At 40.8% G+C, this 72,089-nt stretch overlaps 3 protein-coding genes across 3 annotated transcripts in view; 2 read left to right on the top strand and 1 right to left on the bottom strand.

Moving 5' to 3' along the window:
• Nucleotides 1-28,441: 28,441 nt before the first annotated feature.
• tspearb (thrombospondin-type laminin G domain and EAR repeats b) lies at nt 28,442-51,647 on the top strand. The gene is made up of 12 exons (XM_053490564.1): nt 28,442-28,461; nt 34,197-34,417; nt 35,647-35,873; nt 35,967-36,057; nt 36,190-36,346; nt 36,537-36,668; nt 36,767-36,999; nt 38,303-38,492; nt 38,821-39,053; nt 50,324-50,502; nt 50,578-50,679; nt 51,390-51,647. Exons 2-12 carry the CDS (start codon nt 34,265-34,267, stop codon nt 51,550-51,552), a joined length of 1,860 nt encoding a protein of 619 aa, XP_053346539.1. The 5' UTR covers nt 28,442-28,461; nt 34,197-34,264; the 3' UTR covers nt 51,553-51,647.
• Nucleotides 51,648-56,213: 4,566 nt separating this feature from the next.
• Nucleotides 56,214-63,593, top strand: tra2b (transformer 2 beta homolog). The gene is made up of 9 exons (XM_053490563.1): nt 56,214-56,331; nt 57,711-57,983; nt 61,142-61,272; nt 62,172-62,325; nt 62,432-62,620; nt 62,715-62,830; nt 62,915-62,998; nt 63,078-63,151; nt 63,429-63,593. The coding sequence occupies exons 2-9, from the start codon at nt 57,978-57,980 to the stop codon at nt 63,437-63,439; spliced, it is 765 nt and encodes a 254-aa protein (XP_053346538.1). The 5' UTR covers nt 56,214-56,331; nt 57,711-57,977; the 3' UTR covers nt 63,440-63,593.
• Nucleotides 63,594-70,849: 7,256 nt separating this feature from the next.
• Nucleotides 70,850-72,089, bottom strand: part of LOC128516590 (transmembrane protein 41A-A-like) — a 14,170-nt gene continuing 12,930 nt past the window's right edge. The window contains exons 4-5 of the mRNA XM_053490571.1: nt 71,386-71,524; nt 70,850-71,094 (exon numbers count right to left, since the gene is read on the bottom strand). Of these exons, the coding sequence (XP_053346546.1) occupies nt 70,889-71,094; nt 71,386-71,524 (345 nt within the window). The 3' untranslated portion in view covers nt 70,850-70,888. The remainder of the gene's footprint in view (nt 71,095-71,385; nt 71,525-72,089) is intronic.

The following is a 72,089-nucleotide window of genomic DNA, read 5'->3' as shown; positions in this document are numbered from 1 at the left end:
CTTATGTAATGTACAGTACATGTGATTTCTCAGTTGTTGTTTTTTTTATTAAATTTGCAAAAATTGAGAAAAATGTGACTTGTTTAATTACATCAATAAGCAATAATATCTATATGTCTTTTCAAAAGTAAAACAAATAAATGTAAACAAAAAGTAAACAAATTTTTTTAAAAAATCAACGAAGAGATATTTGGCGTTCCCAAGAGGTGTACCTCAAGCAGGTATCGACGTAAATTATTTTGGTACTAGTTTGGGGGTCACAGCGTCACATGACAAGCTATTAAAGAAATAGTGATTAAATGTGTATATTTAGAAATAAATTATAATAAATGGGGTACATGGGCAGGTAAATAACAAGGATCACTTTTTATCCGTACAGAATTTTATCGACGGTCCCTAAAACACTGCCTCTAAATGTCTGTGTAATGTCCGAATAACAAACTAATTTTACCGCGGTGTGCAGTTGAAGTTGGGGATTATTTTATTGAATTTGTTGAGTTCAGTGTAAATGTGGTGATATTCTGGACATGAGGAAGTGCAGCTCTGTCTCCATGTTATTGAGCGGCATCACTGGCACAGTCTCAGGTCTGACTCTGTCTGTGTCCCCCGTCTCTACGGCCAGATGCAGCTCGCTGAGTCTGTACTCCGTTAGCATGTTACTTAGCTTTGGGTCAGTCACCGTGCTCAGATAGTCTGTAGTGTCTGTAGTGTATGTGTGTTTAGGGCCAGATAACACCAGTCTAATGCTGCAGTTTAAATTGTTTCTCAATACAATGAAACCTCAGATTGCGGGTAACGCAGTTTGCGAGTGTTCTGCAAGACGATCAAAGATTTTTAATTAATTTTAACTTAAAAAACGAGCAAGGCTTACATTTACATTTACATTTAGGCATTTGGCAGAGGCTCTTATCCAGAGCGACTTACAAAAAGTGCTTTAATGTTTACATAATTGGATACATACTTACACTGGGTTAACTAGGTTAATAACTAAGTGCCATTAGTCCAACACAACTAAGAAGAGTTTTTTTTTTTTTGGGGGGGGGGTTAGTCCAAGTACTGGAGAAACAGATGAGTCTTGAGTCGTCGTTTAAAGATAGTCAAAGTCTCTGATGTACGGTCATCTAGAGGAAGTTCATTCCACCACCTAGGTGCCAGAACAAAAAAAGAGCCTGGATGAATGCCGCCCTCGATCCCTGAGAGATGGTGGGATGAGGCGAGCAGTGCTGGAGGATCGGAGGGAACGTGGTGCAGTGCGTGGTGTGATTAGCGCAGAGAGGTAAGTGGGTGCTGGGCCATTTTTAGCTTTGTAGGCAAGCATCAGTGTTTTGAATTTGATGCGGGCAGCTACAGGAAGCCAGTGCAGGGAGCGGAGGAGTGGGGTGGTGTGGGAGAACTTGGGGAGGTTAAAAACGAGACGTGCTGCTGCATTCTGGATCAGTTGCAGAGGACGAATCGTGGACAGAGGCAGGCCTGCCAGGAGTGAGTTGCAGTAGTCCAGTCTTGAAATAACAAGGGACTGAATAAGCACCTGAGTAGCCTGTGAAGAAAGAAATGGGCGAATTTTTCTGATATTGTAAAGAAGAAATCGACAAGAGCGAGTAAGGTTAGCGATGTGTGGGGAAAATGACAAATGATTGTCCACGGTTACCCCAAGATTGCGGGCGGTGGCTGAAGGAGTGATTTGGTTGTTGTCCATGGATATCACAAGGTCTTGACCTGGGGATGAGTCACAAGGGATAAACAACAGTTCGGTTTTACTGAGATTGAGCTTCAGCTGATGAGCAGCCATCCAAAATGAGATGTCTGCCAGACATGCTGAGATCCGGGTGGAAACCTGAGTGTCAGAGGGAGGAAAGGAGAGAACAAGTTGGGTGTCGTCTGCATAACAGTGGTATGAGAATCCATGCGATGATATGACCTTACCAAGAGACCGGGTATAGAGGGAGAACAGAAGAGGACCAAGTACTGAGCCCTGCGGGACACCAGTAGAGCGTCTACGTGGGGCAGATGTAGATTCAATTCAATTCAATTTTATTTGTATAGCGCTTTTAGCAATTTTTATTGCCGCAAAGCAGCTTTACACAGTCAAAAAAAATTATTTAAGTTTGTATGAAATGTGAATTTGTATGAATCAAAACATACATGTGTAGCTCGACATAGAGAGAGAGAAAGAGTGAAAGGGGGAGACAGGAGGAGAGAAGAAAGAGAAAGAGGGGGGGGGAAGAGAAGAAGAGGAGAGATGGCAGTTAGGTATGGTCACAGTCACACAATGTATAATGTGAATGTATATTAACTGTAGAGTGCAAGCAGAGACACCGGCAGGACTAACTATGACAGCATAACTAAAAGGGAGAGCCAGAAGGAAACACAGACATGAGGGCTTCCTGACATGTAAAGCAAACAATCACCTCACCGTCAGCAAACCTGAGTGATCAATGAGAGTGAGGAAGACAGCATCCAAACATACCAGTTCACCATAATACTCTACGTCCATGAGACCCCAAGATCTGCTCCTTTACCTATGGCAAATCTATTTATAAAAATGCTTGGCTAAATAAATAGGTTTTTAGCCTGGACTTAAACACTGAGACTGTGTCTGAGTCCCGAACACTATTTGAAAAACTATTCCATAATTTTGGGGCTTTGTAAGAAAAAGCTCTGCCCCCAGCTGTATTTTTCATGATACGCGGTACTGACAAGCAGCCTGCATCCTTTGATCGAAGTAGGCGTGGCGGATCGTAAGACACTAGCAGTTCGCTCAGGTACTGCGGCGCGAGACCATTTAATGCTTTATATGTCAAGAGTAGTATTTTAAAATCAATGCGAAATTTCACAGGGAGCCAATGGAGTAAAGATAAGATAGGGGTTATGTGCTCATATCTTCTGGTTCTAGTGAGGACTTTCGCTGCTGCATTCTGGACTAGCTGAAGCTTATTTATGCATCTAGCTGAACAACCAGACAGTAAGGCATTACAATAGTCCAACCTAGAGGTAATAAAAGCATGAACTAGTTTTTCTGCGTCGTTTAGCGACAATAAATGTCTTATCCTTGCAATATTTCTGAGGTGAAAGAATGCTATCCTGGTAATATTATCTACATGTGCTTCAAATGAAAGGCTGGAATCAATAATCACACCAAGGTCTTTTACTGTTGCATTTGATGGAACAGAAAGGCCATCTAAAGTTACGGTGTGATCTAAAATTTTACTCCTAGCTGTATGCGGTCCTATGACTAGAACTTCTATCTTATCCGGATTTAGCAGAAGGAAGTTAATTAGCATCCAATTTCTTATGTCCTGCACACATTGCTCAACTTTAGTAAGCTGTTTTTTCTCAACAGGTTTTGCTGAGACATATAACTGTGTATCGTCAGCATAACAATGAAAACTAATACCATGCTTACGGATTATGTTGCCCAGAGGAAGCATGTAAAGGGAAAAAAGCAGTGGACCTAAAACTGAACCCTGCGGAACGCCAAACTCCACTAGAGAACATGCAGAATAATCACCATTTAAGTCTACATACTGATAACGATGGGTCAGATAGGATCTGAGCCAGGAGAGGGTTGTACCCTTAATTCCTACTACATTTTCTAATCTGTGAAGAAGAATAGTATGATCAACGGTGTCAAAAGCTGCACTGAGGTCAAGTAATACAAGCATAGTTACACAACCCTGATCAGAGGCCAATAGAATGTCATTTACTACTTTAACGAGTGCTGTCTCTGTACTGTGATGAGGCCTAAATCCTGACTGATACAGTTCATGTATGCCATTTCTATGTAGATATGAGCATAGCTGCTCCGCTACTATCTTTTCCAGAATCTTAGAGATAAAGGGGAGGTTTGATATTGGCCTGTAACTGGACAGCTGACAGGGGTCGAGGTCAGGTTTCTTAATTATTGGTTTGATAACTGCTAATTTAAAAGATTTTGGAACATAACCAATGCAGAGTGAAGAATTAATTATTCTCAACAGGGGTTCTGTTATTGCTGGTACTACTATATGTAGATCCCCTCCATGTTACCTCATATGACCTATCTTTTAGGTAAGAAGCAAACCATTGCCACGCTGTTCCACAAATTTCAAGGCTTGTAAGAATAGATAATAGAATCTTGTGGTTCACCGTGTCAAATGCAGCTGACAGGTCCAGGAGGATGAGGACAGATGACAGTTTAGCAGATCTAGCAGCATGGAGCTTCTCAGTGACTGACAGAAGGGCAGTCTCTGTGGAATGTGCCACTTTGAAACCAGATTGGTTTGGGTCATTAAGGTTGTTATGTGAGAGATAAAGAGACATTTGATTATAAACGGCTCTTTCAAGAATTTTGGAAATAAAAGAGAGCAGTGATACCGGGCGATAGTTGTTAACTTCTGATGGGTCCAGGCAGGGTTTCTTGAGGATGGGAATAACCCTCGCCTTCTTAAAAGCGGTAGGAACATGACCAGATGATATGGATTGGTTGATGATGGCTGTGGTGAAGGAAAGGAGGTCCCGTGAGATGGCCTGGAGCATTGTGGAAGGGATTGGGTCTAATGAACAGGTGGTGGAGTTAGATGACGAGATGATCTGTTGAATCTCATTAGATGACAGGTTGGAAAATTCTGCTAAAGGAGGGAAGGAAAGGTCCTGAGGTTCTGCCGTAGGAGCTTGGTTGAGAGCGAAGGACTGGCGGATTGCTGCAATCTTCCCATCGTAGAATGTGGCAAAATCGTCAGCAGTCAGACAGGAAGGGGCAGGAGGAGTCGGTGGGTTGAGTAGTGAGGAGAAGATGTTGTGGAGTTTGCCAGGATCATGTGCAGAGGCTTCCAACTTTTGTCTGAAGAAGGTAGTTTTGGCAGAAGTCACATCACATGAGAATTTGGAAAGAAGAGTCTGGTAAGAGATGAGATCTGCATCAAGTTGCGATTTCTTCCATCTTCTCTCCGCAGTTCTTAATTCTCTCCTGTTGTTGCGCAGTACATCAGATAGCCAAGGAGCAGGACAAGACGTCTTCCTTGGTTTAGATGACAGCGGGCAAAGGAGATCTATGGATGAGAGGAGAGGAAAGTTTCAGTCGCAGTCTCTAGTGGTAAAGAGGAGGAGTCTGGGTCTGGGAGAAATGATAGGGTGTATAAAGACACAGAGGAAGGCGAGACAGAGTGAAGGTTTTTGCGGGTAAAAGAGACATTTTGGTGGTTAGGTTTACATAGAATGGGAAGGGTTATGGTGAAGGATACCAGGTAATGATCAGATTTATGAAGAGGAATAGTAGTGATATCTGTGACTGGGGAAGGGCGGCAGAAAACAACTGCCTTGTGTGTAGGAGGGCAGCTGTTTAGAGTTAAAGAGAAGGAGTTAAGGAGAGGGAGAACGAGGCTTGGTTTACGAGTACCGGGTATCATGTATTACGCATGCGCTTTTTGTTTTGTAAAGCAAAAGTCTCATTAGAGGGTAAAGATCCATTTTCTCACTCTTTGTATTAGCCTGTCGTTATGTGCGCATGAAATTTGACACCATCCTGCTTCACACACACACATTCTCTCTCTCTCTCTTTCTCTCTCTCACCTTTACACCCCCACACACACTCTCTGCTCTTCACAGAAACACTGCTCTGTTGTGATTATTTTCAAAGGTAAAATGCAGGTTCATTTTTTTGTTTGTTTTAATTTACAGCAGTGATTTTGTTAGTATGCGCTCACACGAGTGTCATTAGCGTTCCTTGCTAATTTTTCCAACAAAACAGTCTTTCCATTAATGTGTGTGTTTCTGTGAAATTCAAATAAGAGAGGAGAAAGTTTTACAGTGTAATATGAGAAGAGGGAGACGGGAGCGGCTGAAAGTAAGAGTCTCCTCTTACTTTAGCTTCACACACACACACACACACACACACACACACACAGCGCCTGTGGGCATAAACGGAAACACTTATCTGTCTGGATTTATTTTCACTTTTTTTAAGGTTTTACTTTATATTTTGTATTAATTATTTCTATGTATTAATTTTTTTGAGCTGTAGAACAAATAATTTAAGTTTTCATTATTTCTTATGGAAAAATTAGCTTTGATTTTTATGAGTGTTTCGCTTCCGGAACGAAATTATGCTCATAATCTAAGGTTCCTGTAGTTCAAATAGTTACTTTTTGTATAACTATGTTAGTGTGTGACGGCTATGTTAGTGTGTAATCTCTGAGTCGTGTAGAGTGAGACTGGGCGCCACAGACTGCTCTAGGACAGAGGACAATTTGTTTATGTTCTCTAGTGGAGTTTGGTGTTCCGCAGGGTTCAGTTTTAGGTCCACTGCTTTTTTCCCTTTACATGCTTCCTCTGAGCAACATAATCCGTAAGCATGGTATCAGTTTATTGTTATGCTGACGATACACAGTTATATGTCTCAGCAAAACCTGATGAGAAAAAACAGCTTACTAAAATTGAGCAATGTGTGCAGGACATAAGAAATTGGATGCTAATTAACTTCTTTCTGCTTAATCTGGATAAGACAGAAGTTCTAGTCATAGGACCGCATACAGCTAGGAGTAAAATTTTAGATCACACCATAACTTTAGATGGCCTTTCTGTTCCATCAAATGCAACAGTGAAAGACCTTGGTGTGATTATTGATTCCAGCCTTTCATTTAAAGCTCATGTAGATAATATGACCAGGATAGCATTCTTTCACCTCAGAAATATTGCCAAGATAAGAAATATATTGTCGCTAAACGATGCAGAAAAACTAGTTCATGCTTTTATCACCTCTAGGTTGGACTATTGTAATGCCTTACTGTCTGGTTGTTCAGCTAGATGCATAAATAAGCTTCAGCTAGTCCAGCATGCACCAGCAAGAGTCCTCACTAGAACCAGAAGATATGAGCACATCACCCCTATCTTATCTTCATTGCATTGGCTCCCTGTGAAATTTCGCAAACTTAAATAATTTACTTTGGATTGTGTAAAGCTGCTTTGCGGCAATGAAAATTGCTAAAAGCGCTATACAAATAAAATTGAATTGAATTGAAGTTTATATATATATTGAATGATGTTGGGCTTAAACAGCAGCCCAGTCTCAATCCGCGCTTCTAAGAGATGAAACATGTTTGTTGCTAACATTTATTCCACACTTGTTTCCTGTGTACATGAATTTAACGTGATCATATAACTTACCTCCTACATCACTTTCCAACACTCAACAGGCCTTGGGCCAAAATGGAGCCTCTGAAATCAATAAAACAGGCCAATATTTTAGAGTTATTTTAAATAACCTATTTGTAGGGTTTGTAGGGTGTAAATGTGATCAGCTGTGCAGTAGTTTGGTAGAAATTTGATCTGACTTTTACTTAGGACATTGTGTCTGAGTAAACATCTCAACCTAGTTCGGGAACAGCACCATGCAGGACAGACGAGCTCTACAGAGGGTGGTGCGATCAGCCGAGCGCATCATCCGCACCGAGCTACCTGACCTGCACTCGATCTACACCAAGCGGTGCTGGACCAAGGCCAGGAAGATGGTGAAGGACCTCAGCCATCCCAACAATGGACTGTTCTCTCTGTTGCAGTCTGGGGAGCGATTCCGCTCCCTGAAGGCCAACACAGAGAGACTGAGGAGGAGCTTCTTCCCGCAGGTGATATGGTCTCTCAACCAGATCAATACTCAGGACTAAACAATCTCTGCATCCTTGCACAATTCACAGTTATGGACATTTTACGGGATCTAACCTCTCTGCATTTTTGCACAATACATAGTAATGGACATTCATGGCACATTTGCACTTTTGCACAGGTTATGGACATTTATGGAACATGGACATCTACAAACACATGCATATTTGCACACTTCCTGGTCATTCCCAGTTATTTCCATTTAAATTCATCTTTATATTTTTCTTTCATTGTATAGATAAGATTTTATATTCCTTATATATATTTTTAAAGTTTTTTATATTTTGTTCTATTTTTTTCTTGTTAACTGTTTTTTACAGTTTAAAGTCACTGGCGGTCGTATAAGCATTTTACTGCATATCATACAGTGTATGACTGTGTATGTGACAAATAACATTCAAATTTGATTTGATTCGTGCTCGGTAAGGAAGTTTAGTAGTCGTGCATTGATTATGCAGTACATGATCCTCCCCAGGTTACTGTTCACACAAATGCCTTGGAAATTATTGGGGTCAAATCCCCTGGGCAGTGAGTGACCATGTCATACTTGTATGGAAGTATATTAGTGCCAAAATTCCTCAAAGCTGGAAAAAAAAAAAAACATGTTGCAATAAAAATGTTTGAATTTTTCTGCATTGCAATTTGATCTGAATTGAAAAAAATCCTCAGAGCATTTACAATGTTTGAAATTTTTGCCACTGCAATTTATTGTTGTTGTATATTTCAAGTGAAAATGTAATCCAAGCATTTAAAATTCAATGCAAAAATATTCAAGTTATTAAATTGCAGTTCAAAAATATTTTCAAGTGTTAAAAATACAATCTTCATTATTTTTCAATCTTACAAATTCAGGTCTTCACATCCGGGATATCACAGGAAGAGCAGTGGAGAGCCGATTGCTGCTGTCCGAGCCGCAGTGTACTTTAAAGTGTGCTTCCTGCTCCCTGTGTAGTCTACTTCTCACAAACTACTTACCGATCGGAACACAGCCCTCTTAACTAACAGGCCGGGTTGCCAGTTTCACAATAAAGTGTGTATGTGTTAAAATTACTCCTCTGCCGTAAACACTATATTCAAAGCAAAGCCAGCGCTGTTTCATTCACACGCGCGAGCGATGGGTTTCCCGTCCCTGAGCTCGGTGATGTTACAGTCACATTCAGTAACCAGATGTGATTAATTTCCTCAGCAGCAGAAACAACATACATGCTGTTTACACTTTGTTACATTTATATTGCTTATGAATAAGGGGCTCTTTATCCCCCTAACATTTGTACTCGCCCCCCTAAAAACTCTCCATAACCTTCACACACACCGCTGGTCCCCCATCATCCCCTTTAAGTTCCATGTGAAAGCGGTGACAGACTTCGGCTCGTCGGGTCTCCCTCTCAGCGGGTCTTTAATTCACCATCACGGGGGAGGATTAAGGCCAGGTGTGTGTTTTTTTTAATAAATTCTTACTGTATATCTGCATCAGTCCTTTCTCATAAATATCATTTACAAAATGTCAGGAGGGATTCATCAGTTAAATCTTCGCCGCTCCTGTGAACATGAAGCCCTTAATACACACTCTATAGTCTACTTTATACAACAATCATGCTGTTACTGTTTTAATTGGAAAACCTGACTGTCTATATAAAACATTACACAGTGCATATGGCATTAACTACCATAGAGTTATAACACATGAATGATTAAACATAGTGACAGACAGCATTCAGTGTGTCAGTGCACTCGCTTTAACTGTATAGCAGTGTGATTTACAGAGAGAGAAACATCCTGTTTATTGTAATAAATATTGTATTGTATTAAATAATGTCCCAAATCGTAAACTACATTTATTAGGTTTTGTCACTTTGATTTAGAAAAAGTTACTTTTTTAATGAATAGAAACAAAAAAAGAATGATATTAAAAAGATGCTTTGTTTAATTACATTAAAACAATGTTTGTCTATATTAATGAATTTGAATAAATAGCCCAGTAGCTATGAAAATTTAAAGAGTTGAATAGAGAACCTTTTGTCTTATTTATGTAGCTAAAACACTTAATTATACTAGACAACATGATGATCAAAGTTTTAATATTTATATTTAACTGTAGATGGAAGGTTTTAAAGTCACATGAAATAAAAAGATGTTCTGTTTGTACCTGCTGTTCATTTAGAGACCTACTGTACTGTCATGTGACTTATAAAACCCTTCCATCTCCGGTTCTCTGTTCAGTTCTACAGTTCAGTTCTCTGAAAGCGCGGCCTCTCAGGAACATTAACACTGGGTTCACAACATTGACTGAAGTCTAATCATCAGAAACTATTTTTCACATTTTTTATGTCTGCCAGTTTCCAACAAAAAGCAGCAGTATTGTCAAAGAATGAACAGATAAATGTTTGACATTATTGGCCCCCACACAGTTTATTCCAGTGTCCAGCCTCATAGGTGTGTTGTTTATTTTGCTAATTAATGTAAGTTTAAAGTTACTGTTTTCTGGTTACATTTTTCTGATTGTACCTGAACATAGAAAAAGGTTCATAAGGTAAACTGTGTGTGATCAAGAAGACTCATTTGAGTTCTGATTCTGAACAAGTCTAATATGTGTTAAACATCTATGGGGGCTGAGCCCTCCTTAACTAATAGTCCTAGAAACGCCCCTAAATAAAGGTAACCATAAAAACTTTGTAATTAAGATAAACGTAAAATGTGGATAGTACGGTTTAATGTCAGTCTGATTAAAATATAATGTAAATACATTATATAAATTATTTTATGCAACGCAATTACAACATTTCAGTTTCAGTTTAATATTAAGTATGAAGTCATAAGTCTTCATGTAGTTATTTTAACAGTTAGTAGTATATACTGTATGTGTGTGTTAGTGAGTGTTTCATATGTGTGTGTATGAGTGAAGTGTGATTTAAGCCCCATACGGCGCCTCATTAATACCTGTCGCACTGTGACTTTGTCACATATAACATTGTACATCAATGGCTGCACTGCAATTAACCCCATTTCTATTTTTGATTGTAATTTATAATCATTATCTTTATATACTTTTTATATCTAGTTTTAGTCCATCATTGCACTAGTAACTCTGGTCAGTTCCCACATCACCCTGTGTGTACTGACTGTATACTGACTGTAAGATATACAGTGTGGAGTCTATAACCTGTCTTACTGTTACTGTCTCTAGTGCTGTTGGATATCTGGGATTTCCTTCGGGATCAATAAAGTATCTATCTATCTATCTATCTATCGTATATATCTATCTATCTATCTATCTATCTATCTATCTATCTATCTATCTATCTATCTATCTATCTGTCTTTATTCTTTGTCTGGAATTGTCCCTATCAGTTTATTTGCACAGAGTCAGACTTCTGCAGTTACTCTGGTGTCACGCGCTGAACTCATGCTGTTTCACTGCTTCCTAAATTAGTTTCTGCTGCTGTACTGAATGTTTCCACAGACTGTAACATCACCGAGCTCAGGGGCGGGAAACCCTCGGCAGAGGGATCATTTTAACACATTACACCGTTTATTGTGCAACTGGCAACCCGGCCTGTTAGTTAAGAGGGCTGTGTTCCGATCGGTAAGTAGTTTGTGAGAAGTAGACTACACAGGGAGCAGGAAGCACACTTTAAAGTACACTGCGGCTCGGACAGCAGCAATCGGCTCTCAAATTCAAATTCAAATTTAATTTGTCACATACACAAACATACACAGTACGAAATGTAGTGAAATGCATTATACGGCTGTCATTGACCCTAGAAGAGAATTAAAGTTTACAAATAAGAAATAAATATGAATAAAAGAAATACGATAGAAATTAAATAAAAAATTAAATTAAACTAGGAAAAATAGAACTAAAAATAAAAATAGAAATAGAAATATGATGTGCAAAAATAGAAATCTACTGTACAAATTGAAATATACTGTGCTGTGTGTGCAAATATGCATAGAACAAAGAGAAACTCTCCACTGCTCTTCTGTGATATCCCGGATGTAAAGACCTGAAGTTTATTACCTGAATTTGTAAGATTGAAAAATAATGAAGATTGTATTTTTAACACTTGAAAATATTTTTGAACTGCAGTTTAATAACTTGAATATTTTCGCATTGAATTTTAAATGCTTGGATTACATTTTCACTTGAAATATACAATTACAATAAATTGCAGTGGCAAAAATTTCAAACATTGTAAATGCTCTGAGGATTTTTTTCAATTCAGATCAAATTGCAATGCAGAAAAATTCAAACATATTTATTGCAACACATTTTTTTTTTCAGTTCATGTAATTCAACCTGCTATTTAGCTTTGCGGAGTTTTGGCACTGTGTGTAATTGTGTGTAATTATTCAGCCCCCTTTGGTCTGAGAGCAGTCAGTTGCCCATAGACATTGCCTGATGAGTGCTAATGACTAAACCGAGTGCACCTGTGTGTAATCTAATGTCAGTACAAATACAGCTGCTCTGTGACGGCCTCAGAGGTTGTCTAAGAGAATATTGGGAGCAACAACATCATGAAGTCCAAAGAACACACCAGACAGGTCAGGGATAAAGTTATTGAGAAATTTAAAGCAGGCTTAGGCTACAAAAAGATTTCCAAAGCCTTGAACATCCCACAGAGCACTGTTCAAGAGATCATTCAGAAATGGAAGGAGTATGGCACAACTGTAAACCTAACAAGACAAGGCCGTCCACCTAAACTCACAGGCCGAACAAGGAGAGCGCTGATCAGAAATGCAGCCAAGAGGCCCATGGTGACTCTGGACGATCTGCAGAGATCTACAGCTCAGGTTGGGGAATCTGTCCATAGGACAAATATTAGTCGTGCACTGCACAAAGTTGGCCTTTATGGAAGAGTGGCAAGAAGAAAGCCATTGTTAACAGAAAACCATAAGAAGTCCTTTTTACAGTTTGCCACAAGCCATGTGGGGGACACAGCAAACATGTGGAAGAAGGTGCGCTGGTCAGATGAGACCAAAATGGAACTTTTTGGCCAAAATGCAAAACGCTATGTGTGGCGGAAAACTAACACTGCACATCACTCTGAACACACCATCCCCACTGTCAAACATGGTGGTGGCAGCATCATGCTCTGGGGGTGCTTCTCTTCAGCAGGGACAGGGAAGCTGGTCAGAGTTGATGGGAAGATGGATGGAGCCAAAAACAGGGCAATCTGGGAAGAAAACCTGCAAAAGACTTGAGACTGGGGTGGAGGTTCACCTTCCAGCAGGACAACGACCCTAAACATAAAGCCAGGGCAACAATGGAATGGTTTAAAACAAAACATATCCATTTGTTAGAATGGCCCAGTCAAAGTCCAGATCTAAATCCAATCGAGTATCTGTGGCAAGATCTAAAAACTGCTGTTCACAAACGCTGTCCATCTTATCTGACTGAGCTGGAGCTGTTTTGTAAAGAAGAATGGACGAGGATTTCAATCTCCAGATGTGCAAAGCTGGTAGAGACAGACCCTAAAAGACTGGCAGCTGGAATTACAGCAAAAGGTGGTTCTACAAAGTACTGACTCAGGGGGCTGAATAATTACACACACCCCACTTTTCATTTATTTATTTGTAAAAAATGTTTGAAATCATGTATGATTTTGATTCCACTTCTCACGTGTACCCCACTTTGTATTGGTCTTTCACGTGGAATTCCAATGAAATTGATTCATGTTTGTGGCTGTAATGTGAAAAAATGTGGAAAAGTTCAAGGGGGGCGAATACTTTTGTAAGCCACTGTACATCAAATTATTTGTTTGATCTTATTTGATCTCACCCATCTCGATGTTGTGTTGTGGTCCTCTGAGGGCATCTGTGTAGCTGCGTTGTGGCTGTGTGGTTTCGGCGGGGTGTTGTGATGCTGCTGGTATCGTGTGCTTTGTTAGGTGCCAGGGAGCCTGTGGGGTTGGCTGGACTGGAGCATGCTGAAGTGCTGGTCTGGCTGGTGCAGGTCTGGTCGGCTTTGAGAGCCGTGCAGTATGGGATATGAGGATATGGTGAGCATCTCTTGTTGAATCAAACTTTTCCCAGGATGCAAGACTTCTAAAATCTGATGTCCGGGGATCAGATTTTAGAAGTCTTGCATCCTGGGAAAAGTTTGTCCTCCTGTAGGAATTTCCCATTTGAGTCTATTAGGATTGCTATGTCACTGTTGGTATGGGATGTGTTTGGTTCACTGCTCTGCTGTTCTTATGTTGTGTTTTGTTGGTGGGTTTCCTGTGTCCGGTGCTACTGGTTTTACTCTCTCTCTCTGTCTCTCTCTCTCTCCCTTCTAAGACTTTACAAGCCAAAAGGTAAGACTCAGAGGCTTTTTCTGTATAACGGCCACTAGAGGGCATTGCAGTAGAGATCCACAGGACAGCAAAGAACTGCTGCAACTACAAACAACTGACATGATGAAGAAACTGAATTTAAACTGGAATAGAACTCCACTGTATTATTCATCAGTGTTTACACTGATCACAACCGCCTTACCCAGCGTGCATAGTGCAGCAGTCATGTGACCATTACGGCCATGTAGAAAAAAAGGATGTAAAAGGAGAAGGGGAAGGGGCATAAACCAAAAAAGTGTATTGTGGGTGCAATGCAAACAACAGTTGTGATTCTGGTACGTATGGACCTGAACCTTCTGTCTGATGGCAGTAACTAGAACAGGTGATGTGCAGGGTTATGATGACGCCGGACGCTGTCCACTTAATGAAGACAGCATGTGGTTTAGATGGTGCTAACCTCCGGGAGACTAGTCCTGATGACTTTCCCTGCTTCTGATTCTGATTATTTTCATCTAACGCATCTAAAACTGATCAGCTGTAACATTTTGAACCCCGAAAGGAGAAATGAAGAACATTCATTGTGTAATAACAATGGAAATTGACAAGTTGTTCTGTAAAGCTGCTTTGCGACCTTGACCATTGTTAAAAGCGCTATAAAACTAAAACTAAATTGAATTGAAATTATATCAGGCATCATGTGAACACTTTGTCGATATGGTGGAAGCAGAAAAAAAGTATAAAGATCTGAGTAACTTTGAAAAGGACCATTGAAGGATTGTGATGACTAGACGATTGGGTTAGAGCGTCTCCTTCTGGGATGTTCCCAGGCTGCAGTGGTCAGGGCCTACTAAAACTGGTCCAAGGTAGAAGAACCAGTGAACTAGGGACAGGGTCATGGTAACACAGGTAACACACATCTGCCGTACAGAAAGACATGTAAGTGGGCTTCAACCTGAAATAAAAATATCACTGATTACATCAAAGTTCATCAGATTATTTTTTTATTTAATCTATTTTTAATCTTTAACTGTTTCTACAAACTTTGTACCCATCAATGACGATACGAACATTAGGAGTGGAGGGCCAGAACCTGTGCCAGATCTTGTGAATCAAATAATCAGAAGTGTCGAGGATAAAAGGGACAAAGCACAAGAAAAGAAAGGCTTTGATTTATAGCTGCAGGGGAAAGTCGAGTAAAGTATAATATACAGAAACATGAACTGAATAGTTTGAGTGAATTTAATAAAAGGTTTTAGGATACTTGCTTTTTTAAAAAGAAAAGTTTTGCAGTTTGTGTCTACTCTCACACTGTTGTGTTTGTGGTTGTTCCTGTTAAAGAGACTTTACACACATTTATTGGACCTCAGATCATTAATCACCTGCTCTTTGTTTCCTATAAATGAACTTCACCTCCCTACAGTCGTGATCCTGACCCTCTTCAGTACACCACATTGTACCCCCCAACATCAGTGCTTCTGAGGTGCGCTGAGCGGCTCATGCTGCCCCACATGTAGTCAGTGACAGAGCCACGCCCCTGACCCTTTACCCCAGGGACCATCAGGGCCGGTGTCCAGCACAGATTGTTGATTCTCTAGTTGAAACACAGCTGATTGATCTATCCTGTTAATGACCAGGCTCAGTGATGCTGAATTACAGCTTGCGCTGGACACCTGCCGTCCAGGACTGCAGTGGAGAAGATCCCACAGGGCAAAATTCTCTCACTGAGGACACGAAGCTTCATTACATCTTACTGCTCCTGGACTCTCCCAACACCTCCGCAAGTCTCCTGGGCTGAACACACCCTCCAACACCAGTCTGAAATCTAATCATTATCATCACTATCTCATTCATTACCAGACAGGAAGGAAGCAGAACATCTTACACTCCATGCACAGGAGCATCACAGGGCTGCGTTCTCTCAGCGCTTCTCTACGGTTCTCCAGCACGGAGAGATCTCTCACTGCAAGGTCACCTGTACTGGGTCTACCTATTGTACAGCAGTGCAGGAGAACACCCTACTCCATGGTGTGTTTATGAACCCTCTGTAGCTTCCACAAGCGTAGAACCTCACGTGTGCACAAGGTCAAGCCTTCCACAATGTTAGGGACGTACTGTGCCCGAGGTTGTGTTCAAATGTTCTGTATCTGTTAGCAGGTCAGAAGTTTAAGAGTGTGTAGAAACAAGGTTCATACAACAGGTGTGCTCAATGATGTCATAGATCTGCAGGTGACATCAGTGTGTCTTTGTTGTGTTAAAAGCTCTGTAATGCATGGGTGTGTGTGTGTGTGTGTGTGTGTGTGTGTGTGTGTGTAATGGTGTTGTAGACACTGTTTGCCTGCAGTTACTATAATTGTAGTGCTGTAGTCTACAATTTGTGCTTTAGGAATCTGTGTGTGTGTATGTGTGTGTGTGTGTGTGTGTGTGTGTGTAAGAGAGAGAGAGAGAGAGAGATGAGTGAGTTTGTGTGTTTTATGTTCTGTTTCGTGTGAAGGGGCGGAGTCACGACACGATCTGCAGGAAGACAAGATGAGCTTCGTATTGTATTTGATTGGTCATGTGACACAATTTTACCATATTTATGGACATGAGTTGTGCTTTAATTTATTTCTGAGTATTGTTGATGACCCTGTTTAGCACTAGTTTGTTGATTATTTATGGCTAGTTAGCATAATGCTAGTTATAAACAAAAGCTTTGCTAGAGAGAGAGGTTTGAAGTGATGTGTAATATTAATAATGTCCTCTGAATGAAAACGCAGACACAGGTGAGTGTAAGCCTTAACTGTAATGTATCCTGATTATCAGTGGAGTGAAGTGAGGAGTAAAACACGCCTTACATCAGTGTTGTGGTGAAGTAACTGCCTTGAGCGATAGGAAATGTGCTCTATGTAGGCCACACAACATCCCTCAATAGTGTCAGGGTGTGTAGGTTAAGCCGTGTATATACTGTAATGTCCTGAGGGATTTCATTATCGTCCCAGTGGGTTATCTGTTTAATCGCGCATAACCAATTTGTGACAGATTAAACACTGGAGTGTGTAGGAGGAGATAAGATACTGTGGAAAGGGAAAAGGAGTTTAAGGAAATAAGATAGCACCACTGATTGAATATAATTTCACTAAACGATGCAGAAAAACTAGTTCATGCTTTTATCACGTCTAGGTTGGACTATTGTAATGCCTTACTGTCTGGTTGTTCAACTAGGTGCATAAATAAGCTTCAGCTAGTCCAGAATGCAGCAGCGAGAGTCCTCACTCAGTTCCCCCTCATGTTTGTGTTTCCTTCTGGCTCTCCCTTTTAGTTATGATGTCATAGTTAGTCCTGCCGGAGTCTCTGCTTGCACTCTACAGTTAATATACATTCACATTATACATTGTGTGACTGTGACCATACCTAACTGTTATCTCTCCTCTTCTGCTCTTTTCTCTCTCTCTCTCTCTCTCTCTCTCTCTCTCTCTCACTATACCTGTCGCTCCTGAGCTGCCAGTGATCCAGACCCCCTCTGTCCTCTGGGCCTGTCTGACTAGTCCTGGTGTCCCTCTTCTGGTTGGAGATCTGGTCACATGGACGCCCCGTGTGGTCTGTCTGGGATGCGTCTGGTGACTGGGGACGGTTCCACTTTACCATGAAGACGGTCCTGTCCTCGGCTGATACAGACAGCTGTTCTCTGAGGACTCGTGACTGCAGTCACTCCATAGTTCAGGACTGGAGTTTCCTACAGTCTACCTGAGCCTCCAATAACCAACTGGACTCCATATGAACTTCTCCACATCTCCTGTGATACTGAACGTCCAGCCTCCTAACACACAGTATTAGTGCAGATCAATCCCTGCTATCCGTTATCACCCAGATGAGGATGGGTTCCCTGTTGAGTCTGGTTCCTCTCAAGGTTTCTTCCTATTACCATCTCAGGGAGTTTTTCCCTCAGCACCGTCACCTTCGGCTTGCTCATCAGGGACGATCTGATCATTCTGATTCACACACACTCACATCTCATACACACTTAAATAATTCTTTTGATTGTGTAAAGCTGCTTTGCGACAATGACAATTGTTAAAAGTGCTATACAAATAAAATTAAATTTAATTGAATTGAACCTCTGGATCCAGTTAGTAAGAATGCAGCATTGAGAGTGCTGGGAGATATGAGGACATCACCCCTGTCTTACCCACATTATATTGGCTTATAAACTTATAAAGCACTAAAAGTTCTCACACCACACTACCTGCGTGAACTGCTAGTGTCTTATAATCCACCACGTCTTCTTTGATCAAAGAATTGTTGTCAGTCCCACCCATTACGAAAACTACAGCAGGGAGCAGAGCTTTTTTTTTTTTCTTTTTTTTTTCTTTTTTTAAAAAGCTTTGAAGTTATGGAATAGTCTTTCATACATTACCTGACCAAAAACAAAAGAAGTCACCATTTTAGAAAAGTAAAAAAAAGGATTAAGAATAAACACATTATCAAAACCTGGAAGGATCGTGCTGATCTTCCACTCTGTGGAACAAATATCATGAATGGAGATCACTTAAACACTTGGTGTCCACTGTACAAGCCTCTGGAGACAGTGTTATGATCTGGGGTTGATCAGTTCCTCAGGTCTAGACTCAGTAACGTTATGGGGCAATAAAATGAAGTCAGCTGACCACCTGAATGTACTGAATCACCAGAGGATCACATCTATGGAGGGTTTAGTTCCCTGATGGCACACGCTGTATCCCAGGACTTTGAGTGTGAGAGAGTGAATAAGGAATCATTTTCACACATAAACTGGACACCACTGTCATGAACTCAGGCCAGGAGATATTTATTAACTTACAGTATAATGATCTTGTTAATCAAAACAGGCAAGGGTCAGGCCATGTACCATGGGCATGAACTAGATCAGGCTATTCTTCTATCCAGGAAGCTTGTGTGTGTGTGTGTGTGTGTGTGTGTGTGTGTGTGTGTGTGTGTGTGTGTGTGTGTTTTGTCTTGTTTTGTTTTTGTACAGTCCCCTCAGAGTTACTGCTCAACATGTCTGTACACATACTGTGTGTGTTTGTGTGAGTGCTCTCAAAAGCACATTTGATGCTAAAAGAGCAAACACACACACACACACACACACACACACAGAGAGAGAGAGCGACAGAGAGAGAGCACATCACTGATGACCCCCAGCCTTATCTCCAAATGATTATAGTCCCACGGACTCCCTCTGCCAATGCACTGATGAAATTAACAGTTGGATGTGCCAAAACGTTCTTCAGTTAAACAAGGAAAGAAATGAAGTCATTGCATTTGGAAACAAAGATGAAGCTCTGAAGGTGAATGCATACCTTCACTCTAGGGCTCAAACAACTAAAAATCAAGTCAAGAATCTTAGAGTGATTCTGGAGACAGACCTTAGTCTCAGTAGTCATGTCAAAGCAGTAACTAAATCAGCATACTATCATCTCAAAAACATTGCAAGAATTAGATGTTTTGTTTTGAATCAAGACTTGGAGAAACTTGTCCATGCCTTTATCACCAGCAGGGTGGAATATTGTAATGGTCTCCTCACCGGCCTTCCCAAGAAGACCATTAGACAGCTGCAGCTCATCCAGAAAGCTGTCACACCAGTCCTCAGGTCCTTACACTGGCTTCCTGTAACATTTAGGATAGATTTTAAAGTACTTTTACTCATTTATAAATCACTTAATGGCCTGCGACCTAAATACATTACAGATATGATCACTGAATATAAACCTAACAGACTCTCAGATCGTTAGGATCGAGTCAGTTAGTAATACCAAGGGTTCACACTAAACAAGGGGAGTCGGCTTTTAGCCGTTATGCTGCCCGCAGTTGGAACCAGCTTCCAGAAGAGATCAGATGTGATAAAACATTAGTCTCGTTTAAATCTAGACTTAAAACTCATCTGTTCAGCTGTGCGTTTATTGAATGAGCACTGTGCTACGTCCGAACTGACTGCATTGGTTTTTATAACATCTACTATTTTTAACTGTTTTATAATGGCTGAAGTTTACTGAAGCAACAAAATATTAAGTGTTATTTACTTTTATTTACTCATCTATTCCAAAACACTCGCTCATCAAAAAAAACAAAAAACTGTGTGGTTTGACACCAATGTTCTAAAGTGTTCAACACACCTTGATGTAATTATCAGGAAATTAAACCAAAATACTGATCTACAGTCTCATAGTCATCTATTGATCTTAAACACACCCACACACACATACACGCCTTAAGTGTAAAGCAAAAACCAAAGAACTGGCGTTGATGTTCTAATACTTTTGTAATTGTGATTGCCGCAAAGCAGCTTTACACAATCAAAAGAAATTACAGAAGTGTGTATGAGATGTGAGTGTGTGTGTGTGTGTGTATGAGATGTGAGTGTGTGTGAACCAGAATGATCAGATCGTCCCTGATGAACGAGTCGAGGGTGACGGTGCTGAGGGAAAAACTCCCTGAGATGGTAATAGGAAGAAACCTTGAGAGGAACCAGACTCAACAGGGAACCCATCCTCATCTGGGTGATAACGAATAGCAGGGATTGATCACACCCTATTGATTAAACACAGTATTTTACATAACAGTTAGAATGTCTATTTTGACACACTGTCATGAATGTCCCAGTTCTGCGATATAGCCCATATCTGGTAGCTCTAGTCCACCATATTTTCTTTTTGTAATTTAATCCTTTAATTAGAGAAACTAGGAAGTTTGTAGTTGAGGCAGCTCCTGCAGAACCAGTGATTGTGGTGGACCACTGAGGTTCTGTTGAGGCTGAGATCCGAGCATGTTGAGGCGATTTAAAGGTCTCTGTGTGTGAGAGGACGTACAGAGCGGAAAGGTTGGGATTTAATGTAGCAGGTGTAAATGTGTGAGAGCCCACATCAATCCCAACGCTACACACACACACACACACACACACACACACACACACTGGGGTGGAGCTGAAATTCCCCTGAGCCCTTATTTTTTTTACTAACCTGAGTATAAGGTCTCTATTACAGTCAAAATAAATAACAAAAACAAAACGCCTTCATGTTTACATTTTTCAGCACAGCTCCAAAGACTGAAAGCGTGCACCTGAAGAAGGAGCCCAAATATGGGCTTTAGGCTGATTACAGTAATTACTCAATAGCTACAGTCACAATAATGTTTAATTTAATTCAATTCAATTCATATAGAATGATAATTATTACAATTTATGTCCTATCAGCTGTCGTAAGACATAATATTAGATCTTTTAGTTTCACAGTCCCATATTTTCTTAGTGGAACCTTCCTCAGTTATCACACATATCTATAAGTAGACCACACAGGGCCATTCTCAGTCTTCATACGAGGACATTAGGATGGAGGGGAGAAGGGTCAGAACATAATTAGGCACAAATATTTCAAAATTAGGTAAACTCACAGTTGCATAATGTATGAGGTGAATTTATATTTTGTGCAGAGTGCAAGCAGAGACTCCAGCAGGACTAACAATGACATCATAACTAAAAGGGAGAGACAGAAGGAAACACAGACATGAGGCAATAAAGCAATCAGTCTGTCAAACAAACCTGAGTGATCAATGAGAGTGGGGAGGACAACATCCAAACATACCAGTTCACCATAATACTCTACGTCCATGAGTCCCCCAGATCTGCTCCTTTACCTAAGGCTAATCTAGTTATAAGAATGCTTGGCTAAATAAACAGTTTTTTTGCCTAGACTTAAACACTGAGACTGTGTCTGAGTCCCGAACATTAATTGGAAGACTAATCCATAATAAATTGAAATTGATTTTCATGACTTTAGGGCTTTGTTAACAAAAAACCCAGGTATCTGCTATAGATTTCATTATATCATGTTTCTTGATCACCCATAACATTGTGACCACTAACAGGTGAAGTGAATAACATTGATTATTAATTTTCCATCACCAAACTGGTGACATCCTGGGCTTACCCATGCCTGTGGGGGCCAATGGCCAGCCCGTTCAGTCCAATCCCACTGAAATGCCAATACACCACAAATCAACAAAACAGTCAACACTGGCTGTGGCAGAAAGGCAAACCAACACCCAATGCACCACAACCTGGCTCCCAAGGCCAAACTCCCCAGATCCCAATCCGTTTGAGCCCCATGGGATGCGCTGGAAAGACAATCCTAATCTACAAAGGCCCCGCCACACAACCCACAACACCTAGTATCCACTGCTTTACATCCTGGTGCCAGACACCACAACACCCCCTAGAAGCCCTGCAGAGCCGCCCCAATGGTACAAGGGGAACCCACAACATACTGAGCTTAATGTTTTGTGTCATAATGTTACAGCTGATAGGTGCATAAGGTATTAACAAGTAGTCTGCACCTGCACACACAAGGGCACAATAAGAGTGCTGCGCAAATAGCAATCAGGTTAAAATGTGTGCTTTCATCTCCAGGCTTCATGTTAAAATAAATTGGGTTAAAATGATGTGCAAGGCATTTCTCTTGCTAGCGTGCACAGCATCTTTTAGCACAGTATTGCTTGTCTATGTTTTGCTTGCCACATTTATTTTTATATTTAGGTATTTGGCTGACACTTTTAAACAGAGTCACTTACAAAAGTGCTTAAGTTTCTGTTATTGAATAGATAGATAGATTGTATAGAGTTACTAGGCGGTGGGACCAGCCGAGCAGCGCTGGAGTATCGGAGGGAATGTGGTGTGGTGCGGGGTGTGATTAGAGCTGAGAGGTAAGTGGGTGCTAGGCCGTTTTTTTTAATTTGATGTAGGCAGCTACAGGAAGTCAGTGCAGGGAGCGGAGAAGTGGGGTAATGTGGAGGAACTTAGGAAGATTAAAAACAAGACGAATGGTGGTAGGAGGCAGACCTGCCAGGGGTAAGTTGCAGTAGTCCAGTCTTGAAATAACAAGGAACTGCACAAGCACTTGGGCAGACTGTGAAGAAAAAAAATGGGCGAATTCCTCTGATGTTGAAAAGAAAAAAATCAACAAGAGCGAGGTAATGTGTGGAAGAAATTACAGATGATTGTCCATAGTTACCTTATGACCTTATTAGGAGACCCGGTATACAGGGACAACAGCAGAGGACCAAGTTTAGCAGAGGCTCAGCCCCATGGGACACCGGTAGAGAGTCCCCTCTATGTCACCTTCTACAACCTTTCTTCTAACCCATTGCCATGCTGTTCCATAGATTCCAAGGCTTGTGAGAATAGATAATAGAATCTTGTGGTGCAGTGCGTCAAATGCAGCTAAGAGCTCCCAGAGCATTAAGACAGATGATAGTTTAGCTGATTTAGCAGCATGGACTGACAGAAGGGCAGTCTCTGGGGAATGTGCCACTTTGCATCCAGATTGGTTGGGATCCTTAAGGTTGTTCTGTGACAGCGACATTTGATTGTAATCAGTGTGTTCAGAAATTTTAGAATGAGAAAAGAGAGACGTGACACCAAGTGATAGTTAAAGATGTCTGCTGGATCCAGGCAGGGTTTCTTGAGGATGGGAGTGAGGCTTTCCTTCCTAAAAGTAGCAGGAACATGACCAGATGATATAGAATGGTTAATGAAGGAAAGTCTTGTGAGATGGCCTGAAACATTGTGGAAGGGATTTGGACTTACCACTTTAACCAGCGCTGCTATTATGAGGCTGAAATCCTGACTCATGCATTTCATGAATGTTATTCCTATTTTCAAATGAACATTGCTGCTTTTCTACAACCCTTTCTAGGATCTTGGAGATTTATTAGGGTTTACTACCTGCTAGTTTAAAAGATTTAGGCAACTGAACAGTTTTAGGGAAAGAATTGAGTATTTTTATGAGACTCAATTAGTTCTGGTATTATCTGTTTGTCAAAATGCATGTACGTGTGCTTGTGTCTGTGGTGCTTATTCCTAGGTGATTTTGCTACAGAAGTAAATATGCCTCTAGTTGACTGTAAATATTCAGTCACCTGATCGAGTTATGTACAGAGCGTACAGAGAGTAAGTGCAGAGGCTAACGGACTGGTGCAACAACAACAACCTGTCTATGAATGTTGACAAGACAAAAGAGATGGTTGTTGACTTCAGGAGGACACGAGGCGACCATTCTCCGCTGAGCATCAACGGCTCCTCTGTGGAGATTGTCGAAAACACCAAATTCCTGGGTGTCCACCTGGAGAAGGACCTCAACTGGTCCCTCAACACCAGCTCCCTACCCAACAGCGTCTCTTCTTTCTGAGAAGGCTGAGAAAGGCCCAGCTTCCACCACCGATTCTGATCATCTTCTATAGAGGGACTATCGAGAGCATCCTGAGCGGCTGCATCACTGTCTGGTTTGGGAATTGTGCCATATCGGATCGCAAAACCCTACAGCGAATAGTGAGGACAGCGGAGAAGATCATCGGGGTCTCTCTCCCCTCCATTGAAGACATCTACACCACACGCTGCATCCGCAAAGCCACCAGCATTGTGGCTGTCCGGACACACCCCTCTCACACACACCCCTCTCACACACACTTCACACTCCTGCCAACTGGAAAACGGTACCGAAGCATTCGGGCCTCACATCCAGACTGTGCAACAGCTTTTTTCCACAAGCCATCCGTCTCCTCAACAAAAAGGGACTGGACTGATAAACACACACACACACACACACACACACACACACACACACACACACAAACATTATCACTCAGCTTAACTCAATTACATCAATACATCAAAACATTGAGACTGGACTGACTAATCAACATAAGCGCAGACACACTGACCCACACAAACTATCGTACACACATCTGTAAATGCCTCACTGTTTATCTCTTCTGCACAATATTCATTACTTTTTGCACAAATCAAAATTCTTGCTGCTATGTTTTACTACCTCAACACCATATTTTATGTTCTGATATGTCGTTGTTGTCGCACTGTCACTTTGTTGTTGCTCGTTTGCACATTTGCACGTGCACTTTATGTTGTCTGTTGTCTGTAAAACCTGTAGATAGTCTTTTAGTCTTTTAGTTAGTTAGTCTTTAGTTAGTTTTTGTTAATTTATGTTGTAATTTATGTTAGGTCTCTCTGTCTTGTCTCTGCTAGCCAGCTAACTAGGCCTCTTAGTTAGCTAGTTTAGCTTCTCTGTTAATTTATGTTGTAAGTTTATGTTGCATGTAGCACCTTGGTCCTGGAGCACCGTTGTTTCGTTTCACTGTGTACTAACTGTATATGGTTGAAGTGACAATAAAGCCTACTTGAACTTGAACTTGATGTGGGGTCTATGGGCTGAGAACATTCCTCATTAAGCTTTGTGCAGTTGTTGATGTAAACATATGTTTAATGTGGGAGGGCTACATCGTATGTTCAGTATTACTGAGGACTTCAAATGAGATAAAATGTTATCTCGGATAACTTCTGAAAAAGTCTGTGGAAGTGTTCTATATTTAATCTGAACATAACTTCAAATCCATTATTTATTAATGCAAAAACATATGAGATAATTGTGACACTGATTAGAGTAGACCATTCACCAACAAACTCAGTAAGGAAAAAGGTGACTATTGAGATAAAATAACCAAAGAGAGAGAGAGAGAGAGAGAGAGAGAGAACACTTAACATGGCCCTGCTCTGACCATCCTCCACCTTCATGATGGTGTTCTCAGGGTTCTCACAGTGAACAGAGAATGGAGCCCTTATCAACTCAGTTAAGGATTTCCTCAAAGTGCTCCTTATATCATTCACCAGTATCCCCAGTAGATGTCTAGACTCCCCACAGTTCCTTAGCATTTTTTGTGCATGGTCTCGTTTCAGTGGATTTAAGATTCAAAATTCAAAGAACTTTATTCATCCCAGAGGAAAATTGCTTAAATTCTTCTCCTGAGGTGCTGAATGGTTTTTCCATGTAAGAAGGTGTTTATTATTATTCAGATCAATGAAGTGGTGATGATGAGTTTACAAAAAGTGCTATTTAATAATTTCATTTAATTTCATGTAGTTTCTGGATATAACATGCTACAAGCTGTTAATTTCCATCTCCTGTCATCTAAGTTCCATCAATCAAATTGTACTGACTACTCTGGAAACATGGCTGATAAACACACTTCCTGTGTGGGGGTGTGTGCTAAAGCTGAGGGGGCCATTAGATACATTCTCTCTCTCTCTCTCTCTCTCTCTCTCTCTCAGATAACATCTCATGTCTGTAGTTTGAAGGTGATTAAAAGTGTGTGAAGGCTTTGATGTGTCCAGCTGAAACCATATCGCTTCATCAGATATAATCATACAAACAACCATAGACACAATAGTCAAGCTTTATATAATTTGCCATATTTTTTCTCTAAAAGATATAATATAATCAAAGTAGAAATCTTTTAGATTATAATCATTTAAAGTATAATCAAATAAAATATGATAACAAGTACAGGTTTGGTGTGATTGTGAGTGTTGTTGAACAATGCGGTGAGCCCAGGGGATAGTGGGTAATGAAGGCTTGGTTAGAGCCTGGGTGTGTGAACATACAGATATAATTTCCATCACAGTTTATTATGAGACATTCTCTGGACATATCTGGAATGAGTAGTTGACATATGCAGCTGTGTTCCATCCTCTCTATCTCTATGTCTCAACCCCAACCATCTCTACATCTCTATGGCTCTACCACAACCTTTCTACCTTCATGTGGCTCTATCTGTCATCCTGTTTTGTTGAAACATGCATCTGTTTTTATCAGGAAAACAGTAGAAATGAATAACACATTTATAAATAATTAAACCCAGAGTAGTGTATGTAGAGAAAAGAGCAGTGGACATAGAACAGAGCCTTGTGGAACGCCAACATATATCTGTTACGCTGTGGGGATAGTCTATTCACACACTTCTAAAGGTCAGTGTTGTGTGTGTGATAATGACTGGGTGTGATGGTCACTAATGACTGGGGCTGTGTGATTAAAGGCCTGCAATAAGAAATAACACAGCCACCTTGCTCATTACACCCATTTAAATCTTAGACCAATTTACATTCCTATTGTGTCACCAGCATTCTTTATTAATCTTTAGTTCTTGCCCATGTAATGTAATATTTATTATTATTTAAAAATGTTTGGTGCCTAACTGGATGATAAAGAGCAAAAAAAAAAGCATGATGTGATTAGGCAGCTCTAACTGATACAAAGATGACACTGAAGACTCTTTTTGAGAAGCAGCACACACTGAGTCAGCTTAATGCCGGACTGGTGGCTTCAGTGGGCATTACCAGTGCAGTGAAGGATGTTGTTCTTATCGGCCTTATAGTGCCATCTTTGTAAAAATGTGTCAAGTGTTTAACAGCAACCACGCTGACATCTTCATCTTAGTCAAAGCTTCACTGTTCCACATTACACCTTCCTGTTTATTCCTTTACTGGTCAAGCAGCTGAGATCCTACCACTGTTATGAACTCTCAGGACTTTCTGGAGATCAGGAGGGGCAGAGGATTAACACATTGTCATACTTAACATATTCACACACACACACACACACACACACACACACACACACACACACACACACACACACACACACACCCTCACACACACACAGTATAGACATACAAACACAACCCTGGGGAATTCCTGCCCACTTCTAAGACAAGACCATTAAAGCTGACAAAGATTGAAGTCTCTCTCTCTCTCTCTCTCTGTGTCTGTCTGTCTTTCTCAGTCTACAGCTGTCTTATTCTCAGTGTTGATGCCGCCCACAGGTGAGTCTCTCTCTCTCTCTCTCTCTCACACACACACACACACACACACACACACACACACACACACACACACAGATCACAGATAGAGAGAGGGAGAGCAGTAAGGAAACACCTCCTTCTGTTCTCAGCTGTTTTTGGTGAAAGTCTCTCAGACTGACTCAAGCTCAGTGCTCCATCACAGCGTCCTCCTGACTGGACTTTTTTTTCCACACAAGAATCTTAACCTTTAAGAAGGAGTTCTTCGCCACAAGATGAACATTTTTTTTATTGTATTGTTCTTCTGGATGTTCCTGAAATCTGAAAGGATCTGAGAGTGATTTTTTTTACCCGTAAATATTTAATACTAGTAAAGTTTTATCTGGTTTTTATTTTATTTTTTTAAAGATATGTCAGGATTCTGGATCATTTTAAAAATTATAGGTTCTCTTTGATTATTATGTAGTGTTTCATCCACAAGGTATTTTGGATTAAACCTTAAGAACCACAATTCTCTTTAATCTTTCAAACATCTGAGTCTCATTTGTTTTCTCAAATGTAAAAGTGTAGAATTTCAGAAATAATAATACTCTATTAAATTATTTAAGATTTAAAGCCTCTAATGAATGTATCTAAAGCTCTTTTATTGCCCTCTGGATGTAAATGAAATCTGAAGATTTAACTGTAGAAGCTCCTCCAGATGTTCCTGAAGTGTGGAAGATCTCGTCTTGTAGAAGTTCCGTTTTAGCACAGTGTGCTGTTATGAGGAGAATCAAAGAGGAGTTTAGGACTTGATCTGACTGACTGCATTTGAACGCAGCTCTCATGCTGTTAAAGATTGTCATCCTTCTGTGCTGTTTCACCAGCAGCCAGCCATCACCATGGAGACCATGCACAGGTACACTTCCACACCAAGAACAGCGTAAGTACAGCTCTTTTTCTAGCACTGGTAAAACTCTTCAGCTAGCTCAACATCTCAACATATAGCTCAGGTAAACCACACCGGCTAGCAGAGATAGCACAGGCACACCTCTACACCTAGATCAGGTAAAACATCTTACCTAGAGCGAGTGAAAGCCCTCAACTACAGCAAGTACACCTTTACATCTGTCTCAGATAATTCTCAGGTATGCTTCCTTGCATAGATCAAGTACACCTGCCAGCTTAGATGGAACTCCTCATCTACAGTATAGCAGTACACTTCTTTGTATATCTGAGAACAAGTAGAACTCATCAGTTAGAACAGGTCTAGCTTCACATCTACTTCCGCTATGCTTCCTTATCCAGAACAGGTACACTCTTACCTCACACTCAGGTATCATGAGTGAACATCCTTCCCTAACACAGAAACACCTGTTAACCTATCACAGGTGCACCTTTTATGTAGAACACAGTGGAATCCCTATAGTTCTCCTGTTCTCCTGGCCGTACACCAGTTCCTTTAGCACAGCTACACCTTCCTGCCTTGCCACATCATGTCCTCCCTTTTTAATGCAGTAATTCTGCTTTATTACCTGGAGCAGGTACGAATGCATTTGATGGTGTTCCTCTGAAGATGCAGCTTTCATGGCAGCTTCAGTAAGAACGAGCTGTAACTTGTCCTTTTCATGTCAGCTGTCAGAGGTGGTTTCTCTCTGCGCTGTGTTACTCAGGCTCTGTAATTACTGCAGATTTTCTAGCAGATCGCCAGGAGATTATGAGCTTCAGGTTCTTTAAACCATTTAAACTGACTAATTATGATATCATTCAAAAGACTGAAAGGAAGGGGAGGAGGACAGGGGTGCTTCTGTTCTCCTGTATGATCTTTATACTGACTTGCTTTTAGAGCAGAATCTACAGCAGGTTTTCAGCTGGGTTTGGTGAGGACTCACTTCAAAACCAGACGGACACACACTCCTGTGGTTGTCTCTGTAGATGAGATGCATGATTAGATGTGGTCTCCAGGTGCTCTCCTCAAACATTTTGGCCTTGACTTTTGAAAAATGAGAGCAGTTATGTGCAACAAGAAAACATTTATCCTCATCAATATGCATGTTTTTTGAAAGATAAACAAGCACTTGCTTTACTTATCAAACAATAATTCCGAATCATTGTTAGCTAGTTGTCTTTTCCATAGTTAAAGTACAAACTGTTTCAGGACTTCATGACCACTGAGTTACCATTGGACTAACATATTCATCAACATCCACAGGATCTGGGAGGCCTTTCATCATGTTAAGGTCCAGGCAGCATCTGACAAAACTAGTCGGAATCATCTTTTTTAATGTCTGTATGTCTTTAATTATTTGTGGATTGGTCTATAGAGTGTCTTGTCGATTTTAGTGGGGTTTCTGTAGATGTATACAGGTCCATGTTTTTCTCAGTGGGGTTCCTGTGTGTTTCTATGGGTATACTTGTTTTCGTTTGTCTCAGTGGGGTTTATGAGGTCATCTGTAGGTGTTTATAGGTAGATGTATATGTAGCTGTATTATTTTGGTGTTTGTGTTCACTTATGAGGTTCTACACAGGTTCATATGGGTCTCGGTGTGGTTTCTGTCTGTAGGTGTATACAGGTTCTTGTGGGTTTCAGTGTGTTTGTGGGGCTCTAGAGATTTTCCCAGCAGTCCTGTGTGACTCAAAGGGTTTCTTTTGGTTATTCTATCTGTAGATTTGTCTTGCTTTTTTCTAAAAATATTATGTTGCTGTAGACAAATTAGGTTCAACCAGATTTGAATATTATTTAACGAATATTTGTATCTGGGTCAGGTTCAGGTTTCGTTACTAAGTTTCTCATAGCTTAAGGTTGTTAGCTAGTTAAGATGGGCGTAGACTGCAGGTCGTATCTGTTTTCACTGTGTGACATTGTTCACAATGGGAGGTGAGCATCCAGGTGGGAGCTGGATAGAAGGTGAGTGTGACCACAGATAATCTGGTGGTGTAAGTCATAATAATAATAATGGTCTTCACTGTTTCCTTTTAGCTGTGTGTACCTATAGTTTAGACCTCGCTCCAGATCTCATTATGCTCATATATCCTGCATTATATCTCCAATAATGCATTTGTTTTATAACAATAAGAGGCCCCTGTGTGTGTCGTGTGAATCGGAAGCATTCTGAAAAGTGATGTTTGCTCTCTGAAAAGCTTTTTCAGTCTTTGAAATGTGACCTAGTCCATTCTATGTCACAATTCTTCTCCGGTGCTCTTGTTTCCCTTTTTAGTTTTGCCAGGTAAATCCAAACACAAGCAGAAATCCCACCCTTAAAAACTGAAGCATTTATTTTGAGCATGCATTGTTTTTTTCCCCCAGACGTCTGACTGAACATGTCAACACTTCACAGGACTCGTGAAACACAGACATAATTGTAAAACATTCTTACACACTTTGCACGCCAGAGACATTCTTTACACAATACAGAACTCTATTAAATAATTAATGACAACAATATCTGTTATGGCCTCAGTTCAGATAACCTGTTTCTTTCTTCATTTTTACCACTTTAACTTCATCCAGGCCATAAATCAGAAACATTTCCTAACTGAGACAAGTATACGCAATTCAATGACATATTATTTGTGTAGTGCGTTTAACAATAGACCCAATCATAAAACAGTTTCATCATCAATTACATAAATAAAGTTATTAATGTTTATGGGTCATTGACGGATAAGACTTTTTAATAGGCCAATTTTAAAATACCAAAAATATGGATATGTTTGGCCATTTTCTAAACATTTGGAATGTAGTGTACACATGCCTTTATAAAGAAAAGTAAAAAAATTGTCATTTTAGTGTTTTTACACTTAAGTTAATAAAAAAAAAAGCCTTAAAAAAGTCATCTGGGGCGACTGTAATATATATCAGAATTCACATTTTTATGTATCATTAAGACTAGTTGAACTCATATCAGTAAGTATCAGTAAGTAGATAAACTTTCTCCAGTACTTGGACTAACCCCCCCGAAAAAAAACAGAAAAAAAACTCAGTTGTGTTGGACTAATGGTACTTAGTTATTAACCTAGTTAACCCAGTGTAAGTATGTATCCAATGATGTAAACATTAAAGCACTTTTTGTAAGTCGCTCTGGATAAGAGCGTCTGCCAAATGCCTAAATGTAAATGTAAATAAACTGATGAAGAAAGATAAACTTTAGTGCCCTTTCATTTTATGAAAACCATTATTTCACAAGTTTATTCTATAATATCAGAGTCTCCTTCATTATCCAGTTAAAATAAATGTTTATCCCTATAAAAGGAATGGAAAATGGCTGAATTTAGAAAAAAAAAGATAAAATATACAAATAATTATACTTAAACAATTAACTCTATGTATAGAATTGATGTATAGAATATGAAAACTACAAATATAGGACATATATCTATCATTTAAAACATTTAGCAGTGGTCGCCCCACATGATACTCGGTCGCCCCATATGAAGTTTACTCAAGTATAACAGGCTAACGGTTAGCCTCAGAAACCAAACTAGCTTCTTCTAGTGACAAAGCACTATCAAATTTATCATCAAAATATAGATTTGTGGGAAAAAATATATAATTCACAGTTTAGGGGTGGTCGCCCCACATGATGACCAAAAGTGACTACGACATCACAGCCGTTAAAAAACAGCTTTTTCTTACTATATGAGAGACTGATTTACTATACAGTTGTTTCTAGGGGGTCTTCACTTGTGTCTGGCTGATGCAGTATCCCATCCTTGAGATGTTTTTTAAAATAAAGGTCCCAAAATTGTGGTTTGTTGATGGTCGCCCCGGATGATATGGATAGAATCAACATAATTCGGACAACATTCGTTTGTATATCATGATAGAAATATATGAGCAAATGCTTTATAGTTTTGTCAATGGATGTAAAACATGTTTAAAATTATGCCAACTAGGAAAAGGAATATATTTAAGTTGATTTAAAGTGTTTTTAAACCAGTTGTCCTAACTAAAGTCAAGGCCGGACGGTCGCCCCATATGGTGTTTTGGCACTTCGGATTGCAAAAAAATGTTGAAAAACTTAAAAATTTGGAGAAGTTAGAGTGGTTTAGTGGGTAAAGAAGGTATAACAAGTAGATGAGAAATTTTTATGTATTTTTTTGTTTTTTCTGCAAAATAAAATTAACCCGGACAGAAAAAGCGGGCGTCACGTCATTGACCCATATACATTTATCACAAATTTCTGCCACATCATTGTAGTGACAAATACTCCAAGACATTAGGGTTCATTATTGTTTTAATTTAAAGTCTATTGTGTCAAGCTGAAGCTACTTCCTGTTCAGTGATCGAGACCTGAGTGCAAACTGGTTTTAGCTTTTGTAGTTCTATGGCTACCAAAGGAAGGACGTCACACACAGCCCTCCTTACGATTTCTATGTGCTATCATCCTCAGGAATCTCATAGTTCATTTTAGGCTGTTTATATACAGGATCCTTATCAGGAGCAGTGAGGGATTTTTAAATGACAAAAACTTCAACCAGCAGTAGGACATCAGGATGGATCAGGCAGGTCTGGAGAGCAGAAATACAGGTAGCATGAGGAGCACAACAGAGAGAGAGAGAGAGAGAGAGAGAGAGAGAGACTTCCCACTCTAGGAGATGACTGTGCCTCCTAGATGATCTCCACTGATCTTCTTGTGCCTGCTCATTTGCTTCAGCATTCCTTTGCTTCTGTAGATGGATGATGTTTTTCAGATGATGTTCCCCTGTTCACAGCCAACATCACTTCCCCTGTTAGAGAGGATAGTAATCTCCCTTTCTTGCTTTGTAAAGGACGTGACATCTCCTATAGCGTCACACTTCAGGAGCCTGCATGTTTCTGCATCATATTCTTGTTTTCAACAGAAACTCTTTTGTTTTTACATTACTTAATAAACTTTTTTCTCACTTGTGCCATTGCCTACAATACCTGAGAAGTGTAAATGTAAATTTTAAGCCAAAAGTTCTCTATCATTTATGTTGTATAATTTTTATTATATTCTAATTTCGTATTTTATATTCCTCATTTGAATATATTTGTGTTTAAATATACAGTTCATCTGGAAAGTATTCACAGCGCATCACTTTTTCCACATTTTATGTCACAGCCTTATTCTAAAATGAAATAAATTAATTTTTTCCTCAGAATTCTACACACAACACCCCATAATAACAACATAAAAAAAGTTTACTTGAGATTTTTGCTAATTTATAAAAAAAAAAAAAAACATTTTGAGAAAGCAGATGTACAGTACAGGCACAAATCTGGAGAAGGTTAGAGAAAAGTTTCTGCTGCTTTGATGGTCCCAATGAGCACAGAGTGGAAGAAGTTTGAGAGAGGAGAACCTTCCACAAGGACAATCCTGATGACCAGGGGAAACAGGATAATCAGGGGAAACAGACTGAGCTCAATTTTGCAAAGGCGGTGAATACTTATGTACATACTTTTTTCATGTTGTCATTATGGGGTGTTGTGTGTAGAATTTTAAGGAAAAAAATTCATTAATTTCGTTTTACAATAAGGCTGTGACATAACAAAATGTGGAAAAAGTGATGCGCTGTGAATACTTTCCGGATGGACTGTATGTGGATCCCTCGTTACAGGATCACACAGAGTATTTCAAGGTACTGTGTAGAATTTTATTATTCTTATTCTGGAGTGTAATTTGTCCACAGATCTGGTACCACTGGACCTGCTGCATAGTGTCCTACCTGTGGTAGACAGTCACCAGACTCAGGTCAGGATGGTTCAGTCTCAGGGTTCAAGAGGACTGAAGCTCTCTGGGCCTCCAAAGGCTCTGAGTTTTCCATCCTCACAAATCTTCACCAACTGCAACTTCTTCCCTGCTGAGTTCTCCATTGTAGTCACACTGAAGATCCCTAAACTAACCCCTAATGTAAGAAACACATGAAACACAACAGTAGGTATAATACTGATACTGCAATTAATACATAAGATACCTGCATCTCCCTGTAACTATCACTGTAACTTTCTAACACTCCATGACTCCAGACCTTTCTGTGACCTTATAACTCCCTATGACTTTGGCCCACCTCACTACCTCCTTTGGTCCATTTATTTTATCACCGTAGTGCAAAAACAGATGCAACCTAGATGCATGTCTTCCTTGATTCCTGAGAGACAGTTGGACCAGCGGAGCAGTCTGGAGTATCAGAGGGAAAATAGTGCGGTGTGGGGTTTGATTTGAGCTGAGAGCTAAGTGGGTGCTGGGCCATTTTTAGCTTTGTAGGTGAGCACCAGGGTTTTGAATTTGATGCAGGAAGCCAGTGCAGGAAGAGCAGAAGTGGGGTAGTGTTGAGGAATTTGGGAGGGTTGACATTGAGAGAGTCAGACATGCCAGTGAAGTGCAGTTGTCCTGTCTTGAAAAAACAAGGGACTGAACAAGCACCTGATAAGCCTGTGTATCCCTACCTCCCTCTGTCCCTGTCCCATCCTCCCTTTCTCCTTCTGTCCCTGTCCCATCCTCCTTACCTTCCTCTGTCCCTGTCCCATCCTCCTTACCTCCTTCTGTCCCTGTCCCATCCTCATGCCTCCTTTTGTCCCTAACCCATCCTTCCTACCTCCTCCTGTTCCAGTCCCATCTTCCTCGCCTCCTTTTGTCCTTGTCCCATCCTCACTACCTCCTTCTGTCCCTCTCATATCCTCCATACTTTCCTTTGTCCCTGCTCCATCTTTCTTACCTCCTCCTATCCCTGTCCCATCCACCTTACCTCCTTCTGTCCCTGTCCAATACTCCCCATTACCTTCTGTCTCTGTGTCCATATCTTGGGCTCAAACTAAGTCTTTTTACCTTATGGTGCTTTTGTTCTAACCTTATGAGCTTTTCTATTTGTCTGAATTGAATACCCCCCTTTGGCTATATCCTAATAATAATAATAATAATAATAATAGTAATATTCAAGTCTCTCATTATTCTTCTTTGGCTATATTCTAATCGGTCTAATGCTGTTTGCTTCTGTCCCAACCTTTACATCTCACAATGACTGCATTGCACCCACTCATAAGTTCATTGGTCATGTCCCATGGGATGCAGACATGTTAGAAATGGATGAAACAGCAAGCGTGTGCTAATGGTCTAATGTGAGTGCTGACTATTTCATGCAGAAGGATGAGTACATATTCACTCTTTTGGATGGAGATTCAGATGAGCTGCTTGTTGGTCTTCGTCTTGCTCATGATAAAGTGCACTTCCTGCGGCAGATAGATGGCATGACAGAGCGTGTGACCTTCAGGCAGGTGGACATTGCAGATGGGCGCTGGCACACAATGGTGCTTGCGCTAAGTGGCCACTATGCCATTCTTACTCTGGACTGTGGCGTCCCAGTTGAGCTGTAGGTGAAGTGCTATTGTTAACAACGTTCTTTTTTCTAATTTATTGTCGGTCTGTCTGTTTTCAACACTGTACATTTTACTCTGAACTGTAGGCAGCTGGAGAAGCCATTTCCAGAGCAGATGGATGCAGGTGGCTCCACATTCTTCATTGGCAGCAGGAAGAGATGGAGTGGCCTATTCTCTGTAAGGCACCCCACCTGCACTCACCTGTTTAACACAAATACAAATTGTATATTTAGTTTTTTTTATCTTCCTTTCTGTCTCTCTGTGCATGAGTATAGCTCTTTCTCATTCCTCTTGCTGTCTTACTCTTAGGGTTTGCTTAGACAGCTGGTCCTCATGCCTGGATCCGATGCGTCCTCTCGTCTGTGTCCCTCGTCTGATCCCACACTGTCTGTACTGTCAGTTCCTCAGATTCTCCTACATCTGCCAAGCAAACCTTCAACCAATCAGCCCCCACTTTATCCATATGGTGAGAATAAGCATGCACACCCACACCCACACACACACTTTAATACATATAAACTGTGAGATCGTGCTTGGGTTCCACCTCCACAGCAACCCAATGGTAGTAAGGTCTGTGTGTGTGTGTGTTTGTGTGTTTACTAAATGTATAACTCTACTGAAGGGGGTTGTATTTGGAAATGTATCTCTCTTTGTAGAGGCAGAGCTGCGTGTTACTCAGCGTGTTCCTCCTGTGTGTGTCAGTGCTGTGGTGGGCCAGTTGTGGTTCAGCATCGAGAAGAGATCCTTGTTCCTGTGTAATGGTACTTCATGGATCACCATGCTGCATGGTAAACACACACACACACACACACACACACACACACACAAATTAAAACTTCATGATAACTCTCTGCTGGTAATCTCACACTCTTACTGTTCTACACAGAGAAAGAGAAATTGGATTATGTTGAACATCATCAGGATCTCTTCACACATTCAGAGACGTTTGATATTGAGGTTTTCCATCTTCCATCTCTGGGTTTGTTCATCGCTACGGCGAATCGTGACTCCAGCTACGGCTCAGCCATTTACAGATGGACTAATGGCAGATTCGAGCGATTTCAGAACATCAACACCTATGATGCTCAATCATGGAAATTCTTTACTGTGGGAAAAAAGGTTTGAGTCCCACATTCTATTTCTTGTATAGATTCATTTATAGGGAGGTTGTGACAGGGCTGTACCCTTAATTCCTACTACATTTTCTAATCTGTGAAGAAGAATAGCGTGATCAACGGTGTCAAAAGCTGCACTGAGGTCAAGTAATACAAGCATAGTTACACAACCCTGATCAGAGGCCAATAGGAGGTCATTTACTACTTTAACGAGCGCTGTCTCTGTACTGTGATGAGGCCTAAATCCTGACTAATACAGTTCATGTATGCCATTTCTATGTATATATGAGCATAGCTGCCCCGCTACTATCTTTTCCAGAATCTTAGAGATAAAGGGGAGGTTTGATATTGGCCTGTAACTGGACAGCTGACAGGGGTCGAGGTCAGGTTTCTTAATTATTGGTTTGATAACTGCTAATTTAAAAGATTTTGGAACATAACCAATGCTGAGTGAAGAATTAATTATTCTCAACAGGGGTTCTGTTATTGCTGGTACTATCTGTTTAAGAAAATGTGTCGGTACAGGATCTAATATACAGGTTGATGAATTTGAAGAAGAGATGAGTGAAATTAGTTCATTCTCTTCAAGGGGAGTAAAGTATTCTAGGTTCTGGTCTGACATGGCTAGATTAACATCTGCATCAATTACATTGTTCGGTTTCAAAACCTCAATTTTATGCCTAATATTTACAATTTTATTATTAAAAAAGTTCATGAAGTCCTCACTATTGCATGATGTTGTTGTGGAGATTTCTGCAGTGGTCTTATTTCTGGTTAATTTGGCTACAGCATTAAATAAGAATCTAGGATTATTTTTGTTATTTTCTATAAGAGTGGAGAGATATGTTGATCTAGCTACACTAAGAGCTTTTCTATAGTTCAGGATGCTCTCCTTCCATGCTATTTGAAATACTAACAATTTAGTTTGACGCCATTTACGTTCTAATTTCCGAGCGGTCTGTTTTAAAGTGCGCGTGTGATCGTTATACCAGGGAGCAAGTTTCTTATCTCTAATAATTTTTCTTTTGACTGGAGCTACATTATCTAAGGTATAGCGAAATGTCGACTCTAAATATTCTTATATATGTCTAGCTGATAAATTTGATCTCAGCGTGCAGCCACTGGCTGTAACGGTGTTTGATGTGGTTTATAATAAATCATTCGTATAAAAATAACATTTGTTCGATGTTGTGTGGAAGCAGCACCTGTTTCTCTTCTAACTGAGGTGAATGTAAATGTAAAGAGTGTGTGTGTGTGTGTGTGTGTGTGTGTGTGTGTGTGTGTGTGTGTGTGGCGGGGGGGTTTAGAGGTTCTTGGTTGTGGCAAACTCCAGAGGAAATGATGGTCAGAAGTTTGAGTACTCAGTGATTTATAAATGGAGAAATAAGAAGCAGCGCTTCGTTGAGTATCAGAAGATTCAAACACACAGCGCTCGTGACTGGGAAGCTTTTCGTATCCATGACGACCACTTCCTCGCTGTGGCGAATCACAGACAAGGTGGATTTTTACTTTTTTAACCTTAAAACACACACACACACACACACACACACACACACACACACACACACACACACACACATACATATGTACCAAAAACACATCAAAATGTTTAGTTACACACACCACACCTCTTACACCGAGACTGACAACTAAAGACAGAGGCCACACTTTCTTCACTGGAAGTGTCAGGTCCAGACGTGTCACGTCTCCTTCAATGAGACAGAAAGGTGCAGACAGAGGCCATGTCTTCTTTCCTGGGACTGACAGGTACAGAGACAGGTCCTGGTCTTGCTCTTAATTTTATATTCTATCACCTTGTGCACAGGTGAAATGAACCACAACATCGACAGTGTGATCTACAGGTGGAACCAACACACCAGGAAGTTTGAGGTGAATCAGACTATCTCAACTTCTGGAGCTTATGACTGGGAGTTCTTTACCATTGGGCCGTACCACTTTCTGGTGGTAGCCAATACCTTTGATGGCAAATCCACCGACATCACCTCCACCATCTATATCTGGATTGGAGGAACGTTCCAGCCGTTCCAGTATATCCAGGTATCAGAAAAGTCCTGACTAACGAGCTGCGGACTGTACCTGTGCCCTTTAATTACTGTGAGCAGTAATTAGTAATAGGATATAGGTGTGTGATTATGTGTGTGTCTGTGTATGCGTGTTTTAGGGACTTTCCTAGGTGTCTGTCTCAGCTACATCAATACAGTGTCATGTAGTCCTACATACAGAAAAATTGGTGTAAAGGTAGGCAGACAAACAACAGTTAGATATCAAAAGGATGCACATAATCTAGAAAGAAAGTTCAAACCAGTTCCACACACACACACACACACACACTCTGAAAGTAACTGACGTCATTAGATATTATGAAGAAATGTGCAACAACATTACATATAATTACTGTACGCTCCACAAGTTTACCTGTGTGAGGTGAGTGTCAGGGAGACGGGGAGGTAACGGTGAACTAAAATGCTGATGTTTAACTCATGTGCTGAGAGTGCTGAGACAGGTGTTGGACTGTACTGCACACTGTCTCTCAACTGAATCTCAAAGGCCGGGAATTCGAGTGTAGGTACAATTACAATTTATCCTTATCCAGGATGACTTACATTTGTATTTTATTATACATGTGAGAAGTTGACAGCTAAGGGCTTTGCTCATGGGCCCAACAGAAACAACTTGGCAGTTGTGGGATTGAACTTAAGACCTTCCGAAGCATAGTCCAATGCTTTATATCCCAGACATATTTTACTATTTAATTTTATTTTTAAAGTTTTTTTTTCGTTCCTATTATTTTTTTTATCTATAAGCTTTTACTATTTTTTCTTTTAAGGTCACTGGCAGTCGTCACTGCATATCGTACTGTGTATGACTGTGTATGTGACAAATAAAATTTGAATTTGAATTTAGTCTCAGAAGAGGCCTAGTTAATCTGTGACAATCCAGAGCCCAGGCCAGGGAGCAGACAGACAGGCTAAACCAACCGTCTGCTAGCTGCATAGAGTCGTCACTCAGGGTTCATCATGTTGAGATGTGTCTGTTCAGACTGTATAAATTTCCTAAGTCCTAAGAGAACAGCTGTCTGCATCAGCCGAGTCCAGGACCATCTTCATGTTAGGTGGAACCATTCCCAGTCACCACATGCTTCCCATGACAACCACACAGGAGATCACCAACCAAGACATATTTTTAAATACTTTTCTATGCAGTCTTTAATTATACTGTAAGTGTGTAATTATAATCTTATTTAACATGTGCAAATCTAATTCTGACTTTAGAGAATCAATTAAAAACAATCAAAGGCTCACATACACCCTTGATCTTTGGTACCCCTTGTGGGTATGGGTGGAAACGATAGAGCCAGGGTACTGGATGTCCTGGGTAGGTTACTCTTGGGTTTTGCATGAAAAGGAATAAGTGTGGGAAAAGCTCCCAGAAGAACTCATATCCTTCGGCACACAGCTGTTTTACTTATGGTACTTGTCACAAACTGCAAAAGACACTTCCTATGACACTTCTCTTAATTCAATTCAATTCAATTCAATTTTATTTGTATAGCGCTTTTAGCAATTTTCATTGCCGCAAAGCAGCTTTACATAGTCAAAAGAATTATTTAAGTTTGTATGAAATGTGAATTTGTATGAATCAAAATGGTCAGTTTGTCCCTGGTGAGCAAGCCGAGGGCGACAGTGGCAAGGAAAAACTCCCTGAGATGGTAATAGGAAGAAACCTTGAGAGGAACCAGACTCAACAGGGAACCCATCCTCATTTGGGTGAAACAGAAAGCAGTAAATGATCTGCATTTATACAGTGTGTAGGGTGGGAGGCAGTTCAGCTATAATAGCTGATGTTAATTGATGTTAATATGGAGTCCAGGTAGTTATTGAAGACCCAGGTAGACTTGTAAGAAGTTCCAGTCATGAACTATCGAACTGTCAAGTCCCCAGAGAAACAGTTGCCAACACCAGTCAAGGCCAGAACCATTTTCTAGGTGGAGAGAATCATTCCCAGACACCAGACGCATCCCAGAGAGACACACGGGGCATCCATGTGACGAGATCTTCAGCCAGAAGCGGGGCACCAGGATGGGTCAGACAGGTCCGGAGGGCAGAGGGAGTCTGGATCACTGGCAGCTCAGGAACGACATGTGTAGCTCGACAGAGAGAGAGAGAAAGAGTGAAAGGGGGGGACAGGAGGAGAGAGGAAAAAGAAAGAGGGGGGGAAAGAGAAGAAGAGGAGAGATGGCAGTTAGGTATGGTCACAGTCACACAATGTATAATGTGAATGTATATTAACTGTAGAGTGCAAGCAGAGACTCCGGCAGGACTAACTATGACAGCATAACTAAAAGGGAGAGCCAGAAGGAAACACAAACATGAGGGCTTCCTGACATGTAAAGCAAACAATCACCTCACCGTCAGCAAACCTGAGTGATCAATGAGAGTGAGGAAGACAGCATCCAAACATACCAGTTCACCATAATACTCTACGTCCATGAGTCCCCCAGATCTGCTCCTTTACCTATGGCAAATCTATTTATAAAAATGCTTGGCTAAATAAATAGGTTTTTAGCCTGGACTTAAACACTGAGACTGTGTCTGAGTCCCGAACACTATTTGGAAGACTATTCCATAACTTTGGGGCTTTATAAGAAAAAGCTCTGCCCCCAGCTGTATTTTTCATAATACGCGGTACTGACAAGCAGCCTGCATCCTTTGATCGAAGTAGGCGTGGCGGATCGTAAGACACTAGCATTTCGCTCAGGTACTGCGGCGCGAGACCATTTAATGCTTTATATGTCAAGAGTAGTATTTTAAAATCAATGCGAAATTTCACAGGGAGCCAATGGAGTGAAGATAAGATAGGGGTGATGTGCTCATATCTTCTGGTTCTGGTGAGGACTCTCGCTGCTGCATTCTGGACTAGCTGAAGCTTATTTATGCATCTAGCTGAACAACCAGACAGTAAGGCATTACAATAGTCCAACCTAGAGGTGATAAAAGCATGAACTAGTTTTTCTGCGTCGTTTGGCGACAATAAATTTCTTATTCTGGCAATATTTCTGAGGTGAAAGAAAGCTATCCTGGTAATATTATCTACATGTGCTTCAAATGAAAGGCTGGAATCAATAATCACACCAAGGTCTTTCACTGTTGCATTTGATGAAACAGAAAGGCCATCTAAAGTTACGGTGTGATCTAAAATTTTACTCCTAGCTGTATGCGGTCCTATGACTAGAACTTCTGTCTTATCCGGATTTAGCAGAAGGAAGTTAATTAGCATCCAATTTCTTATGTCCTGCACACATTGCTCAATTTTAGTAAGCTGTTTTTTCTCATCAGGTTTTGCTGAGACATATAACTGTGTATCGTCAGCATAACAATGAAAACTAATACCATGCTTACGGATTATGTTGCCCAGAGGAAGCATGTAAAGGGAAAAAAGCAGTGGACCTAAAACTGAACCCTGCGGAACGCCAAACTCCACTAGAGAACATGCAGAATAATCACCATTTAAGTCTACATACTGGTAACGATGGGTCAGATAGGATCTGAGCCAGGAGAGGGCTGTACCCTTAATTCCCACTACATTTTCTAATCTGTGAAGAAGAATAGCGTGATCAACAGTGTCAAAAGCTGCACTGAGGTCAAGTAATACAAGCATAGTTACACAACCCTGATCAGAGGCCAATAGAATGTCATTTACTACTTTAACGAGCGCTGTCTCTGTACTGTGATGAGGCCTAAATCCTGACTGATACAGTTCATGTATGCCATTTCTATGTATATATGAGCATAGCTGCTCCGCTACTATCTTTTCCAGGATCTTAGAGATAAAGGGGAGGTTTGATATTGGTCTGTAACTGGACAGCTGACAGGGGTCGAGGTCAGGTTTCTTAATTATTGGTTTGATAACTGCTAATTTAAAAGATTTTGGAACATATCCAATGCTGAGTGAAGAATTAATTATTCTCAACAGGGGTTCTATTATTGCTGGTACTATCTGTTTAAGAAAATGTGTCGGTACAGGATCTAATATACAGGTTGATGAATTTGAAGAAGAGATGAGTGAAATTAGTTCATTCTCTTCAAGGGGAGTAAAGTATTCTAGGTTCTGGTCTGACATGGCTAGATTAACATCTGCATCAATTACATTGTTCGGTTTCAAAACCTCAATTTTATGCCTAATATTTACAATTTTATTATTAAAAAAGTTCATGAAGTCCTCACTATTGCATGATGTTGTTGTGGAGATTTCTGCAGTGGTCTTATTTCTGGTTAATTTGGCTACAGCATTAAATAAGAATCTAGGATTATTTTTGTTATTTTCTATAAGAGTGGAGAGATATGTTGATCTAGCTACACTAAGAGCTTTTCTATAGTTTAGGATGCTCTCCTTCCATGCTATTTGAAATACTAGTAATTTAGTTTGACGCCATTTACGTTCTAATTTCCGAGCGGTCTGTTTTAGAGTGCGCGTGTGATCGTTATACCAGGGAGCAAGTTTTTTATCTCTAATAATTTTTCTCTTAACTGGAGCTACATTATCTAGGGTATAGCGAAATGTCGACTCTAAATATTCAGTCGCCTGATCGAGTTCTGTGGGGTCAGACGGTGATCTAATCGTAGTTGGGAACTCTGGGAGATTACTGATAAAACTCTGTTTGGTAGTTGATGTGAATGTACGTTTTATACGGTAGCGCGGCACTGTGTGTACATTATTATTGTGACACACTTGAATTGAGACAAGATAGTGATCTGAGATAACTTCAGATAGTGGTATTGTGAATAAATTTTTTATACTTAATCCAAATAATATTATTAACACTAGAAGCGCCGAGCAGCGGTCATTTGACCGCAAGGGGGTAAAAAAAAAATAATACTTCACACTCGATCAATTTCCAGGACCCTCCTTTCATGACTTTTCCTAGTTCTGTGAGCTTAATCACCCTGTATGCTTAAATTTTTAAAATCGCACCAGTAAAAGCCAGTATAAAGCTATTTTGCTCTTATTTACGTGAAATCGCTGACAGCTGCGCGGCGGCATGACGTTTCCTGTCTTTTCCAACCTGCGATTCTCATTTCTCTCAGCAGATGGCGCAAGGAATCGCGCATTCTATCTATGCGTCATTCAGTGCGTATGTGTAACTATCTCAGGTTTCATTCCATATATGCAGTTTATATATATATATATATATATATATGCTTCCGTAAAATATCGACAATTCGCCATTCGTTCTGGCGTTGATAATCAGCGATATTTTATAAGGACATTTAGGGAATTTCGCTTTACTTAATTTTATAAGGTTTTGAGAAAATTAATTAGTTTGTTCGTTCTGTTAAAAGCTTCCGTGAAATTATCTCTAAAACAATATTGTTTTACGTATTACATATGTAATGACCCCTCCTGAGGATATAAAGCCTCATTATTGAATGTAAATAAATCAGATCTACCACAGCAGATAATAAACTATGCTATGTCATAACCGAAGCAAACACCACGATTATGCCTCGTTTCGTTCAATGTTGCTAGGCAACGGACCACGCGCCTAATCGGCGGGAACGTGGTTCACTTGGCCGCGGTGTATTATAAACCTGCGGAATGTTTCACTGCTTATGCATAAAAGCGAGGGAAATGTGGAAGTGATGTGTGGCCACTGAATGAGAACTAAATCAAAGATTTCGGTAACTACACTGAGTGTAACATCTGCATAGTGACACTAAACAGCTGAACACCTTCACTTTCCCGTTTACCTCTGAGAAAGAAAAAAAGCTGTATGTTGTTTGTTTATATGTAGAATGTTTATAAAAGTACAAGAAGTAGGCGCGCGCGCGCACAGACACACACACACACACACACACCTCCCCTGAGCCCTCGGTCAACATCTAATGACCGTCGATATGCAAATGAGTCCAGACGTAGCCTAACGTGGTGTCGTGTCGGATTTCAGCGGTCACGGAGAGGAAAGACTTTGAAGCAGATGCAGCGTTTTTTTCAGTTACAACAAGCACAGCGATGAGTCCACGTTGTTTCACTGGTTATGACATAGTGACACTAAACAGCTGAACAACTTCACTTTTCTGTTTACCTCTGAGAAAAAAAGCTGTATTTAGTTTGTTTATATTCAGAGTAACACCTTCCAACCACCTCTCATAGTCTATTGTTAGTTTTAATGATTTGGCTGAAACTAATTATCACTACATAAGTACCCCAACACCCCTGATCATGAGTTTCAGCTGAAACTAATTCTATACATGCAACAGAAAATGTAGATGCAGATTCCAAATGTATAAAGATACATGCTATATATATATATATATATATATATATATATATATATATATATATTCCGCTTCAGCGTGTTTCTTAATCTTTCCCTATATATATATTTATATAATAATATATATATATATACTTTTCAAATAAAATCGCTATTACTTGACCCTGAAGTTTAGTTTAGCACACAAAAACTGAAAAGTCCTTTCTGGTAAATCAACTGCATATGTAGTTTATTCACAGCAATTCATTAATAAAATGAATATACATTGTACAGTACAAGGTAAACACGAGAAAGATTACAAAATAAAAAAACAAATTTTGTGCTTCTATTTCAAGTGGAGAGATATTTGACCAACAGCTTAGAACAAAAGAACTGTAGGTGTGATCACAACCCCCTCCGAACGACCGTGCCATCAATCACTGACCACCTCAGAAGTTCCCTCCAATGTATGCTGATGTTTTGCAAGTATTTTTGCAAAACTATGGCACTCTTTTGAGAGGTGGTTGGAATGTGTTATTCATTCATTTATTCTATTCTGTAGGGCACTAACTACACAGACCAAACTGATACCTTATTTTATTCTTATACTCATCGCTGTGCTTGTTGTAACTGAAAAACGCCGCAACTGCTTCAGGGGAGGTGTGTGTGTGTGTGAGCGCGCGCGCGCGCTGCAGCCTGTGAATGAATACGCACAGCAGAGGGACAGAGACATGAGGGACATCTAATACCTTATTGTGTAGTGTCCCTTTTTCAGCGGATTTCTCTGCTACCGCAGATCAGTTTATCAACTTGTAATATATTAATTTTAGGAATATATTAACATGTCCAGACATTTAGTTGAGCGCTGCCCCTCTTGCCCCTGAATAGAGCCAGTCTCGATTACACACACATATATATAGCATGCATCGAATACACACATATATATATATATATATATATATATATATATATAGCATGTATCTTTATACATTTGGAATCTGCATCTACATTTTCTGTTGCATGTATAGAATTAGTTTCAGCTGAAACTCATGATCAGTGGTGTTGGGGTACTTATGTAGTGATAATTAGTTTCAGCCAAATCATTAAAACTAACAATAGACTATGAGAGGTGGTTGGAAGGTGTTACTCTGAATATAAACAAACTAAATACAGCTTTTTTTTTCTCAGAGGTAAACAGAAAAGTGAAGTTGTTCAGCTGTTTAGTGTCACTATGTCATAACCAGTGAAACAGCGTGGACTCATCGCTGTGCTTGTTGTAACTGAAAAAAACGCTGCAACTGTTTCAAAGTCTTTCCACTTTCTTTGACCGCTGAAATCCGACACGACACCACGTTAGGCTACGTCTTGACTCATTTGCATATCGACGGTCATTAGATGTTGACCGAGGGCTCAGGGGAGGTGTGTGTGTGTGTGTGCGCGCGCGCGCGCGCCTACTTCGTGTACTTTTATAAACATATAAACAAACAACATACAGCTTTTTTTTCTCAGAGGTAAACGGGAAAGTGAAGGTGTTCAGCTGTTTAGTGTCACTATGCAGATGTTACACTCAGTGTAGTTACCGAAATCTTTGATTTAGTTCTCATTCAGTGGCCACACATCACCTCCACATTTCCCTCGCTTTTATTACATGAACATAAGCAGTGAAACATCCCGCAGGTTTATAATACACTGCGGCCAAGTGAACCGATTAGGCGCGTGGTCCGTTGCCTAACAACACTGAACGAAACGAGGCATATTCGTTGTGTTTGCTTCGGTTATGACATAGCATAGTTTATTATCTGCTGTAGTAGATCTGATTTATTCAAATTTAATATTGTTTTAGCGATAATTTCACGGAAGCGAGTTCAGAACTAAATCGCTGCTCCGAGACGTTCAGAAGCTTCGAATAGAATGAACAAACTAATAACATTTTCTCCATACGATATAAAATTAAGTAGAGCTTTCCTTTTTGTTATAGTACGAAGCCCCTAGATGGACAAAGGAGGAGAAAAAACGGCAGAAAAAAGTCAAAAACTTTGGGTTATAATTCCAAACATGACTTGTTTTTTCCCTCTTCGTTTGTCCCCTTAGAGACTCTGTAGTAGGTTTTCTTAGTTGAATATGAAAAAAAGATACCGCTTATTATCAACGCGGGAATGAATGGCGCATTGTCCAAGTGCCAGTTGATCTTGGAGCTAAACTATTTGCTTTGGGTGAAAGCGCCATCTAGCGATCATTGTGTGTCAGCAGCAGCTTCCCATTCAAAACAATAGGCGGTCAAATGACCGCTGAACCGCGCTTTTAGTAGGTGACACTGGCGCGGCGCTTCTAGTGTTAAATCTAAAGTGTGACCTGCTTTATGAGTGGGTCCTACTACACACTGATTTACTCCTACCGAGTCCAGTATAGACATAAATGCAGTTCTCAGAGGGTCTTCTGGATTTTCAAAATGAATATTAAAATCTCCAGCAATTAACATTTTGTCTACAGAAACGACTAGGTTTGAGAGGAAATCTGCAAATTCACTAAGAAATTCCGAGTACGGCCCTGGAGGTCTGTAAATGACAATTAGCGGGATCGACTGAGCTGACTTAATATAGTTAAATACACTTATGTTACTATAAAGAATTTCAAATGAATTAAATTTGTGTCCGTGTTTTTGTACAATAGTCAAATTATCATTGTGAATAACTGCGACGCCTCCTCCTCTACCAGTTAACCGAGGCTGGTGTATGTAGCTGTATCCAGGAGGACTAGCTTCATTTAGAGCTACATACTCGTCCTGTTTAATCCAGGTTTCTGTTAAACAGAGTATATCAAACTCCTGATCTGTGATAATTTCATTAACTATAACTGCTTTAGATGCGAGAGATCTAATATTTAACAGTCCTAGCTTCAGATTAGAGGTGCCGGCTGCGCATTCAGTCTGATCCAAGTTTGTGGTCTTTATGCTAATTAAATTACTAAAACAGACTTTCTGAGTCTTTCTAAATTTGTTTTTAGCTCGGGGAACAGACACAGTCTCAATAGAGTGAACCCTGAGTGACGACTCCATGCAGCTAGCAGACGGTTGGTTTAGCCTGTCTGTCTGCTCCCTGGCCTGGGCTCTGGATTGTCACCGATTAACTAGGCCTTTTCTAAGACTATGAGCTATACTACAAGAAATGAGAGTAGCACCTTCCCGAGTGGGATGGACACCGTCCCGCCCTAACAGGCCAGCTTTGCCCTCAAAGGTCTTCCAATTATCTATGAAGCCCACGTTGTTTTCGGAGCACCACCTGGACATCCAGCGGTTCAGTGACCATAACCTGCTGTAAGTTATGTCACCACGTCTCATTGGGATGGGACCAGAGCATACTACTCCATCGGACATCGCCTTCGCTAATTTAAACACCTCTATAAAGTTATTCTTACTAACCTCTGACTGACGAAGGCGTATATCATTAGCTCCAGCATGTACCACTATCTTGGAGAACCTGTGCTGTCCTAGAGCCCTAAGATTACCTGCTATGTCCGGTGCTCTGGCTCCCGGGATACACCTAACCACTGCCGCTGGCGCCCCTGAAGGTCTAGCTAATTTCACGTGTCTCATTATAGAGTCTCCTATAACCAGAGCTCTTTCAGGTTTCTCAGTGGGTGCATCACTGAGGAGAGCAAACCTGTTGGACACGTGAAGCGCAGAAGAGGTGTGCTCCGGTGGGCTAGCCTTAGCGTTAGCTTTGGCTGAACGAGTATGCCGCCGAGTCGTCACCCACTCGCCCCGCTGTGAGGGCTCTAATGCCGGAGTCGGGGGCTGGTTATCTCCGCCTGCGGCACCCAGACTGTCCGCTACAGGAATAACACTGCTCTTACACTCTCTAACCCTCTCTAAAGTCTGGATGCGCTCCTCTAACGCTGATATCTTCTCCGTCAGAGTGCTCACTAACACACACCTATCACAAATAAAATTACCACTAACGACGGAGGAAGAATGTCTAAACATCCTGCACTCTACACACTGAACGAGCTGAATATTGGACATGATAACGTACCTGAGTCGGAGTTGTAGTTGTTTGGAGCTGAATTCCGTTTGTTGTTTTTAGAAAAAGAAACTCGCGCGTTCTCCAAAAAGCGCAGAAAAAGGCGAAGCCAAATAGTGTGAGATGTAAAAACTAGTTGCTATTAATATTATTATTGTATAAATGAAAAAAAGTATGTAATTTAAACGCTAACACAAACGCAAACTTTCGCGGCAACGATACGAAAACAGGAAGCTACGTCAGCAACAGGAACTGCAATGTAATCAAGTGAGACATGACATAACAACATGACATTCTTAACAATAGCATTCTTTTTGCCACTCATTCATGAAGGCCAGATTTGTGGCATGCATGACTAATAGTTGTCCTGTGGACAGATTCTCCCACCTGAGCTGTGGATCTCTGCAGCTCCTCCAGAGTTACCATGGGCCTCTTGACTGCTTCTCTGATTCATGCTCCTCTAGCCTGGCCTGTCAGTTTAAATGGACAGCCATAACTTGGTAGGTTTGCAGTTGTGCCAAACTCTTTCCATTCTCGGATGATGGATGAGATGTTCAAAGCTTGGCATATTTTTTATAACCTGACCCTGCTTTAAACCTCTCCACATCTTTATCCCTGACCTGTCTGGTGTGTTTCCTGGACGTCAGGGTGCTGTTTGTTTATTAATGTTCTCTAACAAACCCCTGAGAACAGCCGAATTTATCCTGAGATTAAATTACACACAGGTGGACTCTTTCATTATTTTCTAATTAGACATTTGGTTCCACTGGAAGTTACTTATGGTATTTAGAGTAAAGGAAAATTTCAAGGAGTATGAATACTTTTGCAACTCACTGTGTTGCTGTAAAGCTTCTTTGCGACAATGTTTACTGTTTAAAGTACTACACAGATAACCAGGTTTTCTAACAGGCACTGTAACAGACACTTCCATTAAAGAAGCATTATTGATTCTATAACACACTAGACTCCAGACTCACTGCAGACATACACCACCCTGATGGAGGACACACTGTGTGTGGCATTTCTTATTTCAGACATTTGGAGCAATCGACTGGGAGATGTTTCAGATCGATAACAGGTTCTTCCTGGCTGTAGCGAACTCCCAGAAACTCAGTGACCCTGGAGTGGTTCTCTACAACATCAACTCCACCATCTATGAACTTAACACCACCTCACAGAGCTTTGTGAAGTTTCAGGATATAGCAACAAGCAGGTGAGTAATACTGAGGCTTCATCAATGGCATGTGATGTGACTGAACACTGAGCACCGGGTTCTTTGTGTTCGCAGTGCTTTAGACTGGGAGTTTTTCACTGTGGGTGATGATAAGTTCTTGGTGGTGGCAAACTCTTATGATGGAGCTTCATACTCCTTAAACAGTGTTATATACAGGTGAGTAGATTGATTATTACTGATGTAGTCCACTGCGAGAAACTTGTGTTTGAACTTCAGCAAATCAGTATTATTTTTTTTTTTTGTATTTTTTTTTATGCTTTTAAATTTTAGATATTTTAGTTCTTATTAACTTTACACCTGCTGTGAGGATTCTCAAAATCCCTCTGGCCACTGAGCAGGACTTGTATCTGTTATTCCCAAGATGAACTAATGGTGTATTGGGAGCAAAAGGAGGTCCTACACCATACTAATAAATTATTGTGGTCTAAAACCAGGCGTTTCAGCTTCATTGTCCAACCCTTATAGGTGTTATTATATAGACATTTATTAAATTATGAATAAGTACTAACAATATGGAATGTTGAAGTAGTAAAATGTTACTACAAATGTTTAAGAATAGATGGAGTCTGTAAAACATGTCAGAGCATTACTTGTAGTAGAGAAGCAATGAGCTACAAAAATCCTCTAACGGTTCAATAAAACATCACCATTTACCTGTTCTACTGTTTCGGGTAGAATATTTAGAGTTTAAAATGGAGAGATAGAAAGTGTTTCACCTGCGTAGCAATAGAGGGGTGTACTGTTTTAGTAAAAGATTTCCCAGGGTGTAGTGTAGATCCTTGAGGGACACCACCGTGAGACTGAGGTAGGAGCTATACTCAGGTACCAGCTCAACCTTATTTGTGTGTGTATGTGTGTTTTCTCAGGTGGCAGGGTTATGAAGGATTCGTGCCTGTGCACAGACTGAACACACACGGATGCAGGGACTGGGAATTCTTCACTTCCTCCGACGGATCTTACCTCATTTCTTCCAGCGCCAGGGCAGTGTACTCCAAAGTGCTGAAGCTGAAAACCTACTTCCAGCGTTGAGTCCAAACATCCACATCAGGACCAGCATCTTATTTATAGAACAGCGTATTTATATACAGATTTATATCAGGATATGCATCACATGTTTTTAAGTAACCTAAATTACACCTCTGTGTTTTAACTGATGTCGGTGTTTAAACCAATCACAGCTACTTTCTGCTTCCAGGAGCAAGAAAAACATTAACATATCCACTTTCTATACGGAATGAGAGGAAAAACAACACACTCACACACACACACACACACACACACACACACACACACACACACTGAGACACACACACACACACTGAGACACACACACACACACACACTGAGACACACACACACACACTGAGACACACACACACACACACACACAGACACACACACACACACACACAGACACACACACACACACACACACACACACACACACACACACACACACACACACACCAGGCCCGGGTGATGAGACAGGGTCAGAGGAATAGAGCAGTTGTTTTGCTCTGATCAGACTGCATGTGTTCAGGTGTATTGCACTATTCTGTGTAAACACTTCAGACTGGTGTGTGTCTGTGTTTGTGTGTATGAAATATTCACACCCACATGCATGTGACAGGTAAAGGCTTAGAGATCCGACTTTCTCTTCATGTGAGCATTAATTAAAGCTCTTCACATGGATCTGTATGGTTCTGTTCACGCTGCTGCTGCAACCTGATTGGATATCGGCCTAAATGAGCAAGTGCACAGGTGTTTCTATTACAGTTTTTGCCCGTTGCTTGAACACATTTTGCAAAACTTCGCTCATTGTGCCAAAACTCTAGACACAAGTAAACATGACACAACACTGGGAAATATACCGTTCATATCTGTGTTAAATTGAAACTCTACTATCAAAACCTAACATTCCTTTGTTGAAATGTAACTCTGTTGACTAAATGACACATACTCGCATCATATGCAAACACTTTCAGATCAGGGGAACACACTAGTCTACTTTATATAAAACACTGCAGGCTTTGATTTTCATTGTTTATTCAGAAGGCATAAAAAGCAAATAGGCCTACTCAATATACAAAAAACATAATACAGTAATAGAAAAAACACTATACTGTAAACACAAAAAATCATGACAATTGTGCATACGTGGGCTCATGGATCCCGCCGTCTGTTGGGGTCTGGCCACAGGACCTCATCGTCTTCTCCTGCTGGGCACCGGGGAAAATATCCCCTCGCATGTCGAAACCATCCATGGATTGCTGTCACCTGAATGTCGCCGCAGGCCTGTTCCATTGCCTGCAGGAGAGGCATGTTCTGTACAACTATATTATGGAGAGCATCTAGAAATGTGAGTATATGTTGGCTATTGTATGGACCTAGTTTTGCATGATGATGCAAAAACCCTCGAAGGCTTATGGCGGCACACAATGTGATATTTCCCCCGCGCTGCCCTGGGACGTGCACTTTGGCCAATTACATTACGACCCCGTCGTCTTGTTTTGCACAGGTCGAATCCAGCTTCATCAATGAAAATGAATTCATGAGGCTGTGCAGCTTCATCCATGGCCAAGATTCTCTGTAGAAAAAAAAAAAAGAGAACATATTACTGTACTACAGTGCTACACATACAGAACCCTCACCCCATCACACAGGTACCTGTGTAGCTCTCAGAATGGATCCATGTGGTACTGACATGGTACATATTCAGCTGCTACTGGATTTCACCAATACTGTATTGTAAATGTAAAGGACAGTTACACTTACCCGTACATATTCAGCTCGAAGTCCTTTGACCCAGTCACTGTTCCTTTTAAATGGGAATCTGTAGAGCTGCTTCATGGTGATGCTGTGTTTTCCCAAGATGCGTCTGATGGTGGTGATGCTCACATGGTTTATGTTGTTGAACACTTGCCTGTCTGCAGGTATTTTCTTCTTTTTTGTAGTTGGCTAATTGGTGTTCAGTTTTGCAAGTAAGTGCCTTCAGGTGTGTATTTGAGGTTGTAATTCTGCGATGTGTTTTGTATTTTGGATACATGTGTTTTCCAAATGGCACCTTGAGATTTCATTTTTGAACGAAGTGTCTGAAAATAGAGTGTAGTATGCAGGACCATGTGTGTTGCATGAAGGAGTAAGTGTGTTGCATAATTGCAACTAGAGTGTAAAGCAGCGCTTTTGTTTAAGGTATGGGTACATGTGTTTGAGGTATGGGTACATGTGTTTGAGGTATGGGTACATGTGTTTAAGGTATGGGTACATGTGTTTGAGGTATGGGTACATGTGTTTGAGGTATGGGTACATGTGTTTAAGGTATGGGTACATGTGTTTAGGGTATGGGTACATGTGTTTAAGGTATGGGTACATGTGTTTAAGGTATGGGTACATGTGTTTAAGGTATGGGTACATGTGTTTAAGGTATGGGTACATGTGTTTAAGGTATGGGTACATGTGTTTGAGGTATGGGTACATGTGTTTGAGGTATGGGTACATGTGTTTGAGGTATGGGCACATGTGTTTAAGGTATGGGTACATGTGTTTGAGGTATGGGTACATGTGTTTGAGGTATGGGCACATGTGTTTAAGGTATGGGTACATGTGTTTGAGGTATGGGCACATGTGTTTAAGGTATGGGTACATGTGTTTAAGGTATGGGTACATGTGTTTGAGGTATGGGTACATGTGTTTGAGGTATGGGTACATGTGTTTAAGGTATGGGTACATGTGTTTAAGGTATGGGTACATGTGTTTGAGGTACAGTATGGGTACATGTGTTTGAGGTATGGGTACATGTGTTTAAGGTATGGGTACATGTGTTTGAGGTATGGTTACATGTGTTTGAGGTATGGGTACATGTGTCTGAGGTATGGGTACATGTGTTTGAGGTATGGGTACATGTGTTTAAGGTATGGGTACATGTGTTTAAGGTATGGGTACATGTGTTTAAGGTATGGGTACATGTGTTTAAGGTATGGGTACATGTGTTTAAGGTATGGGTACATGTGTTTGAGGTACAGTATGGGTACATGTGTTTGAGGTATGGGTACATGTGTTTAAGGTATGGGTCCATGTGTTTGAGGTATGGGTACATGTGTTTAAGGTATGGGAACATGTGTTTAAGGTATGGGAACATGTGTTTAAGGTATGGGAACATGTGTTTAAGGTATGGGTACATGTGTTTGAGGTATGGGTACATGTGTTTGAGGTATGGGTACATGTGTTTGAGGTATGGGTACATGTGTTTAAGGTATGGGTACATGTGTTTAAGGTATGGGTACATGTGTTTGAGGTACAGTATGGGTACATGTGTTTGAGGTATGGGTACATGTGTTTAAGGTATGGGTACATGTGTTTGAGGTATGGGTACATGTGTTTGAGGTATGGGTACATGTGTTTAAGGTATGGGTACATGTGTTTGAGGTATGGGTACATGTGTTTGAGGTATGGGTACATGTGTTTAAGGTATGGGTACATGTGTTTGAGGTATGGGTACATGTGTTTGAGGTATGGGTACATGTGTTTGAGGTATGGTTACAAAAGCTTCAAGTTGTGTTACTTTAGTCTAAACATGGCTTTATAGTGTTCAAGCAACGGGCAAAAACTGTAAAGTGGCCAGTGGGTACATGTTCAAATTACTCGTTTAATAACTCGTTCTATTAAATACACTTGTTTATCTCGCTTACAGTTCACAACAGTTTACACAATCCATTTGTAATTCATTTGCACACAATTAAGCAGAAACGCATTATTATTGTTGTTGTTATTATTATTGTTGTTATTATTAATATTATTATTATTATTATTATTATTATTGTTGTTGTTGTTGTTATTATTATTGTTATTATTATTATTATTATTGTTATTGTTATTATTATTATTGTTATTATCATTATTATTATTTTATGCAGATGAGACTGGCAGCTATCAGCTCTGTAACCATGGAAACACCTTATGTTCGTCAAATACAAAATTTTTATGCTATTTTAATGGATTTTTTTTTAAATTATGTAGAAATATTTTGTAAATGTGGTCTGTGTTTATGACGTTTATATTATAAAGTTTTATCATTATTATCCTCACTGAGACAACGATGTGTGTGACTTTCACACACATAAAAATATTTCTATTTTTATTTTATGTACAGTATATTTCTATTTTAATTTCTATTTTTATCCTAGTTGAATTTAAATTTCTATCGTATTTCTTTTATTTCTTTATTTATATTTATTTCTTATAAGTTTTAATTCTCTTTTTAAGGTCACAGGCGGTCGTATAATCATTCCACTGCGTGTATGACTGTGTATGACTGTGTATGACTGTGTATGTGACAAAAAACATTTAAATTTGAATTTGATTTCATACGAGTCATGAATTAAAACTAATTTTAAATGATTTTCTGAACTCTGTCTCCCTCTAGCGGCTGCGGTTAAACTCAATCACATGTAGTTATAGTTTTAGGATAAAATTGGACATGTCTCACTTTAGACTGAGACATGAGACAAGTAAGAATGACAGAAAGTCTTAATTGAGAAGGACAAAGCAGTTAAATAAAATAAGTTTCTGCTTCTATAGTATGTTAATGTTCCCTGATGGTCATCTCCGCCAGCCAATCGCCTTCCTCGCTCTCCTCGGTGGTCCCGCCTCTTTGTAATTAGCCACGCCTACCTTCTAGCACTTGCGGCTGAGGCGCGGACAGAGCGGTGTGTGTGTGTGTGTGTGTGTGCAGTGTTAGCGCTTTCTCTCTCTCACACACACACACACACACACACAATGAGCGACACGGAGAAGAAGTTTACCGAGCGGGTGAGTCAATCTGACATTTAAATGGATTATTTTGTTTTTTTGTTGTTTACTATTTGCATGCTGGTGAACTTACATTAATAATCAGTTTTAATGCGACAAGATGGAAAATTTATCCATTTTATAGATTGTAGTCTTAATATTTAATTTATTGTGTGGGGAAAATATGTATATAGTTAATCATTTTTAATCTTTTTGCGGTTTAGTTTAGAATCTGCGCATGCGCGGCGGCTGCCCCTCGGTCCGTTTTGTTTGAGCGCATGCGCAGATCTGATTCCTCGATACATGATGAAAATGTACAACTAATAAGTAAATCAATTATTAATATTACTGAGTAATGTTCTAAACATAAATACGTGTTCAAAGCTTTAATTGTAATTTGTGTTAAAGATTAAATTTAAATTTTAAATTGAGTTTAAAGCAGCTCAGTGATCTGGGGTTAATATAATATAAATCAGACTGTTAGAGTGTTAGAGTCCTGAGTGTGTAGTTGTGGATTATAATTTAGGAAGTTAAATAATAGTCTAATGTTTTTTCAGGTAACTTAATTCATCAATACTACAAAACTCTCCACTTTCTACAGATGATGTTCCGTCAGCCGAGGCGTGTTCGTGTGTGAAGTTTGTGTCAGGAGTGTGTGTGTGTGTGTGAGAGGGTGAGTGGGTGTGTGTGTGTGTGAGAGGGTGAGTGGGTGTATGTGTGTGTGAGAGGGTGAGTGGGTGTGTGAGTGAGTGTGTGAGTGAGTGAGTGAGTGGGTGGGTGGGTGTGTGAGTGAGTGTGTGTGTGAGTGAGTGGGTGTGTGAGTGGGTGTGTAAGAGAGTGGGTGGGTGTGTAAGAGAGTGGGTGGGTGAGTGAGGGAGTGTGTGTGTGTGTGTTTGTGTAAGGGAGTGTGTGTATGTGCGTGCGTGGGTGCGTGAGTGAGGGAGTGGGTGGGTGTGTGAGTGAGTGTGTGAGTGAGTGAGTGTGTGAGAGGGTGAGTGGGTGTGTGAGTGAGTGGGTGTGTGAGTGGGTGTGTGAGTGAGTGGGTGTGTGAGTGGGTGTGTGAGTGAGTGGGTGTGTGAGTGAGTGTGTGAGTGAGTGGGTGTGTGAGAGAGTGAGTGAGTGGGTGTGTAAGAGAGTGGGTGGGTGTGTAAGAGAGTGGGTGGGTGTGTAAGAGAGTGGGTGGGTGAGTGAGGGAGTGTGTGTGTGTGTTTGTGTAAGGGAGTGTGTGTGTGTGGGTGCGTGAGTGAGGAAGTGTGTGTGTAAGTGTGTATGTGGTTAGACTAAAGGGCAGCGAACTTCACCTCCGAACCCGTCCCAGCTGGTGGAGTGTGTGTGTGTTTAACATGGCCGCTGTGTGATGGTTGTGATGTGATTCCTCACGCTTTTCTTCTTTTGTTAAGGAGAAGACGAGACGTCAGAAGATGAAGTCAGATGGCATTTAAAATGACTTTAAAAAAAAAAGAAACGAACAAAAAGCAGAGTTGCATGCTAATGCTAACGGCGATGCGCGAAGCTCCCGTTGCGGTGTGTAGCGTTTATGGGCGGAGGGACAGGATGAGGGGAAGAAGGAAGCAGTTGAAGGCAGAGACACAAATGAAGTGGAAGAAAGAAGAACAGCGGGGGTTGAAGTAATGAAGTTAACGTGAAGTTGTCCACGCTCAGTAAATATGATTGTACGTGTCTGTCTTTTGCGTGCATGCCTTTTGCGCGCACAAACACACACACACACACAGATTATCACCAGGCATGTGCCGATCATCTACACACACACACACACACACACACACACACACACCAATGTCCATTCTCCTTACACTTGAACTCAGAACCATCAAATCAGTGGCGTAAAGCCTCAATCAGTGTCTGTAGTGGGATCCGACCCGACACCTTCAGGGACACTGTGGCGTGAATAGGTATATATGAGGATTATTTTGTGTGTTTGCATTTATGGTGATAAACTGCTGCAGTTCCTTTATACTCCTACAGGAGGTGCTCTAAACTATTCACACGTTAGCAGGCAGCACAGCGCCCTATGGAGTGATATCCCGGACAATTTTCAAAAGGAATAGCAAATTATATTTGCAATTGTGTTTCCCATATGTGGACGCACAAAGTGAGCCATAATTTAAATGCAATTGCAAACTTTGCATTACTGTTTGCTGTTTCGCCTTCGTGAACGCACACTGACTGCCAAATTTCAAATGAAAAAGAATCCATTAGTATTTCCCATGTCTTACAAGTCATGAGCCTGTCATATTTAAACGCAATCACGAATCCATTTGCAATTGCATTTCCAACACGTTACACAGAAACCTGTCAGTCAGCATCAGGGGCGGGTCTATACTGTGGGGCGGGATTGTGTGTGGAGTGACGTCACTCGCAGTCGCCGACCAAGAGAGGGGGATTTGAGCAATGGAGGTGAACCGAGATTATCTCATTTGTTTATCAAGAAATAAACACACAAAAAAGATTTTTTTTTCATATTTTCTTACTCTAAAGTGGACAGAGAAGCTATTACAAATAAATATATATTTTTTAGATCTTCTCCTGTTACAGCCTGCTGGAGCTAAATCTGTCAGAAACGCTGCTTACCGGAGCTTTATAGCGATGGAGTCACTAAGGGACCGTCTAACAAGTGCAAGACCAAGACCCAAGCGTTTATTTACAGAAGAATACACGAGATTATAGAGGAATACTTCACAGGACATCAAACATATTACACTGTTAGGCTACAGTATGGATTATTTGTTTATTAATTTGTTTGTTTAATTGATTATTAATTATTTCAATGTACATTTTAAAATAAATGATTACACACAATTCTTGTGGCAATAAAACGGATAATTTGTTAAATGAGAGGGTGTTTTTTTATTACATAAAATAATAATTGTGAAGATATGTATGAAAATAAATGCACTTTAGTACAGTCTATTATGAGTTGCAAAAGTGACAATTAAATCAACAAAATGGAACTTTTTTGCTATAGAAATTTAGCATTTAGAAAATGTAAAACTAACTGTACTATAATGCACTCTATTCTCGCTAATAACTACAACCCTTCCCTTTGCAATTATCAGTTTGATATTAATTCAGTTAACTGATAAAGTGGATTATAGTACAACTGGTTTTACATGTGTAATCCACATAACGAAAAAGATATTGAACTTTATTTTTGTAATGTTATGCGCTAAAATGCCTCCAGGGATTGCCCCTCCCCCCTACATCACCTCTATCAAATATTATATTGGAACATAAATTAATAGGTTTATGATTTACAAATTGCACCAAACAAATTTGATTATAAAATAAGCAAAATAAAAAAAGACATGTTGTATTGGGGAAAATTATATAAATTATATCTTTTTTCATATATATGTATATTTTTATTATGCCTATTTATAATAAAAATTGCATTGTGTAATTTTTCATCATAAACTATATTTATTTAGTGTAAACATTTTTGTATTACATGACAAACAAGCAATTTCCCTCTGGGATTAATAAAGTTATTTGAATCTTGAATTTTTAATCAAACCCCGGCAAAATAAATGTTCCACAAAATAAACATTATATGAGAATTTGTATTACGTGTCTTAATTTTTCATGTATTAATTAGTCACGTGTCCAGGGTTAATTATAATAGTAATAATATATTTGATAATAATAATATGAATTTTTGATTATGATTTCCTAATATATTTGATAGACATTAGTGGGGGGTGCAATCCATGACAGGGGGCAATTTAGCGCATAACAACTTTACTCCTGTTCGCCTCCATTGCTCAAATTCCCCCCTCTTGGTCGGCGACTGCGAGTGACGTCACTCCACACACAATCCCGCCCAACAGTAAAGACCCGCCCCTGATGCTGATTGACAGGTTTCTGTGTAACGTGTTGGAAATGCAATTGCAAATGGATTAGCAATTGCGTTTGAATTTTGGCGGCTTGACTCGCAACGCAGAGAAAGTGAAAAAGCAAACGTGGTCATTGATTTTGCTATTTAAATATGGCAGGTTCATGACTTAAGACACAGGAAATACAAATGGACTTTTCTTTTTCATTTGAAATTTGGCAGTCAGTGTGCGTTCACGAAGGCGAAACAGCAAACAGTAATGCAAAGTTTGCAATTGCATTTAAATTATGGCACACTTTGTGCGTCCACATATGGGAAACGCAATTGCAAATGTAATTTGCAATTCCTTTTAAATATTGTCCGGGATATCACTCCATAGGGCGCTGTGTGGTGGGAGCTAATTGTTTACGAAGTTTGTTTGGAATTGTAATAAGACAGTATGAATGCAGATCAATCCCTGCTCTCCGTTATCACCCAGATGAGGATGGGTTCCCTGTTGAGTCTGGTTCCTCTCAAGGTTCCTTCCTATTACTATCTCAGGGAGTTTTTCCCTCAGCACCGTCACCCTCGGCTCGTTCATCAGGGACGATCTGATCATTCTAATTCACACACATCTCATACACACTTCAATAATTATTTTGATTGTGTAAAGCTGCTTTGTGACAATGACAATTGTTAAAAGCGCTATACAAATAAAATTTAATTAAAAAAGACCTAAAAATCCCTGTTAGACACTGGTGTCATCATTAACCAGCACGGAGACGCCCGGGTTAGACAGGACCGGGGGAGGAGTCAGGTTTAGAGACACAGATTGGACGTGTGTCTGAGTAATCCTAGAGGACGGGTAATAATCACTCAGGTCTGATCTTATACCTCGTGTACTTACACATGCCTTAGATAAACCTCAGGCACACTGACACCTTGTAGGTTTAGATGTACAGGTCTGACGTGGTGTGTGTGTGTGTGTGTGTGGTTTAGGAGTCGCACTCGGAGTCGAGGAGTGAGAGTCATCAAGGGTCACACAAATCAACCAGCCGATCCCCGGCGCGCTTGCCTGCACACTCCAAACACGATTCACGCTCCAAATCGCGATCACGCTCCAAGTCTGAGTAAGTTCTCACACACACACTGGATAGTGATAGAGAGATGAAGACTTGTTTAAGTGTAGATGATTCCCAGTCTGTTGTTACATTTTATGAAAGTTAATTTAAGAGTTTGTTATACTGACATCTAGTGGACAGATTGTGTGTAGGGAATAAACCCGAACATCACAGGCAGCACATTTAATATTGACAGAGCAAATAACACTTTATCATAGACAGGTGTGTGTGCGCGTGCTTAAAAATCCACTGTGCACAGGAATGTTTGTGCAAAGAGGGAGAGAGAAGGCCTTTGACAACACTCTAGTAGTTCAATAATAATAATAATAATAATCAGTTATTTGCTGCATTTACTTTACAGTAAAATGATTTTGTGACATATCTCAGTTAGGAAGCTGGGGTTAAAGTGCAGGGGTCAGAGTGCAGGGTCAGGCAGGATACAGCGCCCCTGGAGCAGATAGGAGCAAATTAAAGGCCTAACTTGGCGATGCTGGGACTCGATCCCACAACCCTCTGATCAGTAGCACACAGCCTTAACCGTTTGAGCCGCCACTGCCCCCTATTGGAGGAATTATTAAAGTAATTAATCACCTTATTGGGGGAAATTCCTTCAGTGTTTTAGTCGTCGTGCTCTTTCACATCACAGCATGCTGACTGGAGTCCTGAGACATCCATGTGGCCAACCCTGGGGTTCTACAAGAGTAACAGGATGTCAAAGCAGAACTTCCTGTTGGTGGAGACTGGACCTAATCGGGTCTACCTCTGGTTATTCTGGAGTTACCCTGTGTTTGCCCCTCAGCGGTTTGCCCCCTACCCCTCCTGCACTATTTGAGAGTGTAGATCAGAGCTAATCAAATTTTGTGTGTATCTGCCTGGTCCTTGACGTCTCTCTCTGTCTCTCTCCTCAGCTCTTGTTCACATCGCAGTTCCCGGAGACGCTACAGTCGCTCGCGCTCCCGACGACGCCACTCGCGCAGCCGCTCCTACAGCGGGTACTCACGGCGCCGAAGGAGCCCCTCCCACTCCCCCATGAGCAACCGCCGGAGACACGTAGGCAACCGGGTGAGACTGAGACAGTGAGACAGTGTTTGTGACGGGACCGGTCAGGCACTCCTCTGGCCCCTGGTGTTCACAGTTAGATTAATGTCCTGTTTGTGCTGTCCCGCAGGCGAACCCCGACCCCAACACCTGTTTAGGAGTGTTTGGGTTGAGTTTGTACACCACAGAGCGAGATCTGCGGGAAGTCTTCTCCAAGTACGGCCCGCTCGCGGACGTGTGTATCGTCTATGATCAGCAGTCGCGTCGCTCCCGAGGGTTCGCCTTCGTGTACTTCGAGAGCAAAGAGGACGCGCAGGAGGTGCACTTACTTTTAGTTCAAACACACAACCTTGCTGTGTACACCCTACACTACGTCACTAAGTGTTAACCTGAGTGTGTGTGTGTGTGAGCAGGCTAAAGAGAGAGCGAACGGTATGGAGCTGGACGGCCGCAGGATCCGAGTCGACTTCTCCATTACCAAGAGACCACACACACCCACACCGGGGATCTACATGGGCCGGCCCACATAGTGAGTGTGGAAGGGGCATCACCCGGGGCTCGTGTGTGTGAGGGGCGGGGTTAACCACGCCGTGTGTGTGTGTTACGGTGGAGGTGGAGGTCCCAGTCGACGTCGTGATTATTATGATCGAGGGTGTGATCGCTATGAAGACCGTGATTACTACAGCAGGTCATACAGGTGAGACTGAGCATGCTCAGAACAACACGCCACAGATTTACTCAGATTACTAATGTGTGTGTGTGGGTGTGTGTGACAGGAGAAGGTCTCCGTCTCCGTACTACAGTCGTGGTGGATATCGCTCACATTCACGCTCCCGCTCCTACTCCCCCCGTGAGTTTTATATCCCATAGTAATGCTGCATTAAATACATTATACATACTGCCCTCTAGTGGTTATATGTATGTAGTGTGTAATATGTTTTTGTTTTACTGCATGTGTGTGTGTTTGTGTATTTTATATATATATATATATATATATATAGTGTCTCCTGATGTTTTTTCTTTTTTTCGGGGGAATTTTCACCTTAAAATCTGCTGATATTTAAATGAATTATTTTGTAATATTTAGACAGTAATGATGAACACACTCCCGTCTGTTTGCCCCTCAGGTCACTACTGACCCCTGTCTGTGTCTGAAGCCATGATGATGAACACAGCTGTGCTGAGCCGTGTGTGTGTGTTCTCTATGTCTTGGATGCATTTTTGGTTATATCTATAAAGTTGTGTGTGTGTGTGTGTGTTCTATTAATGCTTTAGTTTTTTTCTCAATAAACCAGTTTTCATCACACCTGCATCTCCTCCTCACTCTATCCCCCCCCCCCATTTCCACAACTCCTCCCACAATCACACTGACACTGACACGCAACAGTAACTGAGGATTATAACCCTGTACTACTGTAAGAGCTGTTGTTAACGAGAATTAATCAACACCTTCGTGGGTCTGATGATCAAAATAACGGACAAATCCAGAGGTGTGTATCTGCATAACGCCGCCGTTACACTCGCTGTTCGATGATGTGTAACATGTAGCGCTCTTCAAACGTCATCGTGAAGCAGCAGCACAGAGATCCAGGTGTACGTTTATAAAGCGATGACATCATCCTGTACATCCGAACAGTAAGAACAAGGTGAGAGTGTTAGCACCGGGCTTTGGGTTGTAAGTGTGTGTGGCATGGTTCATAACCCGTGGCTCACTGTACCCTAGAAGTGTGCACTACTTAACCAGATTAAACCCTAGACCAATAAGTATCTGTTAAGTAAGTATTTTTTAACAAAGGAAATCATAAAGTGATGTCCTGAGTTTAATCTTTCAGGAAACAAAGTCTCCAAACCAGTCGAGGCATCTCTGAGATGAATGTAACATGTTCCTGCTCGTCCAGAACAGAATGAATTTCAGTTTCACAATCTCAGAACTCAGATTTCTGGTTATTCCTTCATTATGGTTTAAACCGAAGGAGGAGCACAAATACAAAGCAAAGGGACAAACTAAATATTTGCAGACCAAGCCCTGCTATTCGTTATAAGCCAAATGAGGATGGGTTCCCTGTTGAGTCTGTAGTATGAGGAAGAGGAGTGTTAGATAAACTCGCACACAGATTTATTATTATAGTTGAACACTAGCACAGTATCATCATTGTAACACTTGGATTTAATTAAACCACTAGTTACTTTGCTACAGGGTCGAGAATCAAAATACGGGTTTTTAAACTGCACTTCCGGTATTGCGCAATCAAGACAGGACAAGTAAAGACGCGACACAATAACTATGTATAAACCAAACCAACGTGTATTAAACCAACAAACAAACAAACAAACAAACAAGGTGCACCAAAACCAATATATACAAAATATATACAAATAGAAACAATGTGTATGGTGTATGCGGGTGTGTGAGTGCGTGTATGATTGTCCAGAGTTAATGATATTGCAGTGTGAGAAATGATGCACGGGAGAGATTGGCTCGGCCTCACCGGTATCGATGACAAATCCGGGAGCTCGAGCAACGGAACGAGAGGTGAATTGTAAGTGTCTATGAGGAATAATCCAACCGGGGAAAAGTACTCCTTTAGAATCATCAAACAAACTCTCTCTCAGAATAAACAGCGCGCTGGGTAAATCTCTCCGTGTTGAGCCACTTGCCGGTTCCGGCTTTATACCGGCACACGTGACCCGACGCCGCTTCCGGGTTCTCTCGCGCTGCGATCGCGCATGCTCGCGAGAGCTTACCCCGTGACCAACACTGTCAATGGGGACAAATAAAACCAGATCGGGCAATTTTACGAGCACAGGTGAGCAGCATTAGCTCCTTAATCCATTTCCCTGTTTGTTAAAATGCCCTTTTATGTGGCTGCGCTACATCATGATTTCCTGATTATCTTTCCTTAGGGCTGCTGTGGGACAGAACGTCATGTTAATATATTGATACTGACAAAATTAATTAAGAGTGGATTATTTAAATGAGATGTGGGACAGAGATTAGATTTTTATTAGATAAATAAATTATGTTCGTTAGATGTTTGCCTTTCACTGCCCTTCTACATGGAACGTGAAGGTTTGAAAACGGAAATGACCTCTTGTGATATGTGCACCTATCTGTCAAGTTTAAGTAGGCTTGAACTGTAGTCTGTAGTAACTGTAGTTACTGTAGTCATTTTTCAACATGTCTGAAGTTGATATGAACAAAAAATATTTGTTCCAGAAGGTGTATAACCCTGATAGGAGAAGACTGTTTGTGGCTTAGGGACCTCGTACAAATTCCAGTCAATCACAGTCAGTGCCTAAGGGATACCGGCAGGGAACACTAACACACTCTCTCTCTCTCCAGCAGCAAGTCATGTCACAGGAGCTCTTCCCCAGTTAAACCTCTTCTGTTTAGTTATATTCAGGTATAATACACCCTCTCGCTCCCATGTCTTATGCACCCTCTCATCCCTTCCAGATCCAGACTCCTTCTTCTCTACCACTGTCCTCTAAACCAAGGAAGACGTCTTGTCCTGCTCTTTGGCTATCTGATATATTGCGCTGTAACGCTGATAACGCCAAGGTCGCAGGTTCGATCCCCGTACGGGCCACCACTATGTAACACTCGGATTTAATTCAACCACTAGTTACTTTGCTACGGGGTCGAGAATCAACAAAAGACAACAAAAGAGAATAAAGAACTACAAAGAGAAGATGGAAGAAATCGCAGCTTGATTCAGATCTTGTCTCTTACCGGACTCTTCTTTCCAAATTCTTATGTGACGTGACTTCTGCCAAAACTGCCGTCTACATGGAAAAGCTAGAAGCCTTTGCACTTGATCCTGGCAAACTCCACAACATCTTCTCCTCACTACTCAATCCACCAGCTGCCCCATCATCTCTGACTGCTGATGACTTCACCACATTCTACAACATGGTAAATTGCAGCAATCCTCCAGTCATTTGCTCCTAACACAACCCCTACACCTAAACTTCAGGACCTTCTCTCTTCTTAGCAGAATTCTCCAGCCTGTCATCTGACAATGCTCCAGGCCATCTCACGAGACCTCCTTCCCTTCATCACAACCATCATCAACCATTCCATATCATCTGGTCATGTTTCTGCTGCTTTTAAGAAGGCAAGAGTTATTCCCATCCTTTTTAAGTTAAGCCTTTATTTGCCACATATACATTACAGCACAGTGAAATTCCTTCTTTGCATTTCATCCTCCTGGACCTGTCAGCTGCATTTGACACAGTGAACCACAAGAGTCTATTATCTATTCTTACTCATCTACCAGTCAGGACATTGTGTTCTCCCTGGACAACAATCAGATCACTTTTTCAGCCACTGCCTGCAATCAGGAAAATTCATCTGTCATTTACTCCACACATCGCCAATGATACACGCACTTGTTGATTTTTTACAACATCAGAAGAATCAGTCCATTTTTTTCTTCACAGGCTACTCAGGTACTTGTTCAGTCCCTTGTAATTTCAAGACTGGACTACTGCAACTCACTCCTGGAAGGCCTGTCTCTGCCCATGATTCGTCCTCTGCAGCTGATCAGAGGATGTCAGCGGCACGTCTAGTTTTCAACCTTCCCAAGTTCTCCCCTACTCAAGACATATGATTTTTCAATACTTGGACTCAACCCCCCTTCCCTTTCCCCAGTAAACCAGTGTAAGTATCTATTCAATGACGGAAACTCTGGGTAAGATGCGTAAATGAATAAGATCAACAATAATAATAATAAACTACAGTAATAATAATAATAATGTGCATAAGGAGCCAGTCTAACACAGTGTATACTGGTTAGAGCCGTGGTTCTCAAAGTGTGGGGCGCCCCACTAGTGGGGAATACATTGAATTCGGAGATGCGAATATTAAATTAACTTTACCGCGGACTAAGATCAAACCGGGTCAGTAGCGTACTGTATGTAGTGAGCATAATAACATCAATGGATACATTTATTACATGGACCACAAAAAAGCAGGTGATTCAGCATCATCAGCCGAATCAACCAAAAAGCCAGCCGAAAGGAAAACATGATGAAGCCTACTGTATGTTACGCTTGGATTCATGGTGGGGATGGTGGGGCAGAGGAGAGACACGTGTGTGTTTTGTGTTTTAAACCGCTGGCAGCAGACAGCATGAGACCCGACACTAGTAGGAAGACACTTAGAGACAACACACCCCAGCCACTCAACTTCTTTGAAAGAAAGTGATGAAGTAAGTCTGTTATAACAATTGCACGTGTTATTTGATCTTATTGGTTTAGAAATTTTGTTGATGAGTGGGGCATGAACTTTCGCACCCTTTTGTGGGGAATGACAGAAAATGTTTGTAAATATAAAAAAAATAAATAAAATAAAATAAAAATAAAACAAATTTAACCTGCACTTTACCTTTTAAACTGTAGTAACGCAGAGCCAACAGTTCTGTAACTTGTGCCTTTATTGATAACAACAGAAAGGCATAAAATAGGTACAACAAAAACAAATGACACACATGCTCTTTGCTTCCTGTGTTCAGCTGCTTGTCCTCCGCTCTTCTTGAACATAAATCCTTACAACAATAAACAACAACTGAACAATAAACCCACTTTACTACAAAAGGAATCTGAACTGCACGTGATTAAGACCAGAGGAAGGGAGGAGGAAAGGGGAGAAGGGGGCTGCTGTGTAGGACACACACACACACACACACACACAGTACTATTTTTGTAGTTTGATATTTGGTACTTGTTTATCAAAACAAAGCTTAGTAAAAAAAATTTGCTCCTCTTGAGGAACGCTCGCAAACCAGGTTACTCGCAATCTGAGGTTCCACTGTAATATATATACAGTCGTGGCCAAAAGTTTTGAGAATTTTATGAATATTGGAAATTGGAAAAGTTGCTGCTTAAATTTTTATAATAGCAATTTGCAAATACTCCAGAATGTTATGAAGAGTGATCAGATGAATTTCATAGTCCTTCTTTGCCATGAAAATTACCTTAATCCCAAAAAAACCTTTCCACTGCATTTCATTGCTGTCATTAAATCAAGCGCCAGGATCGTCTCCTAAAGAGGATTCCGCTGCGGGATCGGAGTGTGCAGAGCTCGCTCAGAAATGGCAGCAGGCAGGTGTGAGCACATCGGCATGCACAGTAAGGCGAAGACTTTTGGAAGATGGCCTGGTGTCAAGAAGGGCAGCAAAGAAGCCGCTTCTCTCCAAAAAAACATCAGAGACAGATTGAGTCCTGCAGAAAGTATGGTGAATGGACTGCTGAGGACTGGGGCAAAGTCATATTCTCAGATGAAGCCTCTTTCCGATTGTTTGGAGCATCTGGAAAAAGGCTTGTCCGGAGAAGAAAATGTGAGCGCTACCATCAGTCCTGTGTCATGCCAACAGTAAAGCATCCTGAGACCATTCATGTGTGGGGTTGCTTCTCATCCAAGGGAGGGGGCTCACTCACAATTTTGCCCAAAAACACAGCCATGAATAAAGAATGGTACTAAAACACCCTACAACAGCAACTTCTTCCAACAATCCAACAACAGTTTGGTGAAGAACAATGTATTTTCCAGCGTGATGGAGCACCGTGCAATAAGGCAAAAGTGATAACTAAGTGGCTCGGGGACCAAAACGTTGAAATTTTGGGTCCATGGCCTGGAAACTCCCCAGATCTTAATCCATTGAGAACTTGTGGTCAATCCTCAAGAGGCAGGCGGACAAACAAAAACCCACTAATTCTGACAAACTCCAAGAAGTGATTATAAAAGAATGGGTTGCTATCAGTCAGGATTTGGCCCATAAGTTGATTGAGAGCCCAGTCGAATTGCAGAGGTCCTGAAAAAGAAAAGCCCAACACTGCAAATACTGACTCTTTGCATAAATGTCATGTAATTGTCGATAAAAGCCTTTGAAACGTATGAAGTGCTTGTAATTATATTTCAGTACATCACAGAAACAACTGAAACAAAGATCTAAAAGCAGTTTAGCAGCAAACTTTGTGAAAACTAATATGTGTCATTCTCAAAACTTTTGGCCACGACTGATTTTATCTTTATTGTGATCAAATAAGGTCATGCATACAGAAGCGGCTGTGAACGTGAAACGAGTTTTTAAAAAGTGGCAGAACAGTTTCTTCCCATACCCGACCCATTCCCCAGATCTTACACCGCCCGCGGGGGAACTTGTGGGGAACACTAAAGGAGAGTGTGTTCCCCTGTGAAGATCCGCTGCCATTACGTCTGCAGCGACCTTTGATCCGGGTTGAGAATCTGCGTGAACGATATGAACACTGTCTACAGTGAGGCGGAGCACACACACTTACAACACTTACATTACACACACCATAGTAAATTACTACGCTAGTAGTGAGTGTGTGTATGTGTTACTTTCTATTAGGAGAAATAAACACACAAATGACAACGAGATAATATATTTCGCCTATTAATTTTAGTACTGTATATTTTAGCACATACTGCATTAAATTACGAGTATAATAAGTCCTACTCACGTGACAGACTTCATAAACATTAATGAAATATTGGCATATTAAACACATTATTTGATGCATTTATTTTGATCTTATCTCTCTGAACCTAAATAATAACAATGTGTTGATGCAATCATTTTCATGTACATCTATACATTTATATTTATATTGTTTATTTTGTAATAAAATTAGTTTTGTTATTTTTCAAAATCTTGTCATTTTTCATATATAAAGATGTTAAAACTGTGAATAACTTATTTATTTACAATATTTATTTACTGTAAACGTTTTTGTATTACATGATAAACTACTGCAGCATAAATGTGCCACAAAAAGAATTTTATATGACAATCTTTCATAAATGGTTTTGATGGCTGTCATATGGCTGGAGCTTATTATAGCAATGATGTCATATCTGATAAAGATGATAATAATAATAATAATAATAATAAGCATATACATTTGTGTTGTATTATAATACTTCAAGGTGACCATATGTGGGTGCGGGGGGCATTTAGTACTTAACACACCTGATTATCCTCACTGCACTGTCTGTGTACGACCCTGCTACGACTTCACTCAGTACTCGTGCTTGTTTATGGTCGGTGTGTGTGTGTATGTGTGTGTGTGTGCTGATCGACCGGCCCACCTGTTTATTACGTTAATAAACCTGCAGATGTCCCCAGTTTCTCAAACTCTGACACAGAGAGACAACACCCTGATCATGTGACCTAACAACCTGTAAGCTCTACATCTGTAGAAACGATCAACAACACAAAGGGTTAATGTTACTCCTGAGCCTTACTCTCAGACTTTTAATCTCATCTTCATGACTTCACCTATAATTAAATTAACAAACAAACAAACAAATATATATGAATAAATAAAGAAATATAAAATTCTTCATTCAACGTATTTAAAAGGATTTTATTGCAGGTTTATTCTTTTGGTCCATTTAAGAGGTAATCACATGAAATAAAAACAACCACACACACACACTATACACTGGGTATAACATTAACACTGGGTATCAGTTATACCCCGGTAAACCAGTCACAGGATCAGGAACGCCAAACCCCCTCCCCCCCCCCTCCCCTTGCCCACACACAGGTTAAGTGCATCAGCAATCTATGTGTTCTGGGTGCGTGTACGCTGTATGTGTGTGTGTGTTTCCATAGCGACGGATGAGGGCAGAGGGCAGCAGGGCAGCACAGGCGATGAGCAGCAGCTTCAGCACCACGCTCCAGGACAGCACGTCATCCAGAGACGTCAGATCAGACAGGACCACGCCCGTCTGTACACACACCAGGTTATACGGCATCAGACCTGCACACACACACACACACACACACACACACACCAGGTTATACGGCATCAGACCTGCGCACACACACACACACACACACACACACACCAGGTTATACGGCATCAGACCTGCACACACACACACACACACACACACACACACACATACACCAGGTTATACGGCATCAGACCTGCACACACACACACACACACCAGGTTATACGGCATCAGACCTGCGCACGCACACACACACACACACACACACACACACACACACACACACACACACATGAATTAGGGTGTGTGAGGTACCGATGAGAACGGAGAGTGAGAAGTGTGAGAGCGGGATGTTGAAGATCGGAGAACTCATGTTGAAGAACCAGTTTGGACTCATGGGGAACAAACGCAGGAACAACAGGAAGAAGAACAAACTGCTGCGGTTCTCCTCCACCTACACACACACACACACACACACACAAACACACACACGGTAAGTCTAAAAAAAATGAGCTATTTAAAATTTCCAAAGCACTGAGGGGTAGCTCAGTGGTTAAGGCATTGGACTACGGTCTGGAAGATCCCAGGTTCAAACCCCACAACCACCAAATTGCCACTGTCGGCCCTAAATCCTCATCTGCTCAGATGTGTAATGAGATAAAAATGTAAGTCGCTCTGGATAAGAGTGTTTGCCAAATGATGTAATGTAGATGTAGTTGATGTTTAGTAGATTTGCACGCTGCCTGGCTATGAGAGAGTGTGAAAGGGTTGGTCCGTCACACTGCGCTCTCAGTTCAGGTATTTTTCCCACCCACACCTGGAACCAGGTTCTGTATATTTTAGCATTGCAGTGTTAAACTGAGACAACAGATACATGTGACTGTATTTATTCCAGTTGGTGCGGCTGACATTTAAATATTCACCCCCCAGAAGCAATCAAATAGTGCCTAGGTTACCCACCGGCCAAACCACCCACATGCTCTCCAGCAGGGCAGCAGCTCGAGCTATTATTTAAAACT

The sequence above is a fragment of the Clarias gariepinus genome, unplaced genomic scaffold, assembly GCF_024256425.1.
Source record: "Clarias gariepinus isolate MV-2021 ecotype Netherlands unplaced genomic scaffold, CGAR_prim_01v2 scaffold_29, whole genome shotgun sequence".
NCBI lineage: Eukaryota > Metazoa > Chordata > Actinopteri > Siluriformes > Clariidae > Clarias > Clarias gariepinus.
Note: the sequence above shows the minus strand (reverse complement) of the source record. Positions and strands in the feature narration are given on the sequence as shown.

Bases quoted from the DNA above. Each gene is read 5' to 3' on its own strand.
- tra2b (XM_053490563.1), top strand. The intron at 62,326-62,431 runs GTGAGACTGAGA...GCTGTCCCGCAG, and splicing joins GGAGACACGTAGGCAACCGG to GCGAACCCCGACCCCAACAC. The intron at 62,621-62,714 runs GTGCACTTACTT...GTGTGTGAGCAG, and splicing joins GCAAAGAGGACGCGCAGGAG to GCTAAAGAGAGAGCGAACGG.
- tspearb (XM_053490564.1), top strand. From the start codon at position 34,265: ATGGTTCAGTCTCAGGGTTCAAGAGGACTGAAGCTCTCTGGGCCTCCA. The intron at 34,418-35,646 runs GTAAGAAACACA...TATTTCATGCAG, and splicing joins TCCCTAAACTAACCCCTAAT to AAGGATGAGTACATATTCAC. The intron at 36,669-36,766 runs GTAAACACACAC...TGTTCTACACAG, and splicing joins ATGGATCACCATGCTGCATG to AGAAAGAGAAATTGGATTAT.